Here is a 70619-nt window from a genome sequence, read left to right as displayed (position 1 = left end):
TATCACCACGGCCACAGAAGTGGTGGGGATCTGTCTAGTGTCCTGCTGCAGCTGGGGAGCAGCAGGAGCTCTTCATGCTTTCAGGAGGAACCACAAATGATGTGCTGCTTCTTGGTTTTGTTTTCTCTTGCAGCCATCCTTTGGCACAATCCTGAGCTGCAGAGTTTCTGAGGTGGTGTGGCCAAGCCCTCTGGGGTCCCTGCCAGGCACTGGCCTTTGTGGCACATCAGGTATCACCTCACAGTGGTTCCCACTGCAGCGTGTCCCACGGTGCTCCTGGAGCAGGCGTGCCAGAGGATGCCCTGGATGCCTGCTGCTGCTTGGTGCCCTTCCCAAACTGCAGTGGGGTGTCTGAGCTGCCCAGCCAGCTCCCTGTCAGGCCGTGCATTTCAGTGCAGCCATCAGCAGTAGCATGGCTAATGGGCTGCTGTTTAAACGGCTGTAATTAGGCTTCAAAGTAACCATTATGATGAAAGAGGGAAATCTCACATTCCTCTCCACTCTATCATTTCAGGGTGTCTGGCAGCACCCCAGAAAGACAAAAGCGCATCACTTGATACCACCAGAGCCACCCATTTGCAAGGAACCATCTCACCTTTGCTTTATAAAGACCCTTTTTTCCAGCTAAAAGAACGCATTCACTTGTGAATTAAGTCCTCTATTTTCTCCATTCCTGTGGGTTTTTATCTACCCCATATGTAAGCACTTTGCAAATATTTGACTGGAAATTACCGGAGATAAGACAGGTCTGCCCTTGCTGCAGCAGGCCAGTGCCTACCCAGCAGCATAGGAACTGCAGGGATGGATTTCAGCATATCGTATCCTAGAATGAGTATGGTGTTTACTGGGAGACTGCCTCTTGTATTTGCTCATTTATCCACTACAAATTGTATTTGAATATCTGAAATGCTGGCATTTGTTTGTGTGCTAGCACTGGTCCTCTTGGTCCCACATTCCATGTTTCAGACAAACTGGGTTGTGCAGGAGGAATGATAAAGGTGATGCTGCTGATGTCAAATGCCAGCATGGGCTTAGCACTGTCTTATTCTGGAAAAGGACCTCTCCCTTACTGAGCCTCGCCATTCTGGGAGGAGAGCAGGTTGGGGAGTCCCAAATCTGCACTGTGCTGCTTGTTCCAATTTCATTTTGGAGCATATTAGCAGTTTCCATCCTCCTCCTAATGCCACTGCCATAAAACATCCTTCTTACTCATGAAGCAGAATATCTAGATCCACCTTCTTGCCTCCTGGCTAATTACTGTCATTATCTGGCTAGACTAACTTGTCATGAGATTAGAATCTCCTCACAAAACAGGGTCATCTCAGGAAGTTCTTGCTATCCGGTTTTGTGTAAATCAGTCACCTCTGCAGCCCAACGGCAGCTCGGATTCTTGAGAATTCACACACTCCCAGGAGGGGAGCAGAGGAGCATTTCCACACAGGAGATGCTTCAAAAGAAACCAGGCGTTCCTACTGCCATCAGTGGGACAAAGCCTACGCCCACTCCCTTGCACCTGCTCAAGGACTTACCCTTTAAAGATACTGAAAAGAACTAACCACTTGCAGTAATTTCATTGCCTGGATGGATCATTGCTGTAATCAAGTTGTAATGTTCTACTCACTGTGTCCTTCACCCCTCTGCTTTGGCAGTTCACCTCACCAGAACTCCACAGCAAGCCTCAACAGAGTCAAGGAAGAAGCCACAAACCAGGCTGGTCATCTTTCTTTTTTTTAAAGCTTCAGGTAATTCCAGCTGAAGATCCCAAACTAAAGTAAATTCAACACCTCATTTAAAACAGAAACTCAGCTTGGTGCTGTAGGCGCTGGGTGGTTTGCCCTCAGCTCTGTTTTCACGCAGAGGCTCTCGGGGCCGGCTGTTTCCACGTGTGGGGAATGTGGGTCTCCTTGTGCTTAGGCAACTGCAGAGCCGAGCACCTCTTACCCAATGCCCTTCCTAAGTAGGCGAGCACAGCGGCAGGAATCCTTCCTCCCATAAACCCCTGGTGACTTCACTTCACACACTAGCCCACACCGGGCCTGCCGTGCCGGAGAGCACTATGTCACCAAGGCACTAAATAACTGTATTGCATTTTAACAGGCCTGTGGCATCAAGGAAACTTGGATTACCCCACCAGCACTCCAAAACGGAAATGTGCGCAGTTACAGGCGACTGTAACCCTGGCTACAGTTAAACAAAACACTCCCTTCCTCAGCTATTGTAGCAACCTAAATTGCAGGTGGATCTGGCTGTCTATAGGCTTGCAACGCTCCAGCGATTCTCCTTCTCTAGTGAGAAACAGCTGTACTGGACAAAGGCTGCTCTGAGCCAGCCCTTGGTGTCAGTTCTCTCATTTCCCACGTGAGTGTGTCTTGAGGCCTTGCTGCGATCCACTCTTCAAATGGTACTCTGCAGACTAAACCAGTGAGACTGTTCTTGAGCTTTTCTGAGCCCTCCACCCCATGATACCTGTGTATTTGGCAAGTCTTGTTGAAAAACTCAGAGATGCTGGTCCATGGAGTGCAGACTGAACTGAGGCTGGTAACACACTAAGCTTAAAAACAAAGCTGTTCCTTCCTCTTGGTGTCTGAGGTTTCTGCCTTTCTGCAGGACCAGTGCGAGGCTGTGCAGGGGTGTGTGCACACATTCTTAGCGAGGAACCCTGAAGAATTCTGGTTCATTCCTTTGCACAGCAGGGCAGGAGAGCAGCCAGATCCTCAGGGCAGCAATTGGCTGCCCTAATCCTTCCTCTTCCTACAGTTTCCTGCTTCACTTACACACTGTGGTCCAATTTCAACAGATGTTGAGGCTGGGATGCTACAGACAATAGTGTTCTCCTCTGATTCATCCTTGGAGCAGGCCCTGTCCTGTGTAGGAAAGGAGGCAAAAATACAGTATTATCTGTGTGTGTAATGAGTCTGTTTCATAACACATTCACACAAGACAGCCAAATGAGGGCTGTACAGACATGCTGTTTCTGAAGGGTACCCAAATAAATGAAACTTCCTACTTGCTTTTTAAGGGCCCCCATTTGGACAGATTTGTAAACCAGCCCTCTCTGGGGTGCATCTAGGGTGTGCTTGGCAGTGTGTACAGCTTGGGAGTGGATTGCTGTGGGTGAGGGTGCTTGTGTCAGAGCCCTGAGCCGTTCCTCAAGTAGTCGCACCTTTGTATAGCAGTGCTGTGAATTGTGCCAGGGGGACAGAACTGAAAAAGCCTGGCCACTAGTCAAAGGATGTGTCAGGATCAATTTGGTCAGTCCTAGAAAGGCTCCTTCCTTTTTAAGAACCACTGGTTCTTAAATCTAGTCTGTGTGCCTGGATCATTCCTGGCTGTAGCAGATCTTCCTCTGGGTTAATCTCAGTTAATATCACTTTTTCATACTGCAGTATCTGGTCTCCAATGCACTGTCTAGCATGCTGGTACAGCCAAGGGGGAACAAGGTGTTCTAGGGAAGAGGTGATGACTGCAAGGATTGCCAGTCAGCCCTCAAGAACATGTCCTTGGTGAGGTGCAAACTGAGGCTTGAACTGCCTCTTGTTCCTGCTGAGAACGTGTTCATCTGCAGGCCGTTAAGCCAGTGGGAGCCACTTCTACATCCCCTTTTCTCCTGTTGAAGTGCTTCTGCTTTGGTGTCATCTGCTTTGTGAGATTCGAGAGAGGCTCAGGGTCACTCTTCAAGGTAACTTGTAAGAACAAGCTGTGCCATGTTCCCTCAAACCAGGGCCACATGCATCTGAAGTCTTGCCCTCAGCTCAGTTTTAGTGGAGAGGAACAGTTAGATCAGAAGATACTCCCCTGGGAATGCCACATTGGTGAAAGGAGCAGGGTGGTCGTATCTTGCAGCGAGCAGGGATGGTGCTGGCTGTCCTGCTCCTGGCAGCTCTGCTGTGCTGTGGAGGCAGAGAGGCAAAACAGACCACTGAGCACCTAATGGGGAAGGGCAGCTCCAGCAGAAGAGTCTGAGGGGAGAGAAAAAGACCCAATTTAGAGCCCATTGATCTGGGCACCTGCTTGAGATAAAGCACTGCTTCCAAGTCCAGTTCTGCCAGTTTTGGGTCTCAAGTGTTTGATTTCTCCCAGAGCCACCTCGCAGTGTCGTGGAGCTGCTGACCTCCCAGGTGGTGGTGCCCTTCCTCTGCATGACCTCCAGCTCTTCTGTTGCTGCTGTGATACCATCAGGGGGGCCTGGGTTTCAGTGCTGCCTTCTGAGGCGTGTTGCAACTCTCAGTACCTGTGGGCTGTCGGGGCAGCAAGGGCAGGTATTTCATCCTGAATATGGGAGGGAGGGACCCTTGAACTCTGCACCCAGGGAATGATTAAACAAAGATTTGGGATCTTTGCTTAGGCCTGAGGGGAGACAAAACCTTGAACTTGAGTCTCCCATCCTCCTTTAGCAACATCTCTTATTCCCTCTGATGTAGCTTAGGTTGGTGAAGGAGGTGGAGTAAGTGCCTGGTGCTCCAAGGTGCTTCAAAGTGACCTCTGTCAGAAACCTCCGACCTGTCCAGCTCTCTCCATGTTCTCTGGATTGTATCTCATTGTCCACACTGCTCTGTGGCCACTTGGGAAGCTTGGCAGAGCATGAACAAGGTATATTGATATACATAGCAACCAAAACCACCTGTCAGATTAACATGTAGGTTTTGCATTGAATATGTAGAATAAATTAAACATCAAACTTCAAGTGATGGATGCACAGTATGCAGGTGATCCATGAAGCTTCCTAGATGTCCATAATAATCATGGCTATGACATAGCAATTAAGAGAAAAAGATATCTGGCATTACTTCATGTATGCTTGTTTGTGCAGAAGTCTTTACTGGCCTTCCAGTGAAAACAAAGCAGTTTCTTGTGTTTGCCTCACATTTTGTGGAGAAATGAATCATTTTAGGGTTTGCTTGTTTTGTCCAACAAATGCAGAGTAAAAGCACCCTGTAATTCCCTCCTGCCTTTTATGGCTAAGCAGGCTCATGCTCACCTGAGAGCCACGAGACCCTGACAGGAAGGTTGCACCCTTCAGCTGCCTTTTAGAAAAAGGCAGCACCTTATAGATTTGTGCTGGGAAGCAGCGCCCCAGCACAGCCAGCCTGGTACTGCATCCCCTGCTTTTCTTGCCTGTCCTCTGCACTGAAGTAGCTGCTTCCCGGAGAAAAGCCTCTGTCCGTGTTTTCTCTCTGACGGTGGGACCTTGTTGCCGCAGCAGTGAAGTGTGTGAGCCGTGCTGAGTGGTGCAGGGCTGCAGCCGCCCCGTGCTGACTGTAGGCTTGTCCTGCGGCAGCTGGGGGGAACGGCACCGAGTCTGCTCCTGTCGCTGATGAGGCTTCTCTGCTACATCGACCTATTCAAACAGGCATTGCAGCTGGTCCTTCACACGGCACCTGTGGCTGATTTGTGGCAGAGAGCCCTTCCCTCACCCCTGTTTCTATTTCTGCTGTGGTAGAGAATAGCGCTGCTGTCCAGCACCGCCTCGACAGAACACTTGGGGGTCTTGCAGGTTTTCTTGGTTTTGGCATTCTGCTTCCTTCCCGTCTAGAGGATTCAGAGTTTTGCCCTGGGGCAAGCAATCTCCCTGTGCCCTTTCCTCCCTCTCTTATCACTTCCTAAAGCCAGGCCCATCTCTGCAAACCCATGGGACAGTGATGGGGAGCAAGGGATGGAGAAGGGTTAATGTCACTGACGTAAAACCAAAGCATCTTTCAGTGTTTATTTAGTATTTCACAAGCTGTAAATCACTCTGTAGGGGTGCTGGAAAGAGAGATTAATTAGTAACTTGACAAAGATCCTTGCTGGTTTTGGTGGGTCTGTGAAAACCCTCTGTGTTGCCACACAGCAGATAGCAGCTCTCCCCTGGGCTGGAGATGGGTGTCCTGTGCACCATGGATCATTTCTGGTGATGACCTCTTCAGTGCAGAGACAGTGGTGAAATGTTTATTAGTGTATGGATGCAGAACCAAGCACATTCGGTGACATGGTCACATGCCTTTCTAGTGATCTGCAGTGCTTGTAATCCAAGATACAGTGATGCACCAAGTTGAAAAATAAAGAAGGATCCAATGAAGAAAGTCTTGCAGCCCTTAGGAAACACTTCTGGGGCTGAGCCCACCTATCTGGGACAATGTATTTTCTCTATTTGTTGTCAATCCATGGTCCTGCCAAGCTTTCCGGTACCTTGAAATCTGTTTACTGGAGAAAAACATATTATCACATCCTAAAACTTTGTTGTTAACTCTTAGCTACAGTGAAATGTAGTTGCACCCTATGGCTGAAAGGCAAAGAAAAGGAACCACCTCCTCAAGCCCAGGACTAATACAGAAAACTTCTACAGAAAAATCATTCCCTCTTCACATTCTTTGCTCCACTGCAGATCTCCAGCATGTTCCCTTTCAGTTGCCTCTTTTCAAGTGAAAGGGGCCTCGTGTCTCCTGCTGCTACAGCCATTTTAAATGTGTCACCTTAGAGTTCCGTGGTTCTGAAGGGAAAGATGAGCAATGGGATGGGTAAGACTGCAAGTGGATTCAAGGTAGTACCACATTATTAAAGTACATTGTGGCACAACTGTGTTTTCTTAATACCTTCTATTATCCTGCTGGCTTTTTTGGCCTCTGTGGGACACTCTGTAGGAGGGAGATGTGTGCTGTGTCCAGGCTATGCAGTTCTGGGGAGGGGTTTACTGCCACAGTCTGATGAAACTGGGAAGGAAGAACAGGCAAAGCTGTGGCAGCCTGGAGAACAGCAGTGGCTAAGGGCAGAGAGAATTCTGTTCTAGGAAGACATTTAGGTGAGATTCATGAAGGGAAGGAGTTAAAAACTAAATGAGGCCTCTTTGGTTTGGGCTAAGGTATGGGCTGAACGCGAGAGCCTGAATGGGAGTCAGAAGCTCAAGTGTACCTCAGGCTCCTCCAGAGGCCTTGAGTAGAAGCTGCCACCCCAAATTGTCCTGTCTAGACTATTGCTGCCAGAGCACAGCTTGGGCCCGAGAGTAAGGAGTCAGGAGTCCCAAGTCACAAGTTACGTTTGCATTACTTTGCTTGTAAATGAAGTGTATTTTATAGGGAATTCCTAGGACAACAAACATGGCTGTCTTACAGCACAGTGTAAATAAACCCTCATACTCAGAAATCACAAATAGTGCCCTCAAAAAACTCTAAGGCTTGGTATAAACTTGATAGAGCATGGTATCTTAGACTAAATATTTTGCACTGCATTTATTTGCTAATCATCCTTCAGAATTCAGGGGTCAAGGAGTTCAATATCTTTTTGAAACATTGTGGGCTACCAAGGAATTTCCTTTTTCTTTCTTTCTTTGAAATGAAAAGTGGTAGTTTTGTATAATTGCTGAAGTTGCAGCTGTAAAAGGGAAGGATTGCTCTAAGAGACCTGTCACCATAGCCAGTGACACTACAGACTGTGTTCTGGGAAGGGCTGGACTGGGCCCCTCCTCAGCCTGCTGGGAAACACAAGTTGTTGATTCCTCTTTCTGGTTTTGCTCATGACACTTCTCTGTGTCTGAAGCCTGTGTTTTCCTCCCACCCCTGAAACTGGTGACAATGTCAGCCTGAGATGTGGGGAGCAGCAGCAGGCTCCAAGCAGGTAAGCAGACACCCCAATCTGAGTTCAGATTGCAGCTCTGTCTGGCACAAGGATGGATTTTTCCTAAGGGCCACAGCATCCCTTTAAGCTGCAACATCAATGTACTTTAAACAAGTACCATTCCTGCCATTATGATGTGACCCTTCAGGCCAGTACCCAGGGCAAGCATCCGTCTGTCTAGGGCTCCTTCTCTGGAGCAAATGAGGCTGTGGCTCCATCTCCATCCCAGGGAGATGTCACCCTCTGGGAAGGATGGCTGAAACTTCCCTAGTTGTTCAGACAGCTGTCCTACTGCTCCTTACCCCTCCCCAGCTGCACAGGAGGAGGAGGAGATCATTTCTGGTTCCTCTCTGTAGCAGAGAGGTTTTGAGGAGCACGAGGTGGGATGTATTCTGTTGTCACACATGCTCAGCACGCTCTGCAAATGGCAGAGTGAGAAAGTCAGAGCAAAACGAAGGGCCTGAGGCTGGTTTCTCTGCAGACAGACAGACAGGCCTGCAGTCTTGCAGGACAAAACTCTTCTCTCTGTCCTCTAAGAGCCAAACCCGAGCTTCCTCACCCAGCTCAAGCTTTCCTTTGTACAGTCAGAGTGACCTCTCTCCCGGGGCTTGCCTGCCCAATTTGTAAGCCCTTTAATAATGGTAATCCTTTATCCTACTTTGCACATCAAAACACAAGCAGGCTCCTCCTGAACAAGAGAACTTGGCAGATGAGCGGTGGGTAAAAAGCACAGTAATTTATACAAATTATGCTGTTCAAAGGTGTCATCTAGCAGAAGGAAAAGCTTTCTTCCCATCCAAATGTTACAGAAGCAGTGTTTATAATGAATCAGTGTAGTATGAGGTTTATCTAGGCAGAAGAGCACTCTGCTGTGGATGCAGCAGGTTCTGTGGGTGCAGCTGGCAAAGCCTCCGTGTGTCCCAGTGCCTCTCCAAGAGCAGGGCCCGGAGAGAGGGGCTGGCTTAACATTTCCCCAGCATTGCCTGTGGTTGTCTGCAGTGTATCACAGCCCTTTGTACGTGCTGCCTTTTGTTGCTCTCTAAAGGGAGCTCGTGCTTCCTGTGATTACGGAGCATCTCACACAGCAAGTCTCTAATTTGAGCTGAGGATTATCTAAGTGTCTGCAGCAAATTCTTCTCGGAGAAAATGAAATCATTGTAATGTGTTCCAGCTTCTCCTAGAGGTGATGGCTTCTGGTATGTGCTGTACCCTGCCCAGGAACGGGAAGGATTGTCACTGCAAACAAACACTTGGGCCCTGCTGTACCATCCCTCTTGAGGGGGCCAATTCCATCGACACAGCTCGTCATGGCCACAGAGAGCCTGCTGGCATCTTTTAGACCTATGCAAATTGTGCTGTTAATGAATTCGGCAGCTTCCTCTTGAAAACCTTCATTGGGTGAATTTCACACTGCCCCCACAGAGCCCTGTTCCTTGAAGTCAATGGGAGATCTGGGTGTGGTAAAAAGTCAAGATCAGACCTGTAAGTCAGATGATAAAGAGAAGTGAATCAGTAGGAAATGTTTTCTCCCCTGTCAATTAAAAGCGCAGGGAATGGCCCAGAAAGAGCTTCCCTCTGACACGTAAGGGGCTGTATTTCAACAGCATAGTGATCTAACAGGGCTCTCTGGTAGGCTGAGGAGATAAAAGCACACTTGTACCAAATATATTGTTCAAACCATCTAATAAAATGCATTTCTGAAGAAGGACAGGGAAATCTGTGTGGATCTTCCAAGGATTCACCGAGACCGCTTGTGCACTATTCACATGTGCCATGGCAGAGCCCGGTCCCCAGCAAACTGACACACTGGGTGCTATGGCCCAAAAATGTTTGATGTGGCTGTTCAGGCTCAGCTCTAGGGAACATATTCTGCTGTGTCCAAATCTCTCAGGTACTCTGAAAGCCTCCCTTATTCACTGGCTCCTCCTGAAACATCTGTGGCAGCTCACTGTGAAATTATGTGCCACTTCTGTCCTTCTGGTTGCTGAGTTTATTTAATTATTGTTATTCCAACTTTCTTCCTGACTTTCTTCTTCCTTCATTGTTTCATAAGGCAGTGGTACCTAGTCTTCTGTGGGTCATAAGTCATCAAAAGGTTGCCTCTGACATCATCACAAATAAAATAAAAGTGCATTAAAACAAGCCCGTGCATGTGGAGAGCCCAAGTGGAGAGCCAAAAAACAAACGCGCCAGCTTTCAGTGCTGGCACCTGCAGCGCTCCTGGTGCCGCGCTCATGTGATCTGTGCTGGCACGGGGTGACTTCTGGGCCTTGTCCCCAGGGGATGAGGTGGGCTTCCCTAAAAACACAGGCTGGGAAATGCAGCTGCCAGCGCTGCACATGAGCACTCCCACTGTCTGTGCTCATGGCAGTTCCTGTGGTACTCCCTTGCCCCTGCACCGTGGCTCTGCTTCTGCTGCCGCCCCGTGCTGGCACTTTCTGTGCTTCTGGGGCAGCGTTTGGGAGCCCAGTGCCTTTTTGTGAGCTGTTCCATCTTGTTGCTTCGATCACGAGCAACAGCAGAGCTAATAAGAGGACTTGAGAGTGCTCTGCAGATGGAACATGTCATACTGGGAAAATCAATCCACAGATCTGCTCTTTGATGGAATCTAGCTGCAGGCAGATGCTTTCATGTGAAGCAGCATCTTCCCAGACAGATTATTTCCTTGCTCACATTGTGTACAGACGTGCAGCTCCTGGCATAAGCAGCTTTGCACTGCAGCACTTTTCTAAACACGGCTAGAGTTCCTTTCTCAGGCAGGCCCCTTCCTTTTAGGGGTGTTTTTGAATGGACAAAAGAGAAAACAGACTGGCAGTGCATCTGACTAGGTCACTGTAGTCCCAGGAATAACAAGAGGCGATGCACCAGGGGATCACTGGAGAGCTGTGGTCACCCCTCCAGCCAGCCTCAGCACAGAGCACAGTAAGGGAAAGGAGATGAGAGAGCAAATATCTGGCACATCCAGTTGCTCAGAAGAAAAGGCAGGAAGTTGGTCTGTCAGCATTTCCATCTCATTTCCTCAACATTTTAAAAGTGGGGAAAAAAAAAAGCACAGCCACCTCCATACCAGGAGCAAAATTACAAGGATCAGCTGGGAGCTCTGTTCAGACAGCTGTGCAGAAATGGTCTGGAGATCTCAGCAGACAGGGAGACACACTGGAACATGTTGTGATACTTTGTTGTATTACTCAGTATTGCATTTGTACCTAGAAACAGCATGAAACTCCCAACAGGCCGAGTGTCCCACATGCCAAACTCCAAAGAACCTCCATGAGCAGAGAGAAGGCTCCCTTTATCCATACACTTCTCATATTGCACCCTGGAACCACAATAAACCCAACCTGTGAACTTGTTACATTTTTATGAGCCTACATTTGAGGCAGGTGTTTCTTTCTAGTGACATTGTGTTTGGTATCCAACGACTAAAACTAAAAATAGTAAATTGCCCTAATCTAACATTGCGTGACTCAGCTACTTTCTCCCAGCTCTATTTGGTTTTTATCTCAATGTCAATTATTGACTGTTAACAGCTTTCCACAAGGCAACTTCTAGCCAGGTCCAGGGTGAGCACAGGAAAATGCAGTGGAGTGTGAGGGCTTGAGAACTTTGAGACCTGAACTGACACAACCTCTTGGAGCAACTCCCTACCCCTTCTGCTTTTGTGACCCCCTCTCTTCCACCCATAGTTGTCCTAAACACACCTTGTGGCAATATGAGAAGTCATTCATTTATGTGGAAATGCAACACTGGAACAGTGCCAGCGTGTTCTGCCTTTGGTAAGAAAAGCAAGTGGGTTTTGTCCTTTAAAAAAAAAAAAAAAGTTATTTAAGTTATTTCTTTTATTTAGCTTTTCTGTCTCATTTTACACCTCATCACATGTTTTTCTCCCTCCCGCAGCCCTGGTGAACCCAGAAGCTGGTTTCCATTAGGAGGGGCCACTGTGCCTTTCTTGAGCTCTGGCTCTGCTGAACCTGAGCTCTGGCTCTGCTACACATCATGCATGAGAGGAATGGCTAAAGAAGGAGAGTTTCACTCAAAGCAGTTCCATTCAACCATCACCAGATTTCCAGGTCTTGCTAAAATTTACTATTTGGCAATTCTGGCTGTGGAGCACAGCTCTATCTATCTATCTATCTATCTATCTATGCATTTTTTCTGCAAAGCAATTCAATGAGTTCCTCATAGCAGATTGGTCTCTTAATTGTTCTGCTGTTCATTCTTCCCAAGTGCAGAAAGGTTATTCTGCTTCATATCTCAGAGTTAATGGCAGACAAAAGGAAGTGGGTGTGAAGTAGCTTAGATGTGCATTGTGAAAAGCTGGTGCCCTTTCTATTTATAGCCCTGCTTGAACTTTCATTCATTTAGTTGCTATTTTGGTATGACAAACATTCCATCTCGTGGGGAAAGTACGTTAGCAGTGCACGTGAGCAGGAGGGGGAACGTTCTGGTCAGGCAGGCAAATATTGAATGGCCTAGAAACCAGTGCCATTCCCAGAAAGCATGTAGAACCAAAGTGATACTGAAGGGGAGCTCACTCATTCAGCTAACAGGCACAACAGCAGTGCTTTGAGGTAAACCCAAACCATGTATTGACTTCATGTCTTTTATTCCATTTTAAATCAAAGGAATTGCTAATGTATTGTTCTCAGTGGCATAGGTTTGATAAAATGAACACCCTTGGTCACTTACCCCATGCTCTGCTTTCTGGGTAGAGAGCTGGTTGGTAAAAATACCTCAGGGGGGCTTCCCTGTGCTGGCCAAGGGGGTTTCCTTGGCTGGTCAAGTGTCTCACATCTGTCTGTTACGGAAATGTTTTGTTCTCACCTCCTTTTCTCTTTTTTATCTGAGTTGTACCCACCAATGCAGACTTTGTGCACAAAGTCAGATGAACCCCTTCGTGGATTTCACTGAACAGGTCAACAGTCTGGCCACTGGCTTCAATTAAAGCAAATGGATGAAGGAAAATTCTGGGCATGGCCGGGTGTAGCCTGTACTTGGAGGTCTTCTATGAGGCACATGTGCAAGGAGGCAGAAGGAAGGTTCCTTGTGAGTTGGGAGTGCTTGGTGTGACAACTTCAGTCTTGTGGAAGGCTGTTAATAGCCAATAGTTGACATTGAGGTGAAAACCAAGAAGATACGTGTATTGGTACGCATATTTTCTTCTGGTTAGGGAGGCAAATTGAGAACTCTTGGCCTAGTCCTGATGGATAGTGTACAGATGGAAATGGTATTTACTTCAAGCTGTTAGGTGTTTAATAAAAAAAGAAGTTGGATGCACTCAGTGATTTTGACCCAGAGGAGCTGCTTTCTGTTTAGTACAGGGAAGGAATCCCAGTCGTTCCGTGGGACAGAATGGATGTGCTCAGTTCCTGTGACCACTGGAAACAGGGAAGCCACGAGCCTCATTCTGAAGAAAACGGAGAACCCGTTACTTTGACATCCCACTAATTGCACATGAGTTTATCAGAAGAGGTGGAAGGTCTTCCGCTAGATGGAATAATAAAAGAGAATTTCCTTAATCCTTCTCTGCATTTGGTTTGCAGAAGCAAAGAACTTTGCAAGCTGGTTGTTGAACAGGCATGGTGCTTTCCCTCTGTTCTGGGGTTAAGATCTGAGGGCAGCAGCAGGCATTGAGGAGAGTCCTGTGACTGTGAAGGAAGATGTGTGTATTGATACTGACATCTCCTCTGGCTTGAGTAATCCTGGACGTGGGGCGAGGTCATTCACACTTTCATGTGCTAGCCAGCAAGCTGGATTCTCACACCCTTATCTATTATACTGGCTAAGGCGTCGCTCTGTTTTCTCTTCTATCTGCATAACCAGGTGTTGAGCAACTGGAATGTCATTCCAGAAATTCTGACTGGCTTGGGTGTGTGCTCCTCGCAGGAACAACTTCTGGGAATCACTTTGGAGGGCCAAACAATATGGTTTTCAAAAACTATCTTACTGTACGGTGTGAATTTAAATGAGTTACATCATTTAGCCAAGCATGGTCCCCCTATTGCAGAGTAGCAGACTCCTCTGCCTGCTCTTTCTCTCCTGTGAGCTGTGTGCTGTTCACATAGCTATGATGTTTATCCGTACTGCTTATATGTGCCAGCAGGGAGCTGAGATACAGTTTGTATTTTCTTTTGCTTCAAATTTGTAGCAGCATTCTCCATCCTCTCACAGCCCCTCATCTTCATAATTCAGCCTCATCATTCATTTCACTCAGCTACAATCAGGACACATTCCCAAATGGAAGTGACGCTGCAGCAGGCACAGAAGCAGGGCGGGAGCAACCTTCAGCACAGCTAAACGCTATTTTCTATGGCTCTGGGCAAAGCCCTGGCCTCCAGAGCAAAAGGCTGGTCAGAGTAAGGACAGGAAGGCTCGGTGAGCCGGGGAGCCACCTCCTGATGAGCCCTGATCAACATGTGAGGGAATCCTGGGGCAAGGGCTGCAGTCAGGGCAGGCTGTGCCCAGGGTGGAGGGCAGGATAAATCCCACATCCCTCTGGGCACCACAGTGGCACTGGAGCCCCCCAGACAGGGGGAAGGTGGGGAGCATCCTCGAGCAGCCAGGTCTGTGTTGTGTGGCGTTGGTGCATCATGTCGAGTTGGCATGGTCTGCTCAAGGGTCAGGACACAGAGAAGTGGCTCCTGAGGGAATCACCCACCACGCTTTTGCTGACAGAGGGCAGGCAGTAGAAAGCTGTTTGCCATGGAAGCTGAGGGGTAAGTCCTGCTTGCACATCTGATGGCCCTAGGATACAGCTGGCCTTGGATTTTAAATATGGTCCAGAGCTTGTTTATCTAAAGACAGCCAAGGGCATTTAAGTGAGGCTATGGCAGAAGAAGAAGAGAAGCAGGGCCTTAAGAAAGCACAGTTAATATTCTCATAGCGAGCCAGCTGTGGATGAGCTACTCTGAGTCATGGGAACTGCCCAAAGCTGCAGAATTCTGCACGTGTGCAGCACACCAGGCTACAGCAGCTTTTGTAAAGGTTGAGATTTCCATTGTATCTCAGTGCTTCAGGGCTCCCTGAGGGGTTGAGGCCATCCCTGATGCTTGAGCTCCCTTCCAGTTAGATGCAGTGACTGACCAAGGCCCTTGTGGACATCTCCTGAGGTTTTGCTCCTGAGGTTTTGCACTGAGAGCAAAGACAAGGTGAGCTCACACCTTCTTCCAGACCATGGCTGCTCATGCAGCGTTTAAGCAGAGAATTGTGCTAGAATTGGCAGCAGAGCTTAGTGATGTGTGGAAATTTGGCCTCCCCAGAGCATTTATAATGAAAGATAAATCCAGCTGTGATGGTAAGGAAAGCTGCCCATTAGAAACTTTGCCTGGCAATCATACCTTGTGTAGCTGGGCTATGTTCTTAGCTCGCTGTACAACCACATTTCAGCTGTGCGTTATGCAACTGCTATTAGCATTAATGAGTTACAAGGCTCATATACTGATACTGTTCCTAGAAACAGGCTGCCCAGGGATGCACTCCTTTGGATTACTTTGGGATGGAGCAGAGGGGCCCTGTGTACTTTGGTCTTCTGTTGAATACCTGTATCCAAACCCAGACAAGAGTTTGGTTTTCAGCTCTGAATTTCAAAAGTAAAAAAAAAAAAGCTGCCTGTAGGGTTAAATTTGGATTCTGGTTAGGAATAATGTCTCCCAAATGCTTATGAGTTTGATATCCAGCCTGATATAAGGATCAAGGGGACAAAAGCAAATAACTAAAAATAAAAATTAAATTAATCCCCAGACCATAAAGACAACCTACCATGAAAACCTCATTAAATTCTTATTTTGAGTAAAACAAAAATAACTGTCAAATGCTAACATTTCTGATACTGGTATATAGAAAAGACACTTAGAAGAAGGCAGAAAGATCCGTGGATCTGGTGCTGTGTGTGCAGCTTTACCCATTAATAGATCACCAAAGGCAAGAAATCAGCATTGTTTTCTAGTGACTGAATTTCTTACTTGTTTTTGGGCTAGCAAAGTAAAGGCCAGTTTCCTGGGGCTGAGGGGAATGAAGTCTGGGTGTCAGGTTTGTGTTGTCTCTCCAGAGGCTGTGCTTGCTCTCACCAAGGGCTGGCTGCATGTCCAGACTGGGCAGCCATGGACTTAGCACACACACACTGGTACTGACGTTGCTGGTGCAAAACACAAACCCCCTCAATTACCTGTTGAAAATCCTGGCCAAGCAAGGCTTGAGATTTGCGATCTGCTTGGATGTGGTGCTTCCTATCAGCTGTGCAGGGCTTCCTCGGGAGCCTGGAGGAAGACAGGGATGTTAGGTGCAGTTGAAAGGCAGCCGGATCAAAGGCGGGTGATTAGCATCAGGACAGGGTGTCTGAGCACAGCCTTCCCCTGGGTGGCTCCCAGAGGTGGGTCAGGCTCCCGGCTGAGGGGCACACACGGAACAGGCACAGGCAGGAGCCCAGGCCAGCCACGTGGCTGGGACCAGCAAGGTGCCGCTGGAGATTGCCACAACGGTCTTGGCCAAACACGAGACCTGAATGATTGGCGGGTAGCCAGGAAATAAAAGCTGGGGTTCTCAAGCAAGTAAACAGTACAAACCACAGAACAGCCACACTTGCTCTGGAAAATGGCACTGGACTTTTGGGCCAGATGTTAGAGCTTGAAAGGCAGTGACTCAAAGCCAGTACCAGCCTCAGATCCGCCGTCTTGCATCGAAAGCCACGGCATCCTCAAAGCTGTCAGAGAGAGGTGCTGAGGAGAAAATTGCCCTGTTGTCTGCATGCCAGGCTGCAGTGCTGAGCCTAATGCTGATCTGTGGATATGGATCAGGAAGAGCTTGGGTAAACTATTATTCCAGAGTAAACTGGGAACAAGGAAGAAGTCTGCAGACTTCATTCACATGTTCTCACGGTGTTTTGCAAGCCTGAGCATTCCTGTTCCATAGCCAGACAGCAGAAGCACATTTAGCTGTGTGCACATAACTTGGTCTGTGCCACCCAAGGACCCTGGGCTGTTTGGGGATGTCTGTAGAGATTTAAGGATGAAGGAATAGCTGGGGGAATCTTTCAAGCACCAGAGCAGGTTAGGCACTCGGGGGTTCACGAGGGGCTGTCTGCCACATCATGCTGTAGGAGGTGGTGCTTAGAGGAGACTCCCTCAGTACATCCACTCCTTCTTACCTGTTCCCATGGGTTAGGAGAAACATCTTTCAAAAGCTCCCCCAGGTTTGCCTCTCTCCAGTTCCCTGCTTTAGGCCCTGTAGTGATGGCAGTCTTTTCCAGGTAGATATTTCGCTGTTATACACGTGGTGTCAGCCTTAGCCACATTCTGTTCACTGTTGGTGTCACAGGCTGCTCTGCTTCAGGGGGGTCAGGGCTCGACCACTGCAGGGATGGAGAGAGCTCTGCCCTTCATCATCACCTCCCCCAAAGCTGATCACCAAAGCATTTCCATTCACTGTGAGGAGCCTATTCTGAGCTGCAGCTTTGAGTTTTTCAACCTGTGGTGGCAATCCAGGGATCCCAGGCAGCCCCTGTTAACTTTCAGGCAGCTCTTCCCAGAAATCTCTTCCCTAAACCTTGTCCAGTGCTTGAATTTTTAGTCCAGTGGTATCACCGCTTTGGGGCCTGAGCAAAGGCCCTTGCTTAAATAGCAAATGCCCAGTGACTAAGCAATCAGCTGCAGTTTTGGAGTGAAGGTGTTTTAAAGATTAAGACATGTTTGACTACAGGGAACAAAGTGTCTCCTCACTCATGGACTTAGCACTTAGAGAGCTGCATGTGGCAAATTCTTTTGCTTTGTGTCTCTTGTTTTCTCTTTCACGGTAATAACTGGGCATGAGCTTGCGGGTTTCCTTGTTTGTTTTTAAAAGCAGTGGATGAAGCTGGCAAAGGTTTTCAGTTTAGGAGGTCTGAGCCGATTGGTTTAGCTCTGAATCAGGGGATTATAGAGTCAGAAACGCGGGGAAACCCTGTTCTGGTAGATCTTGTACACATTCCTTCAGACGTGTTTTGGCATCTTTCCAAAACCAATGGTAAATTATGTAAGATGCTGTGAGAGAATGGCAGGAGTGTGACTATACATCTGCCTTTGGGTAAGAGGGGAAAATATGCTTGCTATTTTGTTCAAGCTCGCTCAGGGGGAGAAAAAAGGCAGGCAGGCGTAATGCCGAGTACAAAGGCAGGTGTTGTCAGTATCCACTGAGGAAACCAGGATGCTTTCTCATATTAGCAGTGGCTCCTCCTTTCATTTTCAGCTTGACACTGCCTGAAACTGTAAGAGCTCTGGGAAAGCAGTCCCACAGTATCATAGCTCAAAACTACAGTGCTTAGGAACACCTTGGGTTTGCAGGGATGCAAAAGCTGAGGCTAGAATCAGCGAGGCCATTCCAGCTGTACCACGTGAAGAGGCTTCTGCCCCCATAACTCAGCCTCGTCCTGCCCAGGTGGAGAGGATGCTGGTCCTCACCAAGCTGTTCCCTTGGGGCTGGTCCCTGTTCTTGGCTCTAGGGAGAGGCAGGCCAAAATCAGCAATTTCCTTTATGGTCAGGAGCTCATCTCACCTCTTCTGTGGTCAGATCCCACTCCCCTAGTTTCTCCTTCCACCTTCCTCAGAGAGTGAATGTTGACAGGTGAAGGTGTTCCCCTCTTTGTGGGCTTGTGAGTTACATCCCACATAAAGGTCTGCTAGGTTCTCTTTTCTGCCCAAACTGTCTCTGTCCCAAAACACAGCTCTCATGGGTTCCATTTTCATCCCTGTACCAAATATGCTCCCTAAAAAACAGGGCAAGACTAAAGACTACTCCCTCTTCTCGCTTACCCTATGAATGAGCAGAGATTCTGCTGATCCAAACCTCTTCCAAATTGCCAAACCCATTCATTTTGCCTTTTTAATTGCATTTGTTGTGATAAAGATCCTTTGGAGCACACGGGAGTCAGTGAGGCAATACCTCCTGGGCTGTCAGCTGCAGCCAGTCCACCTCTTGTTGTCCAGGAGGTGCGGGTCCTCTGTGCCCAGCGATCCCCAGCACCTTTCTCAGGGTGACCCATCTCTGCAAAGCCAAGGAGAAGAGTGCCACCTACTGAGTCCCCAGAGCTGGCTCTGGGGACACCTGACTGTGCCTTTGAGGTTTCCCAGCTGGCACACTGCTGGAGGGGAGGATCTCAGGCAGGGTCTCTCGGATCTCAAGTTTTCACAAGCGACGTCAGTCTCTTGCACTGTACTTATATTTAGACATATTGCGTTTGGATAGCAGGACTTTCGGATGAGTTTGCTCCATGCAAAGTGTTTAAAGTGTTCTTTTAAGGAAGAATCACCTTCAAAAGCAACCCAAGGATGTTTCTCTGTATTACCTGCTTGTGGAATGGGGCTGCCCCAGGAGCTACTTGAAAACTGCTGCTGCTGGGAACAGCTAAACTGGTTTTGGTGCCTGTCCATTTCACTGGGTGAATATGGGGTGGGTGAGCAGGGTGTTCATTTCTACAGATAATTCAATACTTCAGAGCCCACTGAAATAAAAGAAGACTTCAAGGGATGGACTGACTGTATTTAGCAGCAGAGATTTAGCAACAGAAGTCTCTAATAGGAGTGGTACTAGAGGCCAGATTGACTAGAATCACATTCTTAAAGCAATTAAGATCCGATTGTATAATGAATGAATTGGAGATCACCACAAAGCTGCAGGTTTCCCACCCTTGATTCAAGTTGCAAAGACCTGGGATCATCTTGTTTAGGCATCTGTTGCAAGTACAATTTATCATGCTGTTGCTGGGAGGATGATGATAAGGGAACAAAGCTGCAGAGTTAATTAATTAATGGAAGTCGGCAGTGGGTGGAGAGGTTCGGAGGCCACAGGGTTCTCTGTCTGCCTTTGGCAGGGCTCTTGTTGCTCTGGAATGTGCTGGTGGTGGCTGCTGCTGCGAGGTGGGATCAGCTTTGATGTGCACTCACAGACCTGCTCACAGCCGGTGGGTGTGTTAGCGCTCCCCTGTCAGGCCTGGTGGCAGGAGCAGTTGAAGCCCATTTCTCTTGGAGAGAGCGCCTGGAAACAAGAGAAGCCGACACACCAAGATGTGCATGACATGGCCCGCGCTGGGCTCCCTGGAAGGGTGGCTGGAAGGGTCTTGGGCTGCAGCTTGCAGTCTCTGGTGGAAAACACACCTTTGCTCTTTGTATTAATGTGTCCAGGAAAAGATTGTTCTCCTTGTTTTATCCAGTGCCTGTTTTTAATCAATGGTTGAGTACGCCCAGATGAGTTTTAGAATTTGATGAATGGGAAGTTAAGTCTGACTCCCTGCTGACACAGGCAAGGCTGCAGAGCTCTGAGTGACAGCACTGAAGGGGAATGATAGTGAGGTACTGCCTTCAAAAACTTCAAACACGTCCCTTTATCGCAGTGTGATTCAAGGTATCACTCAGCAAGTTGCTACAGGTGTAAGTTATCATTTGAATACCAACCACATTCCAATAACTGCCTCTGAAACCAGGAGAATACATTTCTCAGTATTGGTCAATATTACATCCTTCCCCTTTTGAACAGATGGGAGAACTTTTTTTCTTAGCAGAGATGATAGTCCTGGGATCCTCTGCGAGTCCAGGGAACTAGCAGCAGTGTCTAGCAAGGAGAGCTCAGCATTTAAATATGTGCCTAGTTGTTTAGAAGGGGAAACATGGAATATTTGCAAAAGCTCCTGCAGTCCAGTGAGGAGTCTGGAGTTCCAGAGGCAGAGGGGAGCCATGGGACCCGCTTCCTCACGAGTGTATATGGACTGGTTTACTCGGTGCTCCCTTCCAGAACAGTCCCCTTGGATTCAAATCTGGGCTGGCCAGAGGGAATTACATTGGATGGAACTGCAAGAGCACTCAAGAGCAAGCTCCCCTCAGAGAGCCTGCAGGCTCCAGCTCTAGGCACCAATCCAGACGAAAGCTGGGATCATCATGAGTTCTTGGGGAGCAAGTCCTTTAAACAGGCATGGAGGGGACAGACAGAGTAGAGCAGATAAGAAAACTGCAGGATAAAGCCTTTCTAAAGCTCAGCCCATGCTTCCTTCATTCTTGCTCTGATCCCAGTGTTTATGCAAACTGTGTGATAAGCCTCAAGAGGCTGAACCGGTTGGCTGTTGCCATAAGCAGCTGCCAGCGCCCTGTCTGAGGGCACCACTGCTCTGCCAGGGGGGAAGGTCAGTGTGAGACCCAGGGCTGCTGGCACACTCCCGGCAGCACAAACCAGAGCCAAAGCCAGTGGAGCTTTTCTGGTCACCTGTTTTATTTACAAGGCTCAAGCAGCTCATCTCAGCTGCAGAGCACTGCTGAAAGAGATCAAGAGAGCATGTAGCTACAGCTTTGTGTTCCAGACCACACCAGGCATGTAAAAAATAAATGACTCAAAATATTGCCAAACTAGCAACACCTGGAAGTTCTTAGTTTAATACGTTGGAAAAGTTTGCATGGATTGTACATCCATACAGTTAATGTTATGCCAAACAGTTTATCTCCTGCCTGACTTAGAATTTAGTGATGCCTGGAATAAAGGTGCCTGCTCATCTCAGCAAAGCTGCTTCCAACGTGGCCAATGAGTCCTGGGCACCCAAGGCCTGGGAGCCCTGGCTAACAGAAGCGGACTGGCATGAGGCACTTCACCAAGCATTAGCTCTCCTGTGCTGGTCTGAAGAACAGAACATACCAGAGCCTTGCTTGTTCCTGGGAATGTACACGGAAAAGCTTGAATTCCTTGAGCTTGCCACTAGAGGCAAATTTTCCGGATCAAGGCTCATGTCTGTTCTTCCTCTCCTTCCGATTTATGAATAGCAGAAATCAGCAGCATTCAAACTATGCATTTGGTGGGTGTAAAAGAATGACTCATTAGCTTAATGGAGAGTTATCTGGGCAATAAATGCATGAATAAGGATTGTGACAATGAGTCACTGTTTGATTGTATGCCTCAGTGGAACAGATGCAGGTACCATTTTGCTGGGGATTGGTGTAGGGCAGAGTTCAAGATGGGTTATGGGGAGGCAGGATGCTTTTTTCAGAGCTTAACTAAAGACCTTTAGCCATAAGAAAGTTGTCAAGCTTCACTGGATTCACACTTCCCAAACAGGGTCAGTCTCTGGATGGAAGGATCTTGGAGCTGCTTAGCTAGGTGTGCCCTGCAGGATCCCACAAAGAAAGCCCAATCTTGTCCAAAGCATGTCCAAAACAGAGCCAGCTTCCATCAGACCCTCAGTGTTCAACCCTGCCCGGTGTCCTTATCCCCCTCACATGTTGCCAGCTGGCTGTGCAGGATCCAGAGCCTGGCACGAGGCAGAGAGTGGTTGTGCTTTGGTGTTGCCATAAGGCTGTCAGCTCTGCCAAGACTTGCAGCCTGTGCCACAGCCCTGGAGCGTTCCTAGGCTGTGCCCCTCGTGCCTGTGGCACCGCTGCACCTGAAGCTTGTATGTGGTCCCATAGCTGAGGGAGGGGATCCTTGGCAGGGGTCTTCATCTGGGGGTTAGAGCTGACATTTTGGTTCAGGAGGACCTTTTGTGACTCATCTTGAACAGCTGCTAACTCCACATCAGGGCCTGGCTAGGGCTTGTGGGGCAACCCACAGTTTTGATGTCTGCTCTGAGGAAGAGGTTTGGAGAGGAGGACTCTGCATGCCTGACGAGGTGCCTCGGTTGAAATGTTTAGCAGTCATAAGATCTTAAGTCATTAGTTGCTCTTTAAAGCTCTGGCCTGGAATTTCTGATGGATGGTAGATGCCAGAAAGTGAAATTGCTCTTTTGATCAAATGAATCCTCCCAGTGTGTGAGGGAGTTACAAAACTTCATTGGCACCATTACACAACAAACAATTGCAGCTGGTTTGGGGAGAAGAGTCTCCACCCTGGAGTATGGTCTGTACCACTGCTCCACTCACGTTTTGCCAGGGACCGAACTGGATTTGCAGGTGCTTCTCTAGGTGAGGCTGTACAGGAGCAGGGGCTGCAGCTGACCTGCCTGAGTTTCTGGGCCTTCTGCAAAGAGGGCAACCAAACCTGGTGATGCAGATGTGGATGTAGTACTTGACCTTGTAAGGTTACATGGTATTTCATGAATATGAAATGAAGCTTACAGCTTATAGCTGACTTCTAGGACCCCATGTATGGCCAGTACCAGGGGGGCTGGGGTGTCTCCTACACTGGTGGAATCACTGTGCTCCCCACATTAACCCCATATCATTTATGGACATCATTCTCATTGGTGCAGCGACCTCATCTTGGGGGATGATCTTCCCCCAGAGCTCCGACCTGCCTGAGTCCCAGCAGGGAATGAACAGGCGGCACAGTCCCCGTGCGACTCGGAGCGCAGGTGTTTGATGTGGCTGGCTTCCCCAGGGCCAGCCAAATTCCCACCAGCCACAGCATCGCACTAACGGGACAAACAAGCAGTACCAACGTGGCAGCCCTGCCAGGTATTTTGACACCAGGGAGTTGGAGGAGTTCATAGTGGAAAAACAAACAGCAGTGACTGAAAAAAATACTTTTCCCTTCTGTCTGACAGCTCTGGAAAAGGCAATGAACTGTCAGAGTCCAAAGGGCCATGAGAGTGTTAGGCCTTGGTAACTGATGAAATCGTATGGGCTGCTGATGACAGGACACAGCAGTCTAAGGGCACATTGCTCAACCCTCCTGGCATCTTTCTAGATCTGGAGCGACTCCTTTTCTAGGGCAGACCTGCCAAGGGTATCTAGCAAGGAAATGGCTGAGCTAATATGGCTTGCTGGAGTGAATGCCTTCAATCCAACCTCAAAATGCAGGTCAGCATCTGCCTACAGCAGTCCTCTAGATTGTGATGTTAGTGTAAATATGGCATGAGTAAACTTTGCACACACAGTCTGACTTTTCCCCTCTGTGCCGCATCCATGCAAGATCCAGGGAGATCAGGGAGCACTTTTATTTGCAGGACTTAAAATAGTCCTTAGTAGGACTTAGTTTTGTGTAGGAATACAGGACTGGAAAGTAATTCAGTGCATCAAGTCCAGGCACTGCATGGCAAACTAACACCTTAAATAATCCAGTTAATGCATTTATCATGCTCCAGTTTAAAGCCACTTAGTTTTCCTGCCCCAGCTTCCCTGGCTGAAGGGCGACATCAGGATGTCAGTGTGCATCCATCCCTGCTGAGTGCCTGCACACCTCTTATTCTCTGCTGGACTGGCTTTGGACACGAGTTTAGTCCTTAACACATTTCACATCGCCTTGTTGGTTTATTATGGACTCGCAGCCTCAGAAGATTTGAGCTTAAGAGGTTGGAAATCCCTTCTGGAAAAAAACAAACAAATGAAACAAAATTACACAGGCCACAACAGCCTGTAAAATTTGACACTCGTGCTTATCAGAGGTTCCATTCCAGTTCTTCATTCTGGTTTTGTATTAGCCTTATACTTCAAAAACTAAAAAAGACTCATGGCAAAAAATGAAAATGCTTTATTTCTACCAAGCCAATAGTTGGTGAAACAGTTTCTGGCTGTTGTGGTGTTTTGCATGAGGCAGTGCCATAAACAGCATTTAGTGACAGCAGCCACCGACAAGAACCTGCAAAGTAACATGTAACATTCATGTAAAATAAGCTTTTCCTTGTCCTTGGGATTGTGGGCTTGAAAGCTCAGTAAATGTTTATTTACTATTTTATTCTTATTTAGAGTTTTGAGTATAAGAGTAATGATTCCCCTCTGACAGTCCTGTTCTCCTCTCCAAATCTGATTTTCTAGCTGCTTTATGTCTGTCTTTCATGATGGTCCCTCATCCCCTATGGCAGATCATGAGCTGAAGAACACAAAGGACATGAACTGCTCTCTTTTTTTGCAATTATTTGGGAAGGTTTCTTTTTTGTTGTTTTTTGGTGGTAGTGGTTTTTTACCTGTCTTTATGTACCGCAAGAGACATTGTGGTTTGTCATTGTAGGATCTTCTTGTTTCTGACTCCTCAAAGAAAGAGCGATAACATCAGCAGACTGCTAGGGAACAACAGCATTTGATATCTGCCACAGGGCTGTTTGTGTGTCAGGGTACAGCTGTCCTGGAAGCCCGTACAGAGGTCCCCACTCCCCTCCATGAGGATCGGACCAGGTGCTCTGTTCTTTTCTGAAAGACAGGAGCAGGGAGTGTTTAATGTGGAGAACTAGCAGAGCATGGACAAGTCACTAGTTTGTGCACACAGCTGCAAAGCAGACACGTGATGGCACGGGTAATTACGGGTTCAGATCCACTTGCTGTTAAAGTGGGCATTTTCCACTCAGGTTAAGGCTTCCCGTGTGATCCCGCAGAGTGCCATCCACAAGCCCATTTCATTCACCCCTCTGCCCTTTCTCATGTGCCACAGAGAGGCCAGGAGAGGGAGAGAAGAGAGGGAGAGGAAGAGACACTGCTTGTGCTGCGAGCATGTCCCAAAATCTGTAGCAAGCCCTGAAAACTTCAGGCTTCTCTTGGTGTCAGTCAGGCCCCTCTCCACTGAGGCTGGTGGGCACATGTCAGCCCTACAATAGCAGATGTAAAATAAAAATCAGGGCCCGAGTCTGAGGATCAGTGCCCTTCCCAGAGGGGAAAAAAAAAAAAAAGAGTTCTCCCAGTGCTACGCCCTTCCTTTCCAACCTCTCCCCTAAAACCAGGTTACCCAATTCCAATATGATTTACCTCACAGCTGCCACTTTGAAATGCTTTCCTCCTGTCATCCTTGTCTACCCCTTGCTATTAACCACTCTGTCACATGCCTTGCATGGCATGACTTAACCATCTGAGACTTTGGACTCGATTTACATATATAAACAAATAAAAAAATACATACCTGCAGTTGCTGTGGCCAGCTGCCTGAGCAGTAGCTGCATTCCTAGATCATGACATTGAACAGGGACACAGATGGGACTTGCCTGAAGTGCTCCTCGCTGAGAGCCATTGGCAGCAGCCAGTGCCTCTGCTCCCACAAAGGTATAAATCCAGCCAGGTCTGCACCTTCTTGTGCAAGAAGCTTGCATCTGCTCCAACACATGGCCCAGGAAATGCAGCCAGTTGTGAGGGAGTGCTTGGGAATGTCCATGCAGGAGCTGAGGTGCAGCTGTATCCCGCTCATACACACCAGGCCTGGTCCCGAATCCCGTCTCCATCCGACAGCTTGCAATGGGAAAAGAGAATTGCAAGGGCAGGATGGGGGAACAGATAGATGTCAAACCCTGACTTCCTTTAAATAATCAGCAGCCTCCCTTTGCCTTCTGCACGTGAGCGAAAGCCTCAGCTCTGTTGTCTCTCTGGTGAGAGCCAGGTGCAGTCATGGCCCAGGGACCCACTTTGTCCCTAGTGCCGGTGCGTGGCACCTCAGCTGCGAGGCCCCGTACAGCTTTGTTGCTGCCATGGCCACTGCCAAACATCCTGCTAGTTTAGTTTGATCTGCAAATGTCAAAGCTTAGCTCCTGTCTTGAAAATTTTGGCAAAAACAGTTCCTGGTATCACAGACCCCAGCTGAAGGTGGCTCAGAGAAACCCAAAAATCTCTGGACACCTGTTGCCCTGACAGAATCCAGACATTTCTTCCTTGAAGTCCTAAGGGAAAGAAAGGTATAGTCAAAGCCCTGCTTTGTCTCAAGGGCACATTAAATGCTCAGCCCTTCCTGTTGAGGGATTTTGGGTAGGACATGTGAGGAGCTAAGGTTAATAAATGATCAAACACGCTGTTAACAGTTAACATTTCTTGGCATCGCGTGAAAACCATCGCTAGCTCCTGTGGCAGGAACGGGAATGCCCACATGTTTTAAGTCAGGCATGTGTTTAAACACTTGAGTCAATTAAAACTCCAGGGCAGCACAAGTTTCATTAATAGTAATCCAGTGTTTCACCACAGGATACACTAATTGTTCCTCATGGGGATCCCAGGGACAGAAGATTAACCTTTTAAGAAGCTCACACGATAACATTCAAAGCACTACTCAAAATGATAATGAATTGCCTGTTCATCTTGTAGACTTTGATGACAGCGACCAAAACAATGCACGTCGGGTAGCTGGTTTGGGGGGCAGACTTCCCCTGGATTACAACAAAGTTTTGGATAACAATTTATCACGGTTTAGTACGTCACGATGCCTCGCTTTTCCAATTCAATATTCATAAGACCCTTGGGAACTTAGCAACCCAATAATTAAGCCTCTCTGCTCTATTGGGAAATAAGCAGGTAGGAGCAGCACAGCATCTCAGCATAAGCCAGGAAAAACCCAGATGATGGATGTGATTTGGGAAATCCCACGTTTAGATGGCCTTGGTGCCCAGTCCCAGGAGGCAGCTCGAAACTTTATCCAACTTTATCGTGGGCCTCCTTGCCATGTGATAACTGTGCAGGAGGCACTGCCTGTGGAATTAAAACAGCAAATTAAAGCAACAGAGATCACCCAGAGAGATGAAGACTGTCCCAGAGACACCTGAGGAACACTCTGTAAGCCAGGATTTGTTCTCTTCACCTAACCCACAGCCACCCTGGCCTTCTCTCCTCACTGTGCCGCTTGTGACTCAAACACCTTTAGCCAGGAACCGTGCAGGAAAGCTGTCTGGAGCCAGTGTGCAACCACACAAGAGACCAGTGTGTGGAATCAACGGAGCACTCACCCATCCATGGCACCAAGAGAACGCTTGGTGTGCCAACAACTGCAGCTCAGCATCTTAGCAAAGTAATTAACTCTTCCCAAAATTCAGGATAAACACATGATAGAAAGAAGCTGATAGGGAGCATATGTGACAGAAAGCAGATGAGGAGACGGATGCAGCCTAGGTGAAGGGTGATCGTGGGTTATGCTGGAGGGGTTGGCAAATGGTACCCTTTCCATGTGCTGGTCAGTCCTGGTTTCCATGTACCATGTCACCCTGAATAAAGAGGCCTTTCTGTTCAATCCTCCTTAGGATCTATCTTTATGGGTGGGCGAGGCCAGGAGCAGCTGAATCAGAAGCCGTCTCTGGAGCCCTTGGGCTGCATCCAGCGGAGGAGCAGCTGCCTGCTGGGCTGCTCATAACGGGAGGGGCAGCCCCTGGAAGCAGCAGCAGCAGCAGCAGCAGCACCCCGGCGTGTCAGCACAAAGCAGCCGGGCACCTGGCTCTGGTGACTCACTGTAACAGCAAACGTGCCCTTCTGCACTGAGAGCCGCCGTGGGGATCAGGCCCCAAAGCCCAGTGGCCGCTGTCCCCAGGGCCACCTCGCCTGCTGCCATCCCCGCCAGCCAGGGGCCTGCAGGGAGCCGGGCGCTGCACGGGGCTCTGCCTGGGCCAGCACCACAGCACCGGGAGCGCAGATGTTATCCCAGGGCAGGTTAAAGCCGGACAGAAAGTCAGCATTAAAGACAGATGTGAAGATAAAAACGCTCAGATTTCCATCGATTTGCTTTGCCACATCATTCGCAAAAGCACTTTGATCTTGACTCATCTGTTGCTATAATTACTGAGTGATGGTTGATGCAAACACGCTTCCCACTGCGGCTGGGTCACTGCAGCGAGGACTCCTGATCGAGCGCTGATCCAATCCTGCGCCCCCGTTCCTTCTCAGCTCAAAGGGCTTCACAGTGAGGCTTTTCTTTGCTTTGGAGATCAGAACTTGTTGACTGGCAGTCAGTTAGCTCTCTGCCATCCGTATGGAGCAGGCACCGTGGAAAGAGGCACTGCTACAGGGGCAGGCTCTAGAGACAGCTCGTCGCAAGCAGACAAGATGCGGAGCCGTTCCTGGGGGTAGCTCAGGATCAGACAGTTGGGGTGCTTATCTGTGGGTGATCACTTCACCTTTTGATGTTCCCCGGCTGCTGTTTGGACAAGCCCATTCGGGAGCTGTTCCAGAAAAGCCACTCCACTTTACGGTTTTAGCAGAGTAAGGCAGGACCTGATCCTTGATGTAAACACACCTTCAATAAAACAGGTGCATTTTATCTCCTGCAGTTCCCTGCCTCCAGCAGCCAGGTCAGTCCTGTGCTCCCTCTGCTCCCTCTGCCTGCCTGTGGCATTCCTAGGGACAGGCTGCAGCTTGTCCAAGGTTCCTTTGATGCTGCCTGTGCAGGCTGCAGAGGATGAGTCGGTGCTGGGGACAAAATGCTGCTTCATGGAAAAGGGAGAAGGGAATTCACTGGCAGCAGGGGTGACAATGGGAGAAACCCCTAACGTCCTGAGGACCAGAGAAAAAGGAGGGACTTTAAAGATGGTGTCTCCCCTGAGCATGCTTGCAGACGTGCAGGGGCAACAGGGATGCCACTGCCTTTCTCCAGTCTGGTGGGTGACATCCCGCTGTTTAAAGTGAGAGGCTGCCTTGGTCCTACAGGATCTTTCTGTCCTTTCTTTCTCTCCATGCCAGTAGCAGGAATGACCTCAGAGGCCCTGAGTCACGGACAGCCACATCAGCCCAAACCTGTGCCCAGACACATCAGCCCAAACCTGTGCCCTCTGGTCTTTAAAAAACTCTACCTAGAGCAGGTCTCTCATCTATATTTAAAGGCCAATTGAACCAAGTAAGCCATTGCCAGTTGGAGAGGACTTTTTATTGTTTTACCAATTTCCACTTTGCCATATCAGTGATTTCCATTTTCACTTGTCCTTCTCATCCATGGAGTTTCACGTGTTCCTGGGGCAGTTACAGTCAGCTTCCAATATCTTAGCAATTGCCACAGGGCGATTTGACTTAAACAATTAACGTAACGAGTAGGACACAGGAAATGAGAGGAGAAAATATTTATGGGAAATGGAATTTTTGAGGAACAGGCCACTTAGTGAAGTTTGTCTCATGCTCTGCTTGGAGGTTCTTTTGCTTATATGTCACACAATTTCTTAGGCAGGAGATGGAGCAATTTCCCTGTATATGTAACTGTCAGTTCTTTGTAATAGAACCACAAAAGGGGGTCAAGTGGGAATGCTGACTTTGAAAGGCTGAGATTTCAGGAACTGAAGATCAGTGTGGGAAGTTTTGCTGTTGCAGTGATGATACAAATTTAAAGAAGAGCCTTTACCAGGTTTCTTTTGCAATGGATCAAAAGCTGACTAGCTCATTCCAGTGGGTCAGAGTCCAAAAAGGCTGAAGCTTGTCCCAGGCCTCCAGACATCCTTGACACCCTCAGCCCCAAGCACCAGTGGTACCCAGGCCAGGTGCATCTGCTCATCAGGCAGCCTTTTGCTCATCAGCCAACCATACTCTTGCACGGGGCGTTCTCCCTCTTTCTTCCCTTCAAGTTTCCTTTACAGAGGCACTGCTCCCCTTCCCTTATCCTAACTCCAAAGGATACCTGTAATTTTCATTAATTTCTATGTGTTGAAATTTGCTTTCACAATTAGGTTTATTACCGTCTCATCTCTTACATGCAATACATCGTTTCTGCCTTTTGACAAAAAAAGTATTGTCACCATTGTCAAATTGAAACACACTGATGTTATGGCAACAAAGCAATTGCACTGTGAGAGATTCCTGTTCTGTGGGAAATGGACAGCTCAGGAGTTTTGTTCCTATCCGACCATGGAAAAAAGTTACAAAGTACTGCTGATTGAGAAGAGACTGGAGTGACAATTAATACAAATGATTCCCTAGCTAATGGGAGGTGCTCTCTGGAAGGAAGGAACACCTGAGACCTCTCATACCTGAGAATAGCTCAGCGTTAGCATCACTGAACTGCTGAGGGATTCCAAACTCCATGTGACCTCTGGCCCATCGGCCTGGTTAGCAGCCCCTGGGTGGGAAGGCAAGTGGAAAAGTACTGCTGAGGTGCAGTTCCCTCAGCTCCTCCTCAAGAGCCAATGACACGGTGCAGCACGCCTGGTATCCTGCATTTCCCAAGCGTCCTGTGTGCTAGGGAGGGAGCTCTGCCATGGCTGCAATAGATGGAGCTGATAACGCGTGCCCACGGCTCCTACCAGGAGCAGGGCACGAGGGGCATGGCTCAAGGTGGCAGCACCAGGAATTCTGTCACCTCTGCTTGATCTGCCTTGATTGCAGAAAGGATCAAAGCATCTAGAAATAGCCCTTATGAAGGACTGGAAGGAATACTGGGGTTTAGGTCACAAAACAAGCAATTATGTGCCAAGAGGAAAATGCCCAAATGCATTGTTGCTTTTCGTAAGTTCACCTTCATGGTGCGTCACTTTCAAAGGGTCAGTCCTATTTCCAAAAGACACGTGTTTCTGGATTACACTTAATTGTATAATTAAGGGAATTGGGAGTGTGGTGGGGACAGGGACAGCAGGCCAGGAGCCCCTAGGTGTCCTTCCCTAAGGTGTGACTTCCCTTGCTGTGCTTGCTGCTCTGCCCAGAGGCAGCGCAGCTCTCCTAGGCTGCCGAGGAGCCAAGCCTTCTGCAAGGAGTAACACTGACTGGGAGAGAGGTGAGGAGCAGCCCATTCTGAGCCCTCTCCCCGGAGCCTTCTTGTGTTTAATGAGGCTTTTCTGGTAGGAAACAAAGGAAAGAGAACCCCCCCAGCCGTGGGGGAGAGTCCTGACGGCAGGAAGGAAGTGATTAGACGGTGACATTCAGAGCTCCCACTCGTAGCCAGCCCTTCCCTACCAAAAGGAAGTGTTCCTGCTTTGAAGTTTATTTGGAAAGCTTTAAAAATACTTACTGATTGAGGAACACTTTGCAATGTAAATATGCTCCCTAGGTACACTAAGAATTAGATAACAAGCTCATAGCCCTTTCAGGAGCACAGCTTGTCACTGCCAGAGCCTCCCTGAGAGGCCTTGGGTCATCCTTTTCCTTTATTCACAGTGAGTGGCGTGCCGCTCAAGCAGAGATTCAGGCCTGATGGAATTCCATGCCAGGGAGGAAAGTATGGGCCTGTTGTCCCAGCCATCTTCCTCCTTGTGAGTATTGTCCATATTTGCCTTATCTGTAAAATACCCACCTCCAGGTGTTGCCCTGTAATCTTTTCAGCTTTTGGATCGCTGTGGAGGAATAGTAAAGGTGGGAGCAAACATGTTTTATGTAAGCAGCAATCCTTGAGGCATCCCGGTCTGGTTCTACCAATAAATGTAGCCTTCCTTTCAGCTCATGGAGTCAATTCCCTTTGCACATCCCTCAGCCAGCCCTGAGTGCCCTGTGTCAGACTGTGACCCAGCTGTATAGAGAGAGGCTGGCTGGCAGCAGCGCTCCTTTGACACTTGCGTCATGCTGAAGTGACTCAAGGAGGTCAGGAGCAGGTCTTCAGTGTGTAGAGAACCTCCTCTTCAGAGGAAACCGGTCACAGGAGATAGCAAGGGCTGCTTTTTCACTCACTCGATAATGCCACTGTAGAACTAAGAATGAACGTCACGCACATTCAGTCATTTGCAAATAATCGATCTAAAGTAAATCATCCAGTTACTTTTCCTTTAGGTGTAGACAGCTTCCAGCTCCTGGCTGGGTGGGGGATTTCCTGTCTGCGTTTGGTTTGTACCTTTTCCAAGGCCTGCGGTTTGCCAGCTGCTTCGTGCCTCCCATTAACACCTGCTGCATGCTGAACTCATTTCTAATTTTATGACCGGGGGAGTGAGGCCTGCCTCCTGCGACTGGCAGAATCTATCCTGGCAGCTGGGTCTGGGCCTCTGGCCTGCTGTGAAGCCAGAGGGCTTGCTCGCTTTTGTTTTGCCAAAAATTACCTCGAGAGTATAGAAAGGGAAACCAAATAGAAAGGGAGCAACACAGAAGCACGGCTTCCAGGTTCTCTCTGTTCATCTGCCAGCAGGCTATGCAGAGCTGTGCATTCCTCTAGAGTGTACTTTGCCCCTTGGTCTCCAGGTCTGGCACCTTTTGAGATAGAAGCCATCTGAAATGGGGATTTCCATCGCTCTCTTTCTTTCCTGAGGAGCCTGGGACTTGGGGCATTCTTTGGGGGCCTAGATAGGCGCAAGACATACACACACACTCCTGGAAATGTGGCTGGAAAAGCAGAGAGATGCAGGGAGAAGCTGAGGGTGAGCTCCTCTCGCAGGTCCAGGTCACAGGCACCAGATGTGAGCGGACAGCTGAGGCAGCTGCAGGGCTCCAGCTCACACACACACTGCTGAATGTCAGGCACAGCAGGCACCTGGAAACGGCAGGAAACACGTCTTTGGCAGCATCCTCCAAGGAGAGCAGTGCTGCTTTCCACTGCTGGCATAGGAGGGGCTTTGGGAAAAAGCTGCTGTCAATCCTGTAATCTTCTCAGAGATGGACAGATGTGCTACATCGTCCATCCTGTTATCCTGACACTTCACCTGGGACATTCTTCAGGGAAATACAGAAAAAAACCCTAAAAAATCTGCAAGTAACAGGTATTTGTAGACAGGTTAAACAGTGAGTACATGAGAAGCAAATATTTTGGCTAAGGTCCTGTGGCATTCCCAAGCAACAGGGAAGAAGGAATAAGGCAGTCATGTTACCTGCTGAATCACAAGTCTGCTCCTCCGATGAGGAGCTGGGAGCACCACCAGGAGCATTAAACAGGAGTTGAAGGTTGGAGAAAATTTCCACATAACCACCCCATTGTAAAAGCTGCGTTGCAAGGGTGAAAGCAGAAATGGGGGAAAATTTCTCACTCGTTCTTTTCTGCTTTCTATTGAGGTCAACGCAGGAGATTTCTAGAGCAAAGGGCAGAGTGACTCAAGTGTACATGAAACTTTGCCGGGAAATTGTCTCAAGTCCCACAGTGCTGACATCAGAGCACTTCACCCCGAGCACTGGGCCCTCACACGCTCTGTGTGCAGGGCAGGGTCACTCAGCTTTAGGTGCCCAGGTCAGGGATTGTAGGGATGATGCAACCAGTGCACAACCAGTTCTCAGCTTGGGCTAAAGGGCACCTGACGGAGCCGCGCTAAGTCCAGACGCTGCTGCGGACTTGGAGAGCGCACCATAAATGAGGACAAGTGGCAGCCCCCGTGGCTGCCTGTTTCACAGAACCATAAATGAGGAGAAGTTTCACAGGAATGGGAATGTCTCTGCCAGCGAGAGCCCCGAGTGACAGGGTCCCTGCAGCTGAGTGTGCTCAGAGTAGAAGCCTTGTATGAGTTGCCCAACAATTGCCCCCGTGGTTCCCAGTGAAGCACATAGCATGTAAGATAACATCAGCTGCAGACAGCTGATGACAAGGTGAGTGTGTAGGTGTCTAAGAGGTTTTAAAAAAAACAACAGAGGAAGTTTGTTCTTATCCAAGCGGATTTCCTGGAGTGGTGAGTGACATGTTTCCACTCTACCTTTGGCATATGCCTGTACATCTGGCAGGCTGAGGTCTGACAACCTCATTCATTTCTAGTGAGAAAGGAGAAGTTGCCCTTAAAAGTACTGTGTTAGAGCCTGCTCTGTCCCTGCCTCTGCTGCACCCACCCCTGCCCTTGTGCCCTGTCCAGGGCAGCTCAGGGGGAGGGAGCAGGGGACAACTAACCTCCATGGAGAGCATCTTGCTGCTGCCACCCTGGCATGCCATGCCTGCTGCTTTGGGCCAAAACTCTCTCCTACCACAGGCACATCCAGTAAATTGGATCCTTGGTAGCCCCTCCTATTCCTGTGCTGGTTTGTGGCTGTGACAGGCCACACAAGGCCTTTGCCCTTTTGCTCATCACCAGGCATCCTAATAGGTCTTCTTTGCTTTAGCCACCTTGGAAAATGTTTTTCTCTTGTTTTAAATAAACCTATGTCCTGACACTGAGCCAGCTGCTAGAACTGTTTTAGCTTGAGGATTACCGGGATTAGATGGCATGGGAATAAGTTATATTATAGCTGTTTGCCGACAGCTCTGTTTAAAACCAAAAGCAGCCATCTAGTTAGCTTGGAAAGCATTCCACTGGTGTAACCTCTGTATCCCCGAGGCTTTCATTCCAGCCTGCAGCCTGCTGGGGCTGCTCCATCCGTGAGTAAACCGTGACATCTGGTGGCCACACTGGAGCTTGGCAAGCGCCAGGACCCCTGGCAGCAAAACGTTCCCAGGATCGCTGTGGCAGGCCGTGACGGATACAGAACCACGCCAGGGGATAAACAAGGGCTAAATAATCACCCTGGCAGCTTTCTCCCTCCCAGCTGCACACGTGTCCCCGAGCCACTGGGAGAATAATACAGCTTGGGGCAAACCTGCTGGCCTGCTCTCAGTTTAGCCTGGGTGTGAGTGTTCAGTGGTGAGAATCTGTCCCCACTTGAGGGTCAGGAAAGCTTCTGTCAATCAGCTTAAAGCTGTGCATGCCAGGACTCCCCTGATTAATGTGGGAACACCATTTCTCCTTTGCCCTTGAAGCATCTGTCTGTCTCTTTACCCAGTTCCATGTCTGGATGTGTGATGGGTTTAGAGGTGTGAACACTCCCCAGAGAAGGAACCTGTAGAGTCAGAGATGTTGAGCAGGCAGCAGCCTGGCCCCACTGTGCACCTGCTTTGTGTCTTAAGCTGCAAATAGCAGCTGTGTAAACCCTTTGTTCTGGGGAGTGTAGGAACAGACAGGGCAGGCTGAAACTTGGACTAATGGTACAGAATGAGTGAGGTGTTTCAGGTGACATCCATAGAAGTACGTCAAGGTACAGGCAAGAAATATGTGTGCAGAGGAGGAGCAGGTGACTTGGGAGTTTAAGGAAAAAATTTAGAGTCATGCAAGGGCTGACAAACCTTCTCCTTAGACTTATGTGCTTCCATGAGCTGGATCCTATTTTGTTGGAAACCAGCGTGGTGGAGAAGGGCATAAGCACCAGCTCTGTCTTTGGCCCCAGCATGGCTCCAGTGTAGAAGCAAGAAGCCCAAGAGCAAGCTGGTTTCCTGTTGTGGATGCTCACCACATGGCTCCCTGCTATAAGATGGGGTCTTTAGAATTTCCTGCCTTGCCTTCAGCCCTGCTGCACCTGACAACTCAGGAGCTGTCAGGGAAGCTCTGGGAATCCCTCTTTGGTGGTGGAACTCAGATGAGAGCCTTCTCACTCTGTGGAGTGTAGTCCTCTGGTGTAGTCTTAGATGCCATCACACATCCCCTGGATGCAGGGAGCGCAGAGCCAGGCACATACCCGTGCTGCCCTGCTCGTTTTCATGGACATTTGGAGGTGCTGCCAGGGACCTGCCTAAAGGCCAGGCTGTTGTGCCCTTGTCTGAGTGGAGGTGCAGCAAGAGAGGAGCCAGCTTGGGCTCATTCCTGCAGGAGGGGCTGGGAGCTGGGAGCTGTGTGCTCCGTGCCAGCGCTGGGAGCTGGGCAGCACGTCCCTGCCCTGTCTGTCACGTAGCCTGCACGGAGATAGGATCTGTCTGCAGGGGCTGCACCTGCTGACACGGCTGGGGGGTCCCAGCTGTGCTCTGCCTCAGGTCTCACCAGTGATCAGGGCCAATTCATTTTCCTTGGTGCTGAGCTCATCTGTCACTTGCTGTCCCAGTGAGGCCACTGTGTAACACCAAGCCTGGAGCACGTTTCTTCACAAGGAAGAAGGCACCAGTCCCTTCTGGCCTGGCACTAGGATTTCCCTGCAATCCAGGGCTGTCTGCCCTGGGGTCTGTCACTCTGCTTCTGGTCCAACACCTGCTGCCTGCCAGCAGCATTAATGACCCCTGACTGTCCCCTCCTCGCCCGGCAGTGACACTTGCAGCCTCAAGGCACAACGCTGCACCAATGGTATTTTTGGCCTTTGCCTGACTTTCACATCAGCCTCAGCTGATGCCGTTGCAAGGCCATTGCATCACCATTTGCTCCCTGTAGGATGTCCTTTATCAAGAACAGTGTCATAAGGTTACTGGTTTCTTATAGAAGTGACAGGACATGATCACAAGCTTGCTCAGACCTAGATCTTGTTTCTGAAATGTCATTTCAAATGTGTCATGTTCTAGCACCTGCTTAATGGAGAAAAGGAGCTGGATATGTTCAGTAAAACCCAGAGCTTGCACAATGGAGCTAAAAAATTAGCAAAGAGCAGCTTGGAAGTACCACAACCCTATCTAGTGGCACATTCACCACAGAGAGAGCCTGTGTGTTTTAAAAGTCACTTTAGCTTGCTCAGCATGCTGGGGAGCCACCTCCCCACAGCCATTTGTGCAAAGGGACAAATGTTTTGTGTTTTGGGGCTGTTCCGTGCACAGCGGTGCCGTGCGGGTGTGAGGTACACGTGGCACAACAGTCACACCTCCGGGGGCAGCTGAGAGGGGCAGTGAGCAAATCAGCAACCTATTGCACTTCTCTGTCCACAGCAGAGTTTGGCTTTAGGAGCAAAGTGCAAACCTGGCCCTCCACAGGGGCTCTGCTCTCATCTGATGGCAGTTGTCCTGTTGCTGCTGTCCATCCGCACATAAATGCACAAAGCTGACCGGGTAACCCAGTCAGCGTTCTATTTAAAGGAGATGCTGCTTGCTGAACACTTGGGCACTCGTGAGGAGCAGGAGAAAAGGTCCTGATCCTCCTCCGGGTCTTTCAGGGGCTAAGGGAAGAACCCTGCAATGGGACAATGGCAAATGCCACGACTGCAGGTGGTACAGGGGCCCTCACCCAATCTTTCTGGTAAAGTATTCACAAAAAGAAATATCTCTTAGGCTTGTATGCACTGCTGAACCCTTTGTTGAAAATAAATTCTAGGAAAAACTTGACACAAAGGAAGAGGGTTTGGCATTTCTTGAGCTTGCAGGAGACCAGCAGCTGGCAGAGGTTGGTGACCAGGTAACACAGGTCGGGCTGCTTTTGCTTCCCTGAAATACATGTTTTGGATCCAGCTGGTCCAGGAAATAGTGTAGCACCTGCCATAAAGAAATGCCAAAGCCTTCCCATGTTCAGACCATGCAGCACATGGCTGTTCCTGGAAACCCATGGTGGAAAGGGTGTACATGAAGGGACCTGCACTGCCTGGTCTGGATAGGGTGTGTAAGGCTCTGCTGTTAGCACATCCTCATCAAAAGAACTGCTCCTGCTCTTCTCTCCTGGTGCTCTCTGCAGCTCAGCACCTCTTTCTGTTCCTCTGTATCATTGTGAGCACATGCAACAAGGAAAGGAGAAATCTGTCATGGATTTCCCTTCTTGGTGGCAGCAGCTGCTGGCTTTGACAGAGACCCTGTACCAAGGGTCTGAATGCTGTGCAGAGAGGAAAACCACCCTGTGTCTGTGATATCCGAGTCACAACAGGACAAGAAAAGATTCCTAAGAGCTAAGAATAAATCTGATTTTCATGACACAGCCAAAAATGCAGACAAGTGAATACCTTCAATTGACAGTAATAGTTATCACCAGGCACATCTGCTACCGGCAGGAAGACAGACCACTGGGATGGTGCAACAAAGTAATCCACAAAACAGGTTTTCTAATTGGGAAAGGCACTTTGAACAGGATTTTTTACAACCTGTTTGTAACCAGTTAGTCTGTCTCCTGAACTCCTTACCCTCACCTTGTTATCTCTTCATTCATTTCTTGCAATTTTAAACATTTTGAAGTTGCATCCAAAAGAAAGAATTTCCTAAACGTAACACTGCAGAGAATGGCAACAAAAAATAAGTTGCAGAGTGCCATCTCTTGGGAGGAGTGCCATTGTCCAGGTCTGGCTGCCAGATGAACAGGTCCCTTCCAGGGTAAGGCCAGAGCAGCACTCAGATGCCTTTTGCTTTCCTGAACTGAGGCTGTGCTCATGCATCACCCCCAGGGAAGGAGGAAGGGAGGAAATGTCCCTGCCAGACCAACTCTGCACCAGCCTTCCCATGTTTCCCATACCAAACCAAGCCACAAGGCTTGCTGACACCACAGCTGCTCCTTGTCCCTGCCAGGGCTGGGGACAGGCTCCAGCAGCCATGGGATGGGCAAAGCACCAGCAGCTCCCTGAGGGGGCACTGCTGCCAGGGCTGCTAAAACTGATTTCCCCAGAGCAAGCTGCAGTGAGAGTACTCAGTACTGCACACCAGCTCTACTGTAGCCTAAGACTGGCCAAGTGAAGCTTTGTTCTGGACATCCTTGACTCCAACCCCCCAGCCTGTAACTATGAGTTATGCCTGTGAGTCCGGCTCTTCTTCAAATTAGCTGTTGATTAAGGCCTGACTTCATTTAACTTCCTTGGGCCACTCTTAAAAATTACCGGGCACAGAAGACTGCAGTCTTCCAAAGAACAAAAACTGAACCCTTATCCTTCCCTACTCAGGTGGTTAGAGCCTCACTCTGTGGTGCATCCTTACCTTCATCTGCCAGAGCAGACTGATTGTAGATGCTCCTATGGATATTAAAAAGTACATTTTTTAATTAGGACAAAAAAATTAAATGAGGACAAAGGAGACATATTCCCTTTATTACCAAAAAAAAAAAAAAGGATTTGATGCATTTACCATTCTGTTTTCTTTTAAAATTTCATCTTTTATTTACTCATAAAGAGCCAATAAGTTATATAAATCAGAGTAGTTTTCATTTCCTTACTGAAGTAGTCAATAAGATTTTAACTTAGATTTATGCTGACTCAGTAGCACTTTAGATCTTCAAGTGCACTGGTCTTTGTTTTCCACAGCAATTCTTCACCTCAAGGCTACGTTTCTGCACAGCTTTCCATGACAACTCTCCCATGGCAGTAGCAGAGCACTTGGTGGTTCCAGGAGGTTCTGAGTGCAGCCTGGGCAGTGTCCAGGCACACACATCTGTGTGCAGGGCCCCCGGCACCCCCAGAACCCTTCTGCCTCCCTCCCACCGCTCTCCAGAGGAAGCCACAAACTACACTGAAGCTCCATGCTGAAGGCAGGGGCAATGACTCCATGTGACAGATGGTAAACCAAATACTTTTGTATTTAATTATGTTAAGAGCTCAAGGAAGTTAAAACCGTAGACAAATGAACAGAACCGTCAATGACAATGAACCAAGGCAGCATCACTGTCATTCCCTGCTTTAAACAGTGTCTGAAGCAACTTCTAAACAAGTACAACCTGGGATATTCATGTAGAACTGAAACTGTGATTTTTGTTTGCTTTACCTAGTACAAAGGATTTTCCAACACTTGAGTAACTTTTAACTAGGCCCATGGTTGTCATTTCCCCATCTGCTTCCCACAAGCAGATGTTTTCCTTTGTACACCAGTAATAGATTTTTCCCCAAAAAACAATGCAATCTGGTTTTCATGGTAACACACAACAGCTTTCTAGTCTTGTTCCTCTTCATCCCCATCCTCATCTTCATCCCCTTGATCTCCAGATTCAGTATCATCTTCATCTTCAACCTGAAATACAAGATCTGTTGTGAGCAGTAATATCCCTTATTCTGATCCGACTTTTAGAAGGCAAGACAAATTCTGAGTGCAAATAAGCACTGAAAGATAACCTGAAACAACTGTGCCACATCAATTCATCCTTATTAAATGCAACTGTCATCTTGCCATGGCCACAGTTCTTTACTTCTCTGCTGAAGGTAGCTGACCACTGGGGACAACAGGCACTGGTCATCTTCCTTGGATGGCTGCCAGGTATTGAAAAGGCAACTGATAGATTTAACTTCCCTCAGCTTATAGAAAGGGGCCTCTCCAGACTTCTTGGATCGAGTATTGCCATGCCCAGACCTGTCTCAGACCAAAGAAATCACTGGTCCGTTCCTTCCCTTACCGGTACACCGAGGTCCTTCAATTTGATCTTGAGTGCAGATATTTTCTGATCCTGATCAGCCAAAAGCACCAGGAGATCATCCTGTTCTTTCTTGGATTCTGCAACTTCTCGCTGCAGTTTACTTTTCTCATCCTGCAATATAGCAACCGTGCTACTGGATGAGTCCAGGTGCTGCTTTAGTGCTTCCTTCTCCTCAGAAAGGGCTTTGACTTCACTCTGGCAACAGGGAAAATCCCACATCAAATCACAACACAAGCACAGGTAAAGCTGAAGCCCTGTATCCTTCAAACACTTCCTAAACACAGCCTGTAGCAGCTCCAGCTGGTTGGTTCCTGTAGCTGTGGTCCCACACACACTTACACATCCTTCCACAATCTATTACAAACCATTGGATAAGGCAGGAACAACATTAACAGTGGTTACCTTCCACCCAGTCCAACTGGACTGGCTGTGTCAGAGTAAAGCTACACCCTAGATTGTCCTTACCAACTCCTTAAAGACGCACAAGTTTTCAGTTCCCATGTGAGAAATGAAGGAGACATCCAGCCTCCCTTCCAGAGCCCCAAACACTAAGGCTGCTGAGGAAACAAACCACTTCCAGCAGCCCTGGCTACTGCAGAATCCTCCTAATTGATGGCAGAGTATCCAATGGCTTGGTTTGGTGCTCACCCACTACCCACCTTCAGTTCTTTGATTTCCTGCTCCAGTCGTGCCTCCAGTTCTGAGCTCGTTGCTGCTGTTGTGCCGCTGTCTCCTAACGCAGGATCTGCAGTCGCATTCTGTGGACAAGGAATTCTCTCTCAGTGCTGCACATACTGAGACAGCAAGCTGAGACATTACACAGTCAGTTTTGTAAAAGCATATTCCCTTTACACAGCATAGCCATGGTGATTACACAGACCCCATGCTGCCAGGCATCAGCAAACACATCTGGGCTTCCTCGGGTCCCAGACTGCACACACCAAGAAGAACACAAAGTGAAACCTTCATTCCACAGCAGCTGCACTTGAATGACTTATAGGTTTTTTTTCCTAGGCAGACCCTATTTCAGGCATCCACCCTTGCTCTGATACTTCTGAAGCACCGCACAAGTCTTTTTATCAGCTTAAAGATCTCTGGGTAAGATTACTAAAAATAGCAACAGCTTCATCTCTGTGAGCCCTACACTAAGTTATTTCCAAAATGTGGCAGCTGCCTGTCAGCTACAACTGCCACATGGCACAAACTTGAGACCGACACCTCTCCACTCAGAGCACACTTAAGCCAGTCCTCCAAGCAAGGGAGGGCAGCAGGAGGCAGGATGGGTGTGAGGTGGCCTGACAGCTGGAGGGCCACAGGGACACACCTCTGCCTCCAAAGGCACCATCACAAGCACACGTAGCCAGCACCTGTGCAATGGCATCTTCCCTTGGAGCAGCTGAGCCTGCCTCTGTGAGCACGAGCACATGAAACACTCCTTTGTCAGGGTTGGGGGCCCCTAATCCTGCAGCATCATTTGCTAGCTCTGCAGCACTTGGAGACAGCTTGTCCAGGTTCTGTAGCCCTACATTCCTTTCCTAAAGCTGTTTATTAGTTTGGAAGACAGTCACATTTATTTAGCCACAAGGCTTTACTGCCTCATCAGTTCAGCAGACAGCCAAGAAACCCTTTGCAGCATTTGGAGGCCTGCACAGATGCCCCTATCACTGGCCCTTCCACTATATATCAATTTAGAAAATAGTACCCTCAACTACTTGGAAGAAAAAAGATCTCTCATGTGTATGATATCACACAGCTGTGTCTCACAAAGGGTATTTACTTGAATTAGAGCATAAGCTTGGAGCAATAGTGCATAATTTTTTTTAAATACCAAGGGCCATCAGAGAGAACTAACTGGACCCACAGTCCCCTCTGTGCTCACAAAGGATTTGTCCAAGTAACTCATTACTTAGTTTGAAACCCTGTTGGAATCACTTGCTGATGTGTGCACTCAAAACCAGCTTGGTTTAGGAAAGTAGCCACAGGCAGTAGCAGGAAGGCAAGTCTTGAAGATTTAGTTCCCATAGAAAAGAAACAAGTTATTCACCAGTACCATTACTTGTAGCTTTTGATTCTCCATCTGAAGCTTAGAGATTTCCGCCGACTGTAGTTGTATCTGACTCCTGAGCATTTCTAACTCCTTTGGGAAACAGAGACAAAGCTTTTCTGTCAAATGTGATAGAAGAACATATTCACATGAAAATTTCCCTGAGGTTAAATGCTCCCAGACTAACTGCTTCAAACTAGCAGATGTAACAGGAGAGCTGCCTCTCAGTAAAACCACAACAGCTCTGGCCTTAAACGACAAGGCAGCAACATGCAGCGTTGTGCACCCTGCTCTTACAAACCCTTCTCTGTGCAGTGCCCCACCAAGGCACCTGCCTGAGCCTCAGGCACTTTTACAGAGGTGTTTCACAGCGCTTGCACTCCCATCAGTGTCCTCTATGCTCTGCCCTCCTGGTGCAGAAACCCAAGGTGACCTATTAATCCAGGCACCATTCGTTCTCCCAACAGAGAACTCTGCCAGGTGGTTTTTTGAGCAACAGCTACCTTAGAAGAACTGCATCTCCACTTACTTATTCTGTGCTGTACATTCAATACCTGGAAACCTTCATCTCAACATCTAAACATACATTTTGTACTGGATAAACACATTTTGCAAGCCAGTTCAAGTGTCTTCCGCTGGCTCAAACCTGCTTAGTGAAAACAACAGATTCATTTTTATACACATAACCTCCATGTTCCAAGATTAGGACTGTCATCACAAAGACAGCTGATGACAAACAGCAACACTGAGGAATCAGTGTTCCTCCCTGAAGAGTAAAGCTCCCTTCCCACCCCAAGCTACCCCTGTTCACCCCAGCTCTGCTGAAATACCACAAGTTCACCTTCTGTAGCTCATTATTGTGCTCCAAGCCACCAAATTTGTTTGTCTGTGAAGACTGCTCTGTAGTTCCCATTTCCAAGTGGGAAGAATTCTGTAAGAGAACCAGGTAAACATCATCTTTAGGACTAAAATTCTAAATATAGTCATGTTCAAAAAAACCCTTGCATTATCAGATTCCCAGCAGAGAAGCTGCAAGCCGGCTCAGCAACACAAAGCAAAGCTCTCTGGGGAGAGCAGCTGGTGGTGTTCTGAGGTGGGTGTGCAAGGACCTTGCACCAGTGCTAACACAGGAGCACCAAATAAACACAGCACCTACCACCCTGCCCTGTGACCAGGCACTAAGCTCCCAGCACATCTCTACCATTTTACCCCAGGCTCTGAAAACAGGCTAAAACCCACTGATTCCACAGATTCTTCTTGGCAAGAGCACGAGGCAGAGCAGGCTCTGCTCAAGCCCACCATTCCCTATTTCCAGCATGCACTCAGGCAGGATGGGTTGGATGTCACCACAGTGAGGACATGCACAGCTTAAGGCAAGTTACACTTGAAAGCAGGAACTGGCAGCTGGATCAAGTTCTGCCGAGACAGCACTTACCAATTTTTCTATCACAGAATCCTTTTCCTTTAATTGCCCTTGCAGCAGCTCATGCTTGTTTTTCCACTCTTCCAATTCCTCTTTCAATTTGCTCACTTCTTCTGTCTGAATGCCATTGATCTGAAATGTGTCACCATGGGAATTATGATGCTGGGTGTCCTTTCCTAAACAGCAAGAGGTTACAACCAAGGTCAAACAAGCACTTCTATAACTTAGTTTCCAGCACACCAATCCAAGGACTTGCTACCCATCCCACTCCTGCCCCACAAGGCAATATAAGCCCTTCTCATGGTAACTAAAGGAGCAAAGCACAGTACTTAAGAACTCTCTACATATAAAACAGAATAAACAACGAAGAGCTCTCATTTGCCATTCCTTCAGGTGTGTATGCAGCCTGCTGCTTCAGCCATTCCATTTATCCAAAATAAGGGCATGGACAAATCCTCAAGGTAACTGATTCCTTACATGTTGTTCATCATGAGTAATCAGGAAGGCAGTTTGGGTATTTTTAATCATGTAATGTACACATTATCAGGCATTTTGACCTTGGGATTAGGAGAACATACCACCTGATTTACACACTGAATTAGCAATTTCTCTAGTGACAGTAGCAGGTTTCATCTTGCACATCTGCCATACCATCTTCCCCAGCTCACACTCGCATTCCAGACCCAAACTTCAGCCCACTCCAGGGCCCCTCTGGTCATGTTCTGACCCTGGACAGGCAGCAACTGCTTTGCACTGACTCGACCCAAGGCAGAGGCAGCCCCTCCCAGCAGTTCCCATGGCAAGTGTGAGCTCTTCCACCCAACAGGGCTGTGCCTGCTGGAGCTCTGCTGCAGCTTGCCAGACATCACTACATCTTTGCACAAGCCAGATGATTTTATATTCTCACTCATGGAGCCTACCTAGCTGTACTTTCAGGAGATTATATTGGTCCTTATGCTGTTGGATCTGAGACACTTGCTGTGTGACTGTAGCCTGGAGCTGTTCATTTTGAGATGTTAAAGTGTTGATTCGTTGTTTCAGTTCTTCAAGCTCCTGGTCCTGTGAAAATAAAAGAAGGCAGCATGTTATGTACAGACAGTAGTCATGTAAGTAGTTATAGCAGCAACTATTGAATACAATTCTGTCAAGAGGGCAAAGGAAAGCAGCAAAACCTGAGCTCCACTGCTCAGTGCTAACCTGGAACAGATGAGCAGCAAAGCCCACTGCAAACCTCGCTGGCTATGCCTAGGAAAAACACCTGGGAGAGACAGCAGCAGCCTGTCACACCAGCAACAGGAGGGGAAAGGGAAAGGAGGGAAATTTGCTGATGGTAATTTTCATCTAGCATACCACAGCCTGCATTTGTTTAGTCTAATACTTCAGGAGTCTTGAAAGAAATCACGGTAGCTACAGACACCACTTGTTCAGTAAAGCCTCTGGTGGTTCCAAAGCATCCTTAATGTCTCCTGTACCCCATCTTGCTTTGATTTCAGAACACAAAATACCTGCCTCAGTTTCCCATTCACAGTTTAAATTAATTAGCTTTGTTGCTCTACTTCTCCACCTAAGCTGCAGCAACCACACGAGTTATCTACCCCTGGAGAAAGATTTTGAGAGTCCAATCCCAGCAGGTATAGCCAAACTTCACCAGCAAACCAAGTGTTCATTCAGCCCCATTTCATCTGCCATCAAAGCCAGAGCACAGAGCTAAGAATTGTATCTCTGAAGGGCTCCTCTTTTGAAATTATAGACTCCAACACAGCTGAGGGCATGTAGTCCAAGGGAAAAAAAAAGAAAAACACCTTAACCAGTGTTCCAAACACTGACATTTCAGCTGTTCCTTGACATGGGTGTTGTTAGAGGCATTTCTGCATTGCTAGATTGCTGGTTACTTGTTTTGGAGCAAGGGGGATGGAAGTGCCCCGCAGTGGCTCCAAAAGACAAAACTGACAGCTTTGGGAGGCACTCGTGTGGTCCAGCTGCCTCTTACCTGCTCTCTAATGACTTTTTTGTAGTGAGTCACAATGTTGTCATGCTGTTCCAATGTCTTCTTGACCTCCTCTTCCTTTTTATCTTCCTCACTGGACTTGTAAATTGCTTTACTTATGACACCTGTCAAGAACAATTTCTGTCAACTAGAGCCCAGTTCACATCTCTGTCCTCAAAACAGTCTCACAGCTTGAGTTCGTCACATTACAAACTCAACCTGCACATTAAAAAAGGAATTGTCACAAAGGCTTAACAGAAATGGTGACCTTACTGCAGTTTGAACATTCACTGCTTTTCTCTGTTTCAGACAAGTAAATGGGTGCTTTGAGTACTTGCTATAAAAAGAAGCTGTGTTCTACTTGCACTGTGGCTCCACTACAGCCCAAATCATTTTGCAAGCAAGTAAAAGACTTAGGACTCCAAGAGCAACGTGGAGATGAAACTGCTTGGGTAAATCTATCTTTAGTTTTTTCTTTCTCTAGACTGATTAAAGTTCAGAGCAATATTCATAAACATTGATGGTCAGATGTTAGATTGATGACAATCTGTGAAGCACAGACTAAAGCAAGTGTCCATTTCCTAACAGGCCAAGAACGTCAGCATTCACCTTTTTTCATTTATCAATTTGAAACAGCAAATATCTGCATTATGTACTTCAGCAAATGAAGCTTCTATGATCACTGTATGTGCTCAATACTTGAGTTTGCCTGTGAGTGCAGGTAAACACCTCTTGGCCAGTGTGATAACTCACAGAATGTACTGATAACCATGTCACCTAAGAGGATCAAGTAATCCAGCTAGAGTATTTTTACTTAACACTTAAAGTACAATTTACAATACTTCCATAAGTAACACAACATGTTTGGTAGCTCATCCATCAGTTTATGACAAAAACTAGAGAAATGAGTCTAACATCTCACCTTCCAATTCCTTTACCAGCTTTGTAAATTCATGGTCAAACATCATGTGGTCTGGGCTAGAGAAACTAGGCTGCGGTTTCTGAGCAGCTCTGGAATAAAGTTCATGTTTGCTAATGAACCCAAGCTTCTCAATGAAGTTCTCCCTGCCAATCCTCTTCTCAATCAGCTGCTTCAGCTTCTCTCTACAAGGAAGAGACAAATCAATGATAGTGCAGCAACTGGACAAGAAGAGAACCCATCATTCTGCCAAGGTGGGTTCTCCAAATACAACTGTTAATATCCATCTCAAGTGTTAATCCCCCTACTGTCTCATTTAACAGGACTGTAGGGAAAAGTTCTGTGAAAGGTAGATGGTGCTTCAAGAGGCGTTGATTTCTCCATCATACTTACTTCCTGTAATTCTCAAGGGAATTATCATTGTAGTAGATGGAAATGCCAAGCAAAAGTGCACACAGGCCTTGGACCAGCTGCTCCTCTTCTCCAAGGTTTTCAGCTATCTGCCCTGTGAGCTACAACTCTTGATAAGGATATATCTATTGATTGGAGATATTTCATTATCACAACACATGTAACACTTCTCCCTGTATACATTCCCTTTTATTTGCACACAAACCCATGCTTAGTCAGGAAGTAAGACAAGAGAGCTGACAAAAGCCTTGCAAAGTTAACTCCTATTTTGAAGAGCTTGGGTGATCAGTGGCTTCCCATAAATTTCTCAGCAGCTTGTGTTGTTAACAGTAAACCTGAGAGATTCACTTGTTCCAAAGTGAATAAAGTGAACCTGCACTGTAGATAAGGATGCCAGTTTAGCTTTATGCGCTCATGTCCTTGACTAGCTTTTTCCTGAAAAACAAGCACAGAAGTTAAGCACAAAGAATTCTTCTTGCCTCCTAAGTTGAACTGACACTAAAAATACCAGCAGGCTTGTGTTGCACTACAACCTCACTTGGCAGACAGACAGTTTTCCACACTGCTTTGGCACATGCACCTTACACACAGGTGAGAGTAGGCAGAGCACTGGCAACAAAAGGCCGATGTCTCGTGGGCCAGCGCAGTTTGTGTTGTGTAGGTAAACATTCAACCTGAACACAAATAACCCAAGGGGTGTCCAAGCAAGGGGCTCCACAAGCAGGTCAAGGATACAAAAGGCACATTGGCTGGATTGTGAAGGAAGTGGGTGACAGCAATGGAGCAGTTGCTCAGCCAAGTACACAGCAGCATCAGTAGTCCAACCCTGGTCTGTACTTTGCTGCCCTGCGAAGAATAAACACCCCCATCATTACCTTTCCACAGAGAGGACTAAAAAACAAACCCAAGCTGTATTGGATCAGAACTCACCTACTTCCACCTTATCCTTTTATAAACTACAAGTCATGTCTTTCCAAACTGCCGTTCGTTAGTTATACTGAACAGCTGTAATGCTTGGATAAAACAAGGATCAAACCATTCATGTTCAGTTGTTCTCAGAGCAAACCAGCAAGCAACACAGATGTGAAATATTACTCAATGCAAATCATCATGTGTTAGTTCTGCATTTTTAATACAAGGGTGACATTAAGGAACATACAAAACCCCTTAAAAAGAAGGAACAAGGTGTGCATTTAGTCATGTAAGGATTTCCTGGAACAGATGTGTCACCTACCCTGCTGACTTAAAACTGCCAGGTGTTCCTAGTAGTATTTTCTGAGTTAAATAACAATAATCCTGTAGTGGTCTTTGGTTCAGACAATACACACATTAAGTCAGTGAGGCAAATGCTAACTGCAGCATTTTATTTTGGTTAGACAAAATTCCTTTTCATCTCCAAGTGGACTCTTACCAATTGTGTCTCTGCTGCAGGTATTTGGGCCCAGCTGAGCTAGGACAAGCTCCCATCTCTTCCAACAATCAGCATTCAGATGGCAACCAAGCTAAGTGCTCCCTCCCCATTTACACACACTGCCTCTAATTGTCCCAGCAGGATTTGCCAGCCCACACACACTGGCAATAACCCCTGCAAATGGCAGTGGCCCTACAGCACATAGCCATAGGCAGCCTTCTCCAGCCTTGGTACCAGTGGTCTTTCCCCCCTGAGAAACACGGAGCTACTCTTGCTGGTGCAGCCCAAGACTTCAGCACAGCCATATGCTGGGAGCAGCTGCCAACCACATTATTCTCAATGCTGTTCAGAGGTCAGATTGATGTGTCCTGCCTAAGGATTGCCACAAAGCCCAAAACACCCTCTGTTTTCTAGACATACCATGTTAACACCTACTCTGACAGATGACGGCTCCCCATGGCTGCTGTTCCACTGCTCAGAGCTGGAAACAGTCCTGAGCTGTGATCAACAGGGTAAAACACAAGACAGCTCCACAGCAGAAATACTTGGTTTTCTGCCACCACTAACCAACTCAGCTGTGTTTTAGGTAACAGCCTGGAAATCAAATGACTCTTCAGGGGTCACCTGCTCATAAGGAGATGCCTACTATTCACAATCAGGCAGGAAGGCAGGCTGAACAGTTTTTCCTCTAGCAGTCAGGACATCAGCAGCGTATCCCCACTCTGATGGTACCAGCTGTTTGCTACAGCTTTTAGAAAACACTGTTTCTAACAGTTTATGTCTTCCTCCCAAGAAATCCCACCTATGAAGTGAACAGATGGTCCATTAGTCTGCTCCCCAAGAAAAAAAGCACCCGTGCTGCCCAAGATACGTATCCCACAGTTTTGGGGAGCACCCCCAGAGATTCCTCTGGAGGCACCAAGAGTTTGTTATGCCAGGGAAAACCCAAACCACTGCAACACAAAGCTGTAAGTGGAAACACATCAAAAAGCAGTTAAAGAAATCCTCCCCAGCAGACCCCAGACAAGAGGGAAAGGCCTGCTTTTGGCAGGAAAATGCACAAGCTGTGCCAAAAAATACATACCCGTCTGTCGATCTTATCACCCTGCAAGTTACACACATATTACTAGAGAAGCTTCAAGTGGAACATTTCAGAAACATCCCCCCATATCTGAGTCCCTTTTGTCATGTAGTGCTGAAGAATAGCAAGCATTTTCACTGACTCAAATATACCTTACACAAAATGCCAGGAATAGGATAAAAATGAACACTGGCTATTTTTAGCTAAAGCAGGAGAAAAGTCATAGCAACAAATTAAAAATTCCAGCCGTTATTTTCACTTGCAGCGAAGTCTAATTGCCAGCAGAGTTACCAACTCCCTACTAGTACATTGGCTTTTTCCCTGAACACTTCTCACACAGGTTAATGTCACACAAGGAGGCACGGGCCACGAGGTGAACTTCACTCACTCGACACTGGCCAAGCCACATCTTAACATGTTGAACAAGCTCAGAAAGTATCTTTGTATAGCAAAGCCAGCTGTCAGCACATGACAGCCTGTTCTCTTCACGGTGTTTCCAGTTGGAAGGTTCAGGTTAAATACCAAGCAGGCACTCCTTCAGGGAAAAAGCCCAATGTGAGTGGCGACTCTGCCAGTCAGCCTTGTCCTTGAAATCAAGTTTAAGGCCTGGATGCTTCGGGGCCAGCTGAGAACAGGCAGCCTCAAGCAGCAATCCTGATGGAAAACCAAGATTTGCTGCTATTCTCCTCCCCTCAAAGGAGCTTTAAACAAAGCTTAAAAACCAGCCTGCAGAAGAGAATCCTCCTGCAGCCGCCCCTGCGTCCCCGGGGAGGCGGCGATGCCGTACCTGCGAGAGGATGTTGGTGCACTGCTGCAGCAGCGACACGGGCGGGTTGCCGATGCTGGTGGCCAGCTGGACCCGCAGCAGCTGCTCCTTGAGCGTGGCATTTTCCTGCAGGGCGTGGGCCAGGGCCACGGCAGCACACCAGTTGGACAGAGAGTCGGTGGAGAAGAGGCCCCCGCACAGCAGCTGACCCGCCGACACAGAGTTACCTGTAGCTACCAGAGCGGCCAACAGGGAGATTAAAGCAAGCCACTGAACTGGCAAAATATTTAACACAGCTAAACCAAAAAAACCCAAACTGATGAGGTTTTAGCCAAATGGCCCCGCCCAGAGCAGCCACAGAACAGCAGGTAAATGGTTTTTCACGAGACACCAGGTGGTGCAGTGAACAGGTGCTCGTTCACAACTCACTGCAGAGATGGTGGCCTGGCCTACCGTCAATAGTGGATGGTAGGAGCGTCGAGACAATTTCTCCTTGTCCTTTTTGGTTCTTGTACAGAAAGCACTGGAAGCAGTAGAGAACAGCACAGCGTAGCACAAAGGGCTGCCTCTCGTTTACCATGGACATGAGCAGCACTACGATTGCAGGCCTGGTGGGAAAGCAAGGAAAAATTGAGAACTGAACAGTGAATGCAAACACCTGCAGGTACATGCAATATGGATGTATTCCACAGTAAGGAAAAATACTGTGGCCTATCACTGCATCCATTACGTTTTCAAGCAAGGGCATTAAAACCCAAGGTGTTCAAAGCTTCAAAGTTTTTCAGTTATTTATACACAGAACAAGAAATTGATTATCCATTTGCCTTGCCTCTAAATCTTCTTGGGACTGTCCTCTGCCTGACAGCAGCAGCAGCTCATCCCAACTGAAGAATGTCTCAGGCATTGCTCGTTTGTTTTTCAGGTGCCACAGAACACCAGTTCTAGGCCACATCTCACTGCAAACACACCTGACACCTTAATGCTGGATCCAATACACCCAACACGAATCAACATCAAGCTGTTACTCAGCACCATAATCCCAAGTGTGGAATTTAAAAATCCTTTGGATTGCCCAAACCAATACCTTATCACCAACCAGAGTTAATACATTATCTTCCCCTACCTTGGTGGATTAGAAGGTGCATTTACAGAGGCAAAGTAGTCTTGATTTGTCTGGCATCCTCGGATGACCTCCGATACGGTATTAATGGTCTAGGGAAAGGGTAGAGAAGAAAGTTAAATCTATGTTTAAACCTGAGCCATGGTCTGCCACCCTAGGTATTTGAAAACTCTTCCAGTTTACCCTGACAGGTCACTACTGAAAAGCACATACACAGTCTCAGCTCAGAGACTTAAGTAAAACCAGTGTGCATGAAAAAGTCAAGGCATTTCACAAGCTGTGAAAGTTGCTGAGCAAAGGTTATGGGACACAAAGCTCAGTCACCTCCAGCTTCATTTTGGATGCCAGATCAGTCTTCCTATGACAGCAAAAAAACAGCTAAACTGGACATTTCTACAAAATGAAAAGGCAAAACCTTTTAAGAAATTAACAACTGGAATAGAGGAGTCCATAGTCAATCCAAGCACATGATTTTATCCAGGGAAAAAATCTCTCATCCTACCTTGCTGGCAGAGATTTCTAAAGGCTAAAATCCCTCATCACTAGAAGCCTATCAAATTAGAATAGTTGTAGACTCTCCCCAAAAATAAAAACAGCAATAGACCCACCCCTAAACCAGGAAAAGTCATTAATCAATTCAGCTGCACTGGGATATGCTGAAATCTAAAGGAACAAAAGAGGCAAATCCCAATTCCTTGGGGTTGCAGAAGACCAGGAATACACCCATGGAAATGACTGCTCCATTTATGCTGCCCACACAGGAAGCTGACATCTCTGGCACCTGAACTGGTTGTTTCAGCTGGTTATCCCTGCACACTGCCTGGCTATCATCCACTGGGTCACTCCCACCCCTCCATCCACCGCCCCTCTTACTTCAGTGAGGATATCAGCAGGAACCCCGGTGGCCATGAGGATGGTGCAGAGCTGCTGCAGGAGCCCACAGTGGAACATGGCCTTCTGACAGCTGCTGGTGGCACCGGGAGGGTTGGTGGGGGACACCAGCACCCGAACCAGCTACAGAGAAGGAGACACTGCTGTGTGAACAGAGCCAGGCATCTTCCCAACACAAAACCCAACTCGTTCACTGTTTCACTGTAAAGCACAACTGCTTCTTAAAACGGAGACAACGCACAGAACGTTTATCTCATTGCTACGGACGGCTGCTTCATCTGCAGTTCTGTAGCAGAGGATTCTTTACACAGAACACCCCTAAATATGCCTGTAGTTTAAACCTGTTACATCTCAGGTGACAGCAAGTTAAGCAATATGCCAGCCGTCACAGATTCACCTCTGGCAGGGTTTGTGCTGAAAGCAGCACAGCTCATGAGCACTCGTACCAAACCGTGAGCCCAAGCTGTGACGTGACACTTGCCACTGCACGAGGGCTGGCACCCATAACTAGGAGCTGTAATGGCATCTTACCTGCAGCATCAGGTGAAGGTTTGTCACTTTCTGTGCAGACCATCCACAGTTGTCATCTCCAACCTCAAACCAAGGCTTCATACGCTGAATGTAAGAACCTTCCTTGAAGAAATTCTGATTGGAATTATTATTCTTCAACAGGTTCTGCAACAGGAGGAGACAGTCTTCCACCACAATGCCTGATGAGACAAAGCAGCACACGGTGAATCCCAACACCCACATGGGAACAAACGAGCTCCTCCATACACTGAGGATGTTCTAGACGGAACAGAGCACATTTCTGAGCTCTTCATTATTAGCACACGTTAGGTGTGGATCCATAACTAAGAACCTTGTGAAACCAGAACTGTTTTCCTTCCACAAGTCCAAAGCGAATTTCCAAAGCATGTACAGCTCAAACATGTGTATGTATAAGTGGGTAAATGGGAAAAGCTGCCACCAAAAGCTCAGCGACACTTTGTGTCCCCAAGTTCACCTGTTCCAGATACAGACTACACTGTCCCATCAAATGCACTCAATGAAGTTCCTCCTGAAGTGCATCCTGATTCTGAGGCAGCAGCCTCTCTCTCAGATTCCTGGCTCACATATTCCTTCTCTACAATGACTGGCCACCATCTTCAATTTATTTCAAAGCTACTTTTTAGTTTTCAAATTCCACTCGGATAAAGGCTCCTCCTATCAGAGGAACAGATAAGGAGCACGGGGGAAAGCAGAGAAGTCTTAGCACATGGGAATTTACATAACACATTCTTCTAAAAATATTGACTGCCTAAAAACAGCAGCTTTAAATCAAAGGTTTGCTGAATATTTCCATGCCAACATACCTGGAATTATATAGCTGGGATAGAAGCAGTAGCTGCTCCTGCAGCCCACAGAAAGATCATGCCAACAGCAACCTGTCATGCTGCTGAAATAGACTGTAGTAAACCCACCACATACTGCTAGTAAAAAAACCAAGCCCTCAAGTGCTGCATTGTTTTTTGCTCCTTTAAAAATTCTTTTCCCCTCCCAACAGGTGACTGACTTGTCAAGAAGCTGACCAGAAAACTCAAGTTGTTGGTGCAGCTGAAGGGACTCAGCAAGCTGTTACTTCCAGCCACTCCAAGCATCCAAGGACCTTGTGGGAGGAATGCAGATGCTTCACTCGGTAAGTGACAAATGCAGCACACCCATCTGACACTGCCATTCCAAGGAGACACATGCACAGGCCTAGGTCAAGCAAGAACACACTCAGCTCATGCACACAGGCTCAGAGGAGTGACCTGATGTTTTAACTAAGCACACCAATTTTTCAAAAGACACTAAAACACGGCTACCTGGTCAATCTGGTTTTTCTTATTTTGTTACAACCAGTCTATGAACTGTGCCCCCTTTACCCACTGACCAGGCACCAACCACCCACTGAGGCAAGCCTGGAAACATCAGCTCAGAGTTGCAGAAGCACAAGGCTAAGTCTTCGACTCCACTGTACCTCCGTCGCTGTTTCCTTCCTCTGTTATGATATCCAGAAGTCTCTCAAAGGCATTTTCAAAGGCCACAATCTTCTGTATGGCTGCGTTACTTTTGGTCAATTGCTGTAACAACAGGACTCCCTTGACAGGTGGAGGAGAAAAGAAACCAGAGCCGGGTTTTAATAGAACTCCATTGTTTTTCACAAGTCACGGCTCTTGGGAGGATGCTGAACCAGCAGCATAATCCTCAGCCAGGATCACAGGCACCGTCACTGCCACTCAGCACACCCACACCCCCCAGGGACAGCAGGATCCTGACACAGAGTACAGAACCTCTGGACTCACATCGTTGCGGATCACCTCCCTGGAGTCCGCTAGCAAATCCATGAGGCGGGAAACACCTGCAAGAAACAGCACAAAAAAATAAACCAACAAGAAAAGGTGCAGCTTTTTCAAGCTGGAGGCCTTTAAAGCATCTTGCTTGAGGCTCCTCTAGGCCTCTGCCATGTCTGTTGAGCCAAGTGTATCAGCAGAGGATTGAAGCACTCACCCATGGGGCTGACCAGAATGATCTGCTGCACTTGAGGCCCTTGCTGCTTCAAGAGAGACGTCAGTAGCTTCACTCCAGGCCAGCGAACATGGAAATCAAATTCCTGAAAGGATGGAAAGGAGCATGTTAAGTAGCCAGCTCCTCAGTATTTAACTCAGATACACTGAAGTTCCTTAACAGTGCTCAAAGCATGACATGGGAGCCATATGGGAAAAGCAGAATATTGTGTTCTCCACCAAAGTTGGACTAGAAAGGAAAGGAAAAAAGGAGTATTGTGTTGTTCTCTCTCCCAAGCACAGTCATATTCTTAGGTTGGGAACAAAATTTTAACAGCTCAAGGTAAAAAGGCAATCCATGAGGACAAAGCCATTGGAAAATGAGTTAAATAATATGCTACTGGAAAGCAGTCATCCTTTCCACTTGAACTGCATCTCAGACAAAACTGTCTCATGATCATTTTATGATCATGTGAAAAATAATCCTTGCACAAGTGACAACCACTGCTGTCTGGGAAGCAATCATTTTTATTGTTTCTAATTAAGTAACTAAGTCCTTTTCTCAAAAAACAGGATGAGAGAAAATGGCCACAAGGTGCACCAGGGCATGTTTAGATCAGCTATCCTGGGAAATTTCTTCATTCAAAAGGTGGTGGGGCATTGAAAAGGCTGCCCAGGGCAGCGGGGGAGTCATCCCTGGAAGGGTTCAGGAAACGTGCATGGTGAACATGGTGGTGCTGGGTTAACAGCTGCACTTCATGATCCTGGAGGAATTTTCCAACCTAAATGGTTCTGTGCTTCTCTTACACGTTCCCCTGCTTTAAAAGCTGCACCAATGGTGTTCATCCAGGTCAGTCCTGACTCACCCCCAGCCCCACCTTCACTGGATCCTGGCACACCTCACCCCTGACACCAGCTCCACTAGGACAAAAGCACAGCTCTCCCCATCAGGGCAAGTACCACCCATCCCTCAGCAGCCTACACAGGACACACTTACTCACCTCCACCAGAGTCAACAGCAGAGTGACATTTTCTTGCTGTTTAATGAAAATCTCTGTGAACTGACTCCCCAGATCATCAACTTGTTTTGCTGAGTTTTCTTCTGTAACAGCAAAAAACAACATATTACCACACACCTGGAACAGCTTCAGCAGCTGTGATTTTTATTCTTAATGAAATAAGACCATGGGTGACCATAAGATTGAGTCACTGTTACAAATGTTAATGGAATTATATTCAAAACAAACACCAAAACAAGCTTTTCACAAAACAAAAACCCTGCACTATTCTACAAGTAACTTTTGAATCTCAGCAGTTACATCCCCATATAGCTCCACTAATCCAAGAGGGCAGCCCCTCATGAGTACCCTACAGTGATGGGCAAAAGCAAGGTGCATTTCACACCAAGAGCCTTGAAGTGTAGGGAATATAAATCATCTAAAGCAAATTGCCCCAAATAACTTAATTATTCTATTAGGTTTAGAAATAGAAAAAGACCTTAACATCAGTAAAGGGAAAGAAGAGTCACACAGATAAGCATCAAAACCTGTCAGTCTTGGAATGTGAATTGATTTCAAATATGCCAGAATTGAGTGCCATTCCATTCTCCACTCCACAGTTACACAGAATTGGGCTAGCACATTAATTGTCTTAAATTTCATGTATCCCTGTTGCATGAACAAAAAACAAATACCAAAGTAACCCAAAAAATGACCAAACCCCATGCAAGCAACATCCCAGCACCAGTGCTATTTTTCTAGGCTGAGTGACAATTCACATAACTGCTCCACAAAACAGTGGCGTGTAGGTACTAGTGGTTGACATAATTAAGCAATGTCAGCTGAAAAACTGAGCAAGAGCAATTCTATTTCAAATGGAAAGTGTTTGTTTTAATAGAAATAAATAGAAAATAAACAGTAAAGTCAGTAAATTTCTGACCAAATCCAAAAGCCTTTGGGTTTTCTCCTCCAAAAAACACTCTGCTCTAAATTTCCAGCTGCAGAAACTACTGTATATTACAAAACACGTTAGAAGGCAAGACAATGTGCAAAACCAGCTCTAGCCCAGGCACATAGCACCTAGCAGGACCTCAGTCCTAGTGTGGCCTCCCTGAAGCTCAGGGTCTTATCAAGAAGTCTGGGCCATTGCTGAACTGACATAGATTTATTTACAGAAACGAAGATTAAAAACTCCACAAGCAAGTTCAGCTGCTGCACTTGCTGCTGTAAAATAAGAGGCAGCTCAGCTGGGAATCAATCACACGTGGGTAACACATCGTGTGGCTACAGGCCAACGAGAGACAGCCCAGGAAACCTAAGCATTTTACTCCCAAAATGAAGTCAAAATACTTCACTTGGACTTTTCTATGAGCTGGGACTGACTATCTTGCCCCACCCTCAGCTGCAAATCGTGTTTGAACTCCCAATGCCAAGCATTGCCCTTGCACAAGCTGCAGGTGCTAAGGCAAAACCTGAGCAGCATACACGGCTTGCACAGCCTCTCTCAGGCTGAAGCTGGTTTTTCTTACTCCAGCTCAGTCTTCTTCCATGAAAGGGCCAAATGACATTTTTTCAAGTATTTCTTTTGCCACGTTTAATAAAAAACCAAACAGGCAAAGGGAAACTATTTTCCACTTACACCAGAGATCTTGCAACGAGCCTTAAGTGTTCCTTAACCAACCAGTAATTGTTCCTTAAACCCACACATTCCCAGGGCTATCTCAAATCATGCCAGCAGCTTCCATCTAGTAAGATCAGCTCTTACCAATTCACTACCAAGCAGCAGTGCAAACTAAAATTTAGTTTTAAAAAACAGTATCAGTTTCAAAAAGAGAACATGCAAAGCATTAGTGGTAACCTAAGGTAGGAGCCAATACTGCATTTTAACATGCATTGCTTAAAAGAGACACTGTGGAGAATGCTCACGTGCAGCTCATGCACTGCTGGCCAGCTGCAGGGCTTCTTGCAAACAGGAACTGTTCACAAACTGTGCTCCCTTCAAATCCCACCACTGTGGGGCTGCACGCCTTTGACATCCTCATCCAGAACTGACCATTCCTGCAGTCTCTGGGGTGTGCTGGCATTCAACATGCCAAATCACAGGAGAAGTCAAATTGGAAATACACGTGAGCTCCAAAGAGTAAGGACAGAGCAGAAGGCAAAATGCCTTCCCTGAGCTCCAGGACAAGTCCCTGCAGTGTCCTTTTTAAACAAACGGCAGCAAGTGTCCCCGGCAGGAACAGCGACTAGGGCTAAAGCAAAGCACCATATTTATATAAGGAAAGGTTCTTTTACCTTCAGAGTCATCTGTCAGTGCAGATAAAATAAAAAGAAACAAGAGACAGGTTTACCAACTGAACAGCTTTCCACACAGCACAACCAATTACAGCATAAGCTCAGGCTTCCAAAGCAGCCATCCCAGCTTCCTACAGCAGCTGGACTCCTGTGCGAAGTTCTTCTGGACGTGGTCAAACTGAAACACCCCATTACCCTTACAACCCTGGTCACCTCTCACACACAACTCCAGCTGGGAAATTCTTTGCTCTTAGGAAAAACTTGCCAATGCTTTTGTCCAGTCCATAATTAAGGCCTCTACCACGAACATGAACTCACCAGCACTATGAAACTTGTTCCAAACCTTTTTAATCAACATGGGGAACTGGAGAAATGTGGAAAAGAAAGGCAAGCACAATTTGAAACACGGTTTAGAAAAATATTCATCAGCCTTGGAGACCGGTTTAATGGCCTTCAAAACTTCATCAGGTAGGAGCAGCATGGATTTTCACAGCCCAGCTGCACAAAGACAAGTAGAATCTTTCTAAATCCTTCTCCACTGCCACAGCAGGGTTGAATAAGGTTTTCACACTTATATGTGGCACCTTCTCACAGGTACCTGGAGATTTCACATCTCAACATCCTTATTTACATCATGAGATAGTAATGTCTCATTTGACAACCACAGCCAGAACTGTCCTTTCCCAACAGCAAAGAAGGACTTGATTCTTGATTTACAAACTAGAAAAAAAGTTACCCCATTCGAACCTGGCTCCTGTTCAGAGAACAAAGTTTTCTTAAATTAATAAGCAAGAGATCCAGTGTTACTTTAATGCAAGCTGCACACTTCAGCATTATCCTAAGAGCTAGACACAGTAACAAAGCAGGTCTAGGTAAGCATTAGTTAATCACAGTATGACAGCTGATAACTTGAACAAAGCACCAAGGAAAGCAATGCCACAGTTAATACAACTATTACTACCAAGTGCTTACCTTGCTCCTCCTCTTCTAGGTCATTCGATATAACATTGTAGAGTGTGTCCAAAGCATAGCCAATTATTTCAGAATCTGAACTGCAAATGAAAGAACCACTTTTCTTTAATGACTTATTTCCAACTACTCTTACAACATTGCTCTTGTGCCCAGGCAGCTCCCTTTGCAGCGCTAGGCCAAGTAAGAAACACAGATATATTGCGGCACCACGTAACCATGAGCTATCTGCCCCCTGAACAGAGTCAAGCTCCTCCCAGTTCCATTCCCTCAGGTGAGTCTCAGGAAGTCTGGTAAAACCAGATGACCACAGGACTCCTCACTGTAGGTGTGCCTTGAATTTTCTGAGTCACTCCCTCCAACCTGCTCCTATACCAGCAAAAATTCCTAGGAATGCCTCAGACTTGCCACAAGACCACCCAGTGAAGCAGCAGACAAACTTCAGCATTTCCCAGGTAGGACCCTCCCAGCTACACTGGCAGACAGACCCAGAGCCAAACCTGGGCGCTCCAAGGGAACGCAGCAGCTCTGGATTTTCACAGACAGGGAGCCTCCGTGTCACCAAACCCACTAAACCTAATTATCGCAAGGTTTTGAACTCCAGCATCCCCAGGAAGCTGCAGGGAAGCCCAGAGCATTAGTTCACCTGCTCACACTCAGGCTCTTTTCTCAGGAAAGACCTGTTTATGCTGCATTACCAAGGCTGAACCACCTGTAAACCCTGTGCTACAATCAAGACACAGCACAGGAGCTGATGGGGCAGAATACAACCATTTCTGCTGCTTGCTTTGTCTCTCTTAAACAAAAAAAATAATAAAAGCAGTTGGTCAAAAAAAATTAAAAGGGAAAATAAAACCTAAAACCACCAAGTTGTGTTGAAGTGCAGATGGACAAACCTCACAGAATTTACATGACTCTATCAAGCACTGGAAAAGAAGACTGTCAAAAAAAATCTCTCACTCCAGCTTCTAAGTATTTACTCTCACTGATCTCCAAGGCATTCCAAGTAAGGCCTCCACACCAAAGATAAATTTGCATTTCATGAGGCTGCTAGGCCGGTTCGGAGCAGAGGCCTGAACAACCTTTCAGTCCATGGAAGCAGTCTCATCTAGCATGTATGAGCACATCTCCAGCCTGCTTATCTTTTCCCTTGACTGTCATTTTAGCTCTCCAACACACAAAGTCTGCGCTTTACTTTTCACAGAAATGGAACAGAACCCCATCTAAAAAGAAATTCTTTCTTGGAAACTTGAAAAGCAAGGTTGCAGCTTGGTGGGTTTTTAAACGTACCTTGTTAGGGAAACTACAGCAGCTCCAAAAGAATAAGCAGATTTAATGTACACATGATTTAAAGCAGGCCTTGTTTCTCTGGTTGAAAGACAAGACATGACCAAATGAGGACAGCAGCATCTCACCTCTGCTGTTCAGTGCCTTGCCACCATCTGCTGTTCAGCACATCCCACAACTCAGTGATTATTCTGTTCATGCTGAAGCTGTCCAGCTTTTACTCCATAGTAAAAAGCAGTCAAGAAACAAGACTTCTCAGGCATCCATTAGAGGCTGTCTTAATGCAAGGCAACAATCCAGCAGAAGCCACCTCACCACACACCAAAAAATCAACATCCCTTGTCAATATACCCATCACACCAGGCTTTGGGGACAGCTGAGTGTGTGACCCCTTTATCTGCCAATTAATCAGTTCAACTGGTTTTGATTTCCATCGAAAGTGTCCACAAAACCTCACCTCTACCATCACTGACACCAAACAGCAACACAAACTCCAACAGGTACCACCTACACTGATCACACACAGACACTACCACTCTCTCCAAGAAGGCACAGCACCTAGCACAGCTGATGTGCTGGCCCACCAAATACGCAACAGCAAACGACTCTAGGAACATCTCATCAAAGCCAGCACCTCTTCAGCTAAAAACCCAAAAAAACCCCGCGTATTTATTATTTTTTTTTCAACTGCAGACTGAGTCACACAAGATACTTATGCAGAACCCCAGCATGTACAAATTCCAAAGGATCAGCTGAAACTCAAAAAGCACTGAAAAGCCTCAGGTCCCTGCCCTAAAGGGTTCAGGTTGCATTCTCAACTGGATCAGCAGAGCCCCGCCTCCCTTCTCAAAGTTCAAATCTGCCCTCGGAGCAGATAAGTGGATGAAAGCAGGCTCCTTAACCCAGTTTTATAAAGGGTTTCCCCTGCACATCCGTGACAGTTACTCCTATAACCTTTCCTTTCACTGTTTGCACCAGGTCAGACATTCAAATTTAACTACCCAGCCCACAGAACAGAAATAACACGGACTTGCCTAGACAGCAGCCTCACAGCACCTTCCCAGCTGGTGGGGCTGGCCAGGCAGGAAAAGCCTCAATCAGCAGCCTTGGGTTGAGCATGGAAGAGTTTCATGTCCTACATCCATAACTGGAGCAGGAGGCCTCCTTCCCGACACTGAACTGCAGCTTTCCTAATCCTCCTCGGTACTGACATCAAAGGACATGCTCCTCCTTGTGCTGGATGCACACCCAGGTATTCCACAGCCCTCTGACTGTCACAGATAAATTTACCAGCCTGATGTTCAAATCCGCACAGAGAGCCTATCCTCACACATTTGCCTACCTGAACACCGAGTATCTAAATCCAAGGACTTAGAGTACGCGTGGGCACTGTCAGGTAGAGCAGTGATGGCAAGGATGGATAACAAAGATATTTCAAACACTGGATTGCGTAAGTATTGCATTCTAGTCCACACAGAGCACTCAGACTAGTGCTGTCTGTCCTGGCAGCAGCCTCAAGAGTCCTGCTCCCCTGTTTAACCCAACTTAGTTCCTAACACACGCAAGCAAAAAACACACCTGCTGACCGCACTATTTTTTTTTTTTATCTCTGTCTAGCTCACCTTTTGCCCAACAACAGCTTGATCTGGGTTATTCCAAACAGTGTACACAGTTCACATGATCTCTTTGGACTCACCTTTCTACAGCAGTGGAAAGATGCCCCCAAGAAGCATTAAGACATGCTTTGGCAGCACCTTAACCCTAAAGCTTGTCTTTCTGTCCCTCATCCTGGTTCCTGCAATTCTGTTCTTTTTACCTTCGAATAGGCTCTGAGGACATGAACCAGCACAGAAAGCCAAGGTGGCAGAAGAGTTGCCAGAAACCCTGCCCTCCCAGCTCTGTCAGTACAGGGCACAGTACAGGCTCTGCCTGCTGTGTCAGCAGCAGAGAAGGCTCCGGCCAGCAGCCCAGAGCAGCTGCAGGATGCTTACCGGTCTGTCTGGAGAACGTGGATCAGGTGCTCCATGGCTTGTATGCCGACCTCCAACCGGTACTTCTGTTTGGAGAAGAGACAAGTAATTAAAGGTCGAGCCCAAACACCAAACAAAGCCTTTTTCACAGTACCTGACAGAGCTACTTGAAATCCACGCCGCCGCTCGGGAAGTCGGCTACTTACCTTGGATAAGGACTTGAGAGCACGGACAGCATCCCTCCGGTCATCCAGTAACGTGGACGAAGCCACTCGGTCACACAGCTTCTGGATCTGGAAGGGTACGCACAACACACGGGGTGAGCCGCTAAGGTAAGGCCCGGCAGGGGAGAGCTGCTCCTTCCCCGTCCCGGCGGGCAGCTCACGGCCCCGAGCGGGACCGGCCACCACCCGGGCCTGCCACGGGCAGCGCCGCAGCCGCCGGCGACACGGCGGCCGCAGCCGGGGCCCTCCCGGCTCCCCGGCCCCGTCGCAGCCCGGCCGCGTCCCCCGCTCACCGTGTCCGCTCCCGAGGGCTGCGGGCCGGCGCTGGGGCCGCCCATGACGCCCCGCAAGAAGTTCATGGCGGCTCGGGCCGGGCCGGCGCTGCCGCTCCCCCCGCGGAAGCGGCCGCCGCGCCTGCGCCGCCACGTGGCACCGCCGGGGCTGCGGGCGGAGCTCCGGGAGCGCCGGGAATCCCGCCCGGGAATCCCGCCCGGCCCCGAGCCTCGGGCCCAGAGCGGCCCCGAGCAGGTGGGAACTGCTCGCCACAGCCCCGTAACACGGCTCCCCCCGCGGCTCGGGGTCTGTGCATCCACAACAATCCCTAGGGAAACGCTCAGCTCGGAATTCAGAAACCGCATTCACCGTCAGTGAAAAAGAGCAAGGTGATAGCTTAACTACAAGTAGAAAACGTCCAAAAGCTTTTGAAACGGAGTCGACTCAGAGCCAGAAGCTTACCTAGGTAAGACTGATGGTTCAAGCCCAAGAGAAGAGCACCACGAAGTACTTAAATTACTTTCCGATGCTGAATGCCCCCACCGGATGCTACTGCAACATACTCTGGACTCCTGCTGAGGAGCAACAGCCAAGAACCAGAACTTCAAACCCTTCAGGCACTGATGCTCTCTTTCTGATGCTTACCGGTAGGCTTTGGCAGTGTTCGGCTTATACCACGTATCCAGTTAAAGCAATTTTAATTGTAACCGCAGCAAATGGGCACAGAAAGTGCTAATACCATCAGTTCCAAAAGCTAGTTCATTTCTTTCCAGGGAGACAACCCCTCTCACCTGACAATTTAAACCAAGAGCTTTGGGGATTTCACTTTCCTTATCAACTAAAGAATGAAATAAACCACCCAGCACGCGGCCAAGAGGATTTTTACCTTGCTGGGCAGCAAAGAACCTTTCAGTCAGGTTTAGTCACCAAATTAACGAGGTGGTTATAGCAACCATAGCCCTGTCAGCAGTTTCTTGATATACAGGAGGGCAACTCCAGCCTGCAGCCACCACACAGCCCCAGCATCGCTCCAGCCTGGCTGAGCACAGCTGTGCATACCCGGGCTGTGCATCCCTGACTCTGCTTCTCCCCTCAGCCTGCTGCTGCTGCAAAACTGACCTGGAGCTCACTCACAATGGCCCCAGCTCGGAAATGCCCACATTCTCTTACACCTCATGGCCCACTAGCAGTAAAACAAGTCTGAGAAAAGAAGAAATCCCTGCTCCTAAACCAGAGGTGTTTAGATATTCAAAACTCGGGAGAAATTGCCCCCACTTCCCAACAGCGATGATCCAAGGCCCATTTTGGGCCAGTGCAAACTCACAGCAGAACTCACCTGACATGTTCCAAGTTGGCATAAAGAGAGTCTGGTCCTTCACAAGAAAACAGGAAACAACACCAGGTTCTTCCACAAGCCAAAATTTATTTCAGTATTTCCATCCTCACAGACACAACCCTAAGAGAGCGAGCTGCTTCCAAAAGAGGTGTCTGATGCACCCCAGCTGTCTTCTTGGAGACACAACATACTACAAGGGGCAAATTCTGCCACCTTGGAAAAGAGTTACCTGGTATTTAACCTGCAATCACGGGTAGCTTTTTATTTCAGCATAACTCAAAAATGTTTCTATTTTAGTGAGAAGCTGTCAACTCCTGAACAAAGGATGGGGGCACAGCTCTTCGCAGAGCCCTGCCGTATCCCGACGCTGCCGGCACCGTGGCTCTCCAGGCTGGACGCCGCCATGGCAGAGAAACGGCTCCAGTGGGCAACACCAAGGAGGGTCAGGAACCCAACTCGCCCGGCCACGCTCCATAAGAGACACCGGGGCCTTAAGAACACGGTAAGGCCCGGACACTCGGGCACAAACAGAGAAGGATGGGAACAACCACGGCAGGAGCGAAGAGCGGAGCCCGCTCTGCCGAGAGCTCCGCCGCCCCGACACCTTCGGCCGCGCGCCGCGTCCCCGCTGCCGGGAAATACGCGCTCGCGCCTGACGTCACCGCGGCAGACCGCTGCTGATTGGCTGAGCGCGCTCGGGGACGCCCCGCCCTTCCCCTGGCCGCCCCGCCCGTCGTCCCGCTCTGCGCAGGCGCGCGCGCGCACGCAGGCACGCACGGGAGCCGCGGTCGCCCGCCCTCCCCCGCCCGCCCGGCTGTGACACCGCCGCCGCCGCCGCGCCCCGCTCGCCCTGTGCTGCCCGCGCCGAGGGACGCGCCGCCCGAGGGACACGCTCGCCGCGACCGGCTCCGCGCAGCTCCCGGCGGCGAGGGCGAAAACGCGCCCCGGCCCCGCGCACAGAGACTTTTGTCCCTTAGGTGAGCGGCGTGGGGGGGCGGGGGGCAGGGTAGGCCCCGGCGCGAGCTCTGTTTGTGTGTGGGGCGGGGGGGCGGCGGTTCAACGGTCGCTGAGGGGAGCGGCGGGAGCAGCGCGCGCCGGGCTGAGGGCAGCGGCGGGAACGGCGCGCGCGGGGCTGAGGGCAGCGGCGGGAACGGCGCTGAGGCGCCGAGCTGGGCAGCGCCCCGCGTCCCGGCTTTGCCCTTCGCTGCCCGCCCCGGCCGCTGGCTCGGCTCGGAGCGGGGGGGGGGGGGCGGGGGGGGTGGCTTTTGTTCGCCGTCACCTTGGCGGATATTCCGCCTCGCCCGGGGAGGCCAGGGGAAAGCGCCCCCAAGCCCCGCGTTATTCTGTGCTGGCTGTGGTGTTGGGCCCTGCGGTCGCCGCTTCCCGTCTGACTTCATGGATCGATCCCGGTGCAGGGGCCTCCAGAGGTACGTAGGCTTCGGCATGGGCAGGGTGCTGCTGCGCCGGCCTCGGTCGTGCTGCTGGAGCTCCCTTAGGTCCCCATCCTCGGCTCAGCGGGCCCCTCGGCTCTCCTACAAGTTAGTACAGCCGTGGTAACCTGGGTGTAAGGGCTGCCCCAGCTCTGCAGACCTCACCTTTCTGTGCTTCCCGTTTTCCCAGTCGTAACCTGGGCTGCTCTGTTTGCACACAGAGTGATAGCGCAGTTGTTGTGAGCACCTTTTATTCTGCAGAGCTGGATGCCTTGAGTAGATATTTTCTGAGTTGCTTTCGTTTGTCACCTGAGTTGAGCTCATTGGATTCTCAGGCTTTTGCCTTCCTTCACCTCGGAGGTCAGTGCAGTTCCTGTGTGGATTCCCAGGAACATCTCCACAAAAAATCTTTTAATTCCCTTGGGTAGCTGGGTGAGCCTGGACCGTGAGCTTGGTGCCAGGTACCACTGCATAAAAGGACTAGCACAGGAGAGAATGAGATGATACTATGAGATTACTGTTTCATTTCAACCAGAAAGTCCTAGTCAATCGTACAGATACTGTTATTGTGGCCTTGTGTGCTGCTCTGGCAACTCCCAGGCCTTCTGTATGTCGTTCAGTTCAGTGTGCAAATGGTCTGCTTTCATGCAGAAAGAGGTATAAAGATGCCCAAGATACTTTTGGAGAGTTGAGAAACAGGGGAAGTTATATCAATCCATACCCAAGTTTCTGAATGTAATGTGGCTCTGTAACTGTAGCACAAGTCGTATAGGATTTGTCAGCTTGGAGTCTGAGCTGAGAAGTGGTTGCTGACAAACTGGTGTTGCTTTACTTCTGGCATTGATTTAACTATCGTTCAAGAGGCATTCTGTGTCCATTTTAATTGTGGGTACAGGGCCATACCTTCCCTAGGAAAGCTTTTAGTTCTTAAGGATCTCTTCTTCTTGTGAACCCCAGTTGCTTGGATGTCAGAAACATTGTCTTGGTTTGCTGCTGGAAGTGTTCTTGGAATAGTATGCTTGGCAGATGTGAGCTGTGCTCTTTGAAATTATGATCTGTATCAGATGATTTTTTCATTATGATTGTAAAATCTTTTCTGTGAAAACTAGCTTAAACTGAAGAGAAAACCAAAAGTCCATCATCCACATAGCTGGTGATGTCCATGTGAATGTTTTCCTTTATGGAACCGAGGACTCAAATTGAGCATCTATTCTCAGATTTAAGATAATTTCACAGCACTGAAAATACACTGAGGAACCACAGTACCTCAAGGCAGTGTTGGATTTGAGTCTTCTGCTGTAGTATTTAAGGTGCTGGGTGTCACTGCTTTTGAAAGCATTTAACAAATGAAGGGCTGTGCTGCAACTCAAATATCATGGCAAGGTGAATATGTCAGACTAATAGATGTATCTGCTGAGACACTAGGAGAAAGGCACCGAACCTGGCCTCAGATGATGACGCTGAGGTGGAATGGCTCCCCCAGAGCAGATCACTGCTGTTACTGCTCTTTGGGTGAGTGTTGACCCTTTTGGACTGCAGAGTTCGATTGCCCAGAGGATGGTCCCCATGGCAGCGATGTGCTGGTAAACTCCTCCCAAAAAACCCCAGCCACAAACCAAAACTAAAGCAGCCTCTCAGGAGAGCTTGATTTGAAGGAACTGCGTGCTGTGCCTTTGAGCTCAGCCAGTTCAGAATGTGGCATATAGGTAAAGGAGATCAAAGGGATTCTGGTAGATGACACATGGTTGCTGGTCCTTGCTGCAGATGGAGGATGCTCTGAGTGCTGACCTTGCAGAGCATGACAGAGAGATGGTACTGGCAGAACTGGAGTGTTGTCTGGGACTTGTGATTGCCCTTTTAGGGCTGTGTGTTGGATCCCCTGCCTTGGGCCTGCTGGGCCCTCAGTTTGGATTTTTAGCTTTATTTGAGGCGTGGCAGTGATGGCATCTCAGAGTCGCGCTTACAGATTGCAGGAGCAAGCACGCCCTGAAAGGCATTATGTTTTGCTCGTCTACGGTAAGAAACACGGTTTGAAAGTGATAATCTGGGTTCAGGAGAAACATGTCCAAGATTGTGAAAGCTGCTCTCCCCTTCCCTTCTGTTTTCCTTCAGCTCCAGCGGTGTGCAAAGCGGTACAGTGCCCCTTGTGGCTCTGCTTGGTGTGCCTGCTTTGTGAAGAACATCTTTCTGATTTGCAAGAACATTTTTCTGAAATTTATTCTCATTTTAAGTGGTGTATTCAAATTTGATTAGCGACTTGGACAAGAGTTGCAAACTTGTGGATGTACAAACGAGCCATCCTGTTGCAGATTTATATAAAATGACAGTTTGATGCCTGTGTGCCTATAGTTATGGACAAACTGTTCTATGGATGACTTGTTCAGAGGATGAGATTTGCTTGCCATTAAAACAAAATTTTATTTCCTTATGGTTTTTATTAAAACAACTGGTGAGGTCCAGAGCTCCCATGCAAAGCTTGAAAGTTTCTCTTGATGGAGGTTATGTTCAAGTTCAGGTCATGCTTTTTTCAGCTACTGCCAGAATTCAGTTCATCTTTTTTCTGATTTGTTTGTTTTCTGTTGTTTTTTCCCCAGGTAGTATTGATGAAAGGTCCAGGCAACTTCACTATTGTTGGTATGTCTGGAAATAGGATAAAAGTGGCTTTGGAATACCTCTTTGGGCACAAGCAAGGGCTTTGTACCAAAGTTTGTTCTCTGGATACCTGATTTTGAGGCTGCAGGCCACCGTTGTGTAGCTCAGTCATGGCCTCGGGTAACTGTAGTGCTTTGCCACAGATGACAAGTCATATTTCTGCTTTCTGCAGCACAAGGGAAGTAATAATAACAATATTAATAATAATTGTAGTAATAGTAATGAGAATGCTTACATAAATTATAGGGGAAAAAAGCTTTGCTAATGTCAGAGCTGTTTATTGAGCAAAATGCATGCCAGGGAACGTTACTCTACACGTAGCAGTCTTCACTTTTTGTTCAGAAACAAATTGTTGCTGCCCTCTGGTGCAGACTGATGGATGATGATTTGGGGTTTGGTTTCTCCTTGGTTTGTTTTTTTTCATTCAGTTAAAGAAGGGACAAACACAGTTTAATAAAGTTTTGTGTAAAAGATGATTAGAGGCTGAATGATTTTGCATGCTCTTACCTGAGTGTGGACATGAGAAATTATTGTAGTTGATTCTCACGTACTTCAGCACAATTTTCTCTATGTGGGCTGTACCTCCTGCCATTAGCCCTCAGCAGTTTCACCTTGTTGCAAAGGCTGATTCCTTGCTTTACTTGTCATGGCCATCAGAAGGTGTTACTGAGAATTTCAGTACCCTGCAGTTCCTCTCTGGAGGAAGTCATCTTTTCTGCTTTTCTTTGTTTGCTTATTTTTGCCTGCAAATAACAAATAATTTCTTTCTGTGCCAGTTCTCTCATTTTCTTTGTTCTCTAGAAAGAAATCCTGCCTGTAGGCTGAAGTTATTGTTATAAACTTGAGTTGCACCAGTTGAAGTTGCTAGGCATATTTCACTGGCACATGTGTGTGTGTATTCTTTAGTTTTGGAGTAGGGTTCCTCCCCTCTGAGTCTTGTCTTGAGAAGAAAGAGATACCATGTTGCATTGAGGCTGATCCAAGACTGTGGCTCACTACATTTAGCTGGGAAGAGCACTCAGAGTCTTCTTTCTTAGTTTGTTATTCACCAACACTTGAGTGTGTGCTGATGGAAACTGGAAATAGAGCTTTTATAGAATATTGGTACTGCTGGAGCTTCTCTTCGTGCCTGGGAGCTGTGGAGATACCGCTCTTTGTAAATTTGGCCTGTTTAAACTGTTGGTGCTCATGCCCTGACTTTGGGCTTAAATTCCACTGGTGTCTTTACCTCCAAACCCCTTTACTGGGCCTGCTAAAGCTCAGGTCCTTGACTTTAGCAAGGTGCTGCTCTAATTGGGACACTTGGAGATTTTAATCTGTTGAAAACCTTTTTTCATGGCACCCATGTTGCTAGCAAGGAGTAGCTCTGATTTTATTTCACTGCCTTTTAATGACCTGGGAGACCTGAACAGTTCATTAAGGCTCTGCTATCCCTATTGAGATCTTTGAAGAAATAATGAAAGGAAATAATACTGAGACAGGTGAAGAATTGTATTGAGACATCCTCCAGAATTATGTGATAGTGTCATGTAAATCAGTGGTGCTGTCACTTGAAGTGTGGAAGAGTGCGTGGTGAGGAAATAGGACGGCTTCCAATGAAGAAAAAATGTGTGGTACAGATCTCCTGTAGTGTAGTGACTTGTGAGATTATTGGGTTTTGTACCCAGGGACATTTTCAGTGTTGATTGAGGAATGCCAGCAATTTGTTAACAAGGATATTTTGCTTATTGCTAAATTCATAAGAACATGTGCTGCCTATCACCTGCTTTTTAACAGGTTCTTTAAAACAATCCTGGTGAGGCTCCATCTTTGTGCGTTCTGCCACGTGCTCACAGTGAAGATGATGTCACCAATTTTGTGTTCATCTGCTTGTGAGGCAGGGGAACAGAAAAAAAGCATAGTCTCACCTGTAGAAACAGAGATGTCCTTTTAAGGCTGGTTTCTAAGCAGAATTTCCTATTTCATACCATTGCTGGAGCATGAGTTGTGTTGGGAAGATCGTCAAATTGCTCATATTTTGGGTTTTTTCCTTTCCTCCTGCTCAAATCTTTGATGTCCCTTAGTATTTTGACGTTTGGTTTTGTGTCTCATTCACATAATTACTTCCTCTGGGGCTTCCTGTGAGGCAAAACTAATACTGTGTTCCAGAGTCTTGTTGAGTTATATCAAGGGGTTTATTTAAAAACCCCTATATTACTATAAGGTTTTGGATAACCCTGTCGTAAGTTTGCTGATTTCTTATCTCCAGGTTCAAGACTTGTGTTTCAGGCTTTGCCTTCTGCCTTAGCTGCACGTTTTTGAGACTGTTGTTTCAGGTGTGATTCCTGATTAATGCATTTGGGAGCATTTCTGGGTATTGTCTTGTGCCTTGGATTGCTGGCTTGAGATAATTTGGGTTGTCCGTGAAGTGTAAACTATTTGAGCCTAGTATGTGGGCTTTTTTCTTTGGAGTTCCGCTATGATGCAGGATCTGACACGTTTGTGGTGTTGTTCCTGTGTGTGTTTTACCTTTATCAGAGGCCCTTCTTAAGCTGAGGTTAGTCTCCCAGTTTCACCTCATATGCTTTA

General features: G+C 47.8%; 1 protein-coding gene and 1 long non-coding RNA gene across 5 annotated transcripts; both read right to left on the bottom strand.

Annotated features, from left to right (window-relative positions):
- Positions 1-23560: 23560 nt before the first annotated feature.
- Positions 23561-26125, bottom strand: LOC106628643 (uncharacterized). 2 transcript variants are annotated; one of them, XR_015772738.1, is made up of 3 exons: positions 25357-26125; positions 24434-24656; positions 23561-23835 (listed from the first exon to the last, which is right to left on the bottom strand). It is a non-coding gene; the product is annotated as an uncharacterized LOC106628643 (long non-coding RNA). The 2 variants fall into 2 exon arrangements; XR_001332053.2 differs by lacking the exon at positions 23561-23835 and adding an exon at positions 24037-24108.
- A 13065-nt stretch (positions 26126-39190) lies between these two features.
- On the bottom strand, positions 39191-62756 carry USO1 (USO1 vesicle transport factor). Of its 3 annotated transcripts, none has more exons than XM_014260370.2 (25): positions 62654-62756; positions 62343-62429; positions 62158-62222; positions 58883-58962; positions 55619-55719; positions 54622-54724; positions 54417-54472; positions 54092-54212; positions 52621-52799; positions 52072-52212; positions 51202-51290; positions 50532-50686; positions 50100-50311; positions 49316-49336; positions 47556-47666; positions 46803-46921; positions 46413-46594; positions 45494-45615; positions 44424-44562; positions 43516-43679; positions 42922-43011; positions 42087-42173; positions 40696-40794; positions 40016-40231; positions 39191-39636 (listed from the first exon to the last, which is right to left on the bottom strand). In XM_014260370.2, the coding sequence occupies exons 1-25, from the start codon at positions 62717-62719 to the stop codon at positions 39559-39561; spliced, it is 2883 nt and encodes a 960-aa protein (XP_014115845.2). In that variant the 5' UTR covers positions 62720-62756; the 3' UTR covers positions 39191-39558. The 3 variants fall into 3 exon arrangements, with proteins under 3 accessions (XP_014115845.2, XP_014115846.2, XP_005531796.2); XM_014260371.2 differs by having other exon boundaries at positions 50100-50305; XM_005531739.3 differs by lacking the exon at positions 49316-49336.
- Between the last annotated feature and the right edge of the window lie 7863 nt (positions 62757-70619).

The sequence above is a fragment of the Pseudopodoces humilis genome, chromosome 6 (assembly GCF_049639895.1).
Source record: "Pseudopodoces humilis isolate 2021_Gansu_Grassland_sample_001 chromosome 6, ASM4963989v1, whole genome shotgun sequence".
NCBI lineage: Eukaryota > Metazoa > Chordata > Aves > Passeriformes > Paridae > Pseudopodoces > Pseudopodoces humilis.
The sequence above is the reverse complement of the archived record's forward strand: the minus strand, read 5'-3'. Positions and strand labels throughout refer to the sequence as shown.

Bases quoted from the DNA above. Each gene is read 5' to 3' on its own strand.
- USO1 (XM_014260370.2), bottom strand. From the start codon at position 62,719: ATGAACTTCTTGCGGGGCGTCATGGGCGGCCCCAGCGCCGGCCCGCAG. The intron at 50,312-50,531 runs GTAGGCCAGGCC...CCGCTCTGGTAG, and splicing joins CCTACCATCCACTATTGACG to CTACAGGTAACTCTGTGTCG. The intron at 47,667-49,315 runs GTATGTATTTTT...TATTCTTCGCAG, and splicing joins GTGATAAGATCGACAGACGG to GGCAGCAAAGTACAGACCAG.